This window comes from Primulina tabacum, chromosome 18 (genome assembly GCF_025594145.1).
Source record: "Primulina tabacum isolate GXHZ01 chromosome 18, ASM2559414v2, whole genome shotgun sequence".
Taxonomy (NCBI): Eukaryota; Viridiplantae; Streptophyta; class Magnoliopsida; order Lamiales; family Gesneriaceae; genus Primulina; species Primulina tabacum.
This window is the reverse complement of record NC_134567.1, coordinates 31068718-31137722: the sequence shown is the minus strand read 5'-3', so window position 1 is coordinate 31137722 and position 69005 is coordinate 31068718. Positions and strand designations below refer to the sequence as shown.

Below are 69005 nucleotides of genomic sequence, written 5' to 3'. Positions count from 1 at the left end.
TATACTATTATTATTGATGATAATATCAATAATAATATTTTTGAAAAAATAATAATAATACATTGATATTATTATTTTCTGGACGGATTTAGAGTTGATGATAATATCTCCATAATCGTTTCGAACTATTTTGGAGATCTAAAAAAATCCTCCAATCGAGCAGTAAGGAAATTGGCCAACCCTAATGCCAACACCCATAATCAGTTCAATAATATGGACGATACGTACGAGTCTTGGCCTCCTTTCACCTCCACAAATTTTTTTTTCCCACTTATTAGTTTTGGTGAATAGGAAATTAGACAGTATCACATCGGTCATGTATCTATGTGGGTGCGGTGCTAATAAATTATTTTGGCTAAATAAATTTTTTCTTCCTTTTTTTCTAATTTTCTAAGCTTCGAAATTGTAAAATAAAAAAATTATGCTTGGGACAAAAGAAACAATTGATTTTTTTTTTTTAAAAAAAACCGTTTATTCCAAATTGAAGTATAATATATTAATAAAAATATTATTTCATTCTATTATGTATAGACCAAGTAAAAATCAAGCGTTGTTTTTATGAAATGGCATGCCTAATTAATTTTTTCAAATACGTATTTATTGTCAAGCTGGTATCCTCCTTATTTATGATTATCACTCAGCGTTGTATTAATACTGATATATATATATCAAGATGACATTACAACAAACCCACACTAGCTTGGTGCCATAATATTAGTTTTACTTAATCTTTGATTTCTCTGTGTTGAGAAGATATTATATTACTACATAAATTGATTTCCATGGCTGCTTTGTTATCAAGATCAAGAAACATTATACATCTATTGAAGGCAAAAATTTGCTCCTTAGAGAAACTGGAAAGCAGGTTCTCAATTTCTCGTTTTCATGTCAATTCTTGTTACAAATCCATGGCCGGAGAGTATCGGAGAAAATCGCCGGACTTGTGGGATAAGTGGCCTGGAATTCTGTCTTTTCGACGGTACTGAGTCAGCCGGAGCCGGAGAACAAGTGGTGTCTGTGCCTGACACGGATAACGAAGATGAAGAAAACCAGGTTATATCTGCACGAGTACTTTTCTTTAGCTAGTTAATTTTATTCTGGTTGAACAGTGCAAGATCGTACCTAAAATTCAAATGGGGAGAAATAAATTATAGTTTTGGCAAATTAGAAATAAAATTTTGAGCTTTTTTCATAGTTAATCATAAATCTTGGTCCGATGCTGCGAATTGTTGATATGATACTTGCCACCAACACTTATGATTATGCAATTATATATAGTGAGAGATGTAAAAAGGATATGAGTTCTAAAATTTTGAAACAATATCAGGTTGAATTTGGATTTATATATTTAAAATGTATAAATTATAAATATAGTTTTGTTGTTTAGAATATTAAAAACATAAACTTTAAAAACATTTAATATTAATTAATGATGAATTTTAAGTTCACTCGATAATTATGTTATTTAAAATTCATTTTATTTTATATAATGAAAGTGTAAATAATTAATTAAGGCGTGAATTAATTTAAGATTTCTATGGATTTCAAGTGCACACTTAGTTAAAAGACAAAAATTTGTGTGAGATGGTCTCACATGTCGTATTTTGTGATACAGATCTTTTATTTGGATCATCAATGAAAAAATATTAATTTTTATGCTAAGAGTATTACTTTTTATTGTGAATATCGGTAGGGTTGATCCGTCTCACAGATAAAGATTCATGAGACCCTCTCATAAGAGACATACTCTAGTTAAAATCAAACAAAAAAAAAAAGTCTTAATTGCTAGCCGAAAGTATAATTTAGTTCATTATTGAAAATATAAAAATAGATAGAAACTATCGTTCAACTGTAATATAGGTAAGGCTGCAAACACAAGACTTTGTCGGGAATTACGGAATTAATTAACGTAAAATTTTTATAATCTATCATAAAAACTTCTCGGCATAGCTACTTTTTCCACGTAGACTCAGTACCACACGTCTCTTTTTCTCTAGTAGTAATAATTTTATAGTGAAATTTGAGGGGGCATACATTATTAATTTATGTGTCTCTGACCGATGGAGGTAGTTTGTCATAAATTCGAATAAATATTATTACTTTTTGAAAGAGTTTCAGGTAGTGTATTTCCTGCACATGATATAGGTTTTTTAAACAAATCAAGCCAGTTCGTGAGTTGTACGAGTCGGTTCAACAAACATTTGATTTGTTTTTAAACTTATTAAATTCGAGTCGAATTCTAACATGCTCGAATTTTTTTCGAGCCAAACTTAGTCTCAATTATTTTGTTTGATATTTTACGAGCCGTTAGCGAGTCATAATATTTTATTAATATAATATTATCATATATAAAATATATTTACATTTCGAGTCTTTCGAACGTTTAGAGTTTTTGAACCTTCATTCTCGATCTTTAATAACTGAGCAATAATTCGAATAGCTTGTAGATATGTTCAAATATTTCGAGATGAACATGGACTAGAACTTCATTTTGAGTCGAACTCGAACCAAAAAAATATAAAATTCTCAAGCTTCGGACTGAGCTCGAACATTATTAATTCGATTCAAATTCAAATCTTAAATTTTAATAATATTTGACTCGATTTATTTCCACTCTTAACCATATAATTGTGTAGTAGAGCTATTAGGTCACATCAAACTTCAAGATTTATATCTTTTGTAATTCGCATTTTACGGATTTAATATATTTTGATTTAAGAGGCTGGCTACTATAAAATTCAGTACCACAAATCTGATGGGAGCATACATAATGTGACAAGTACCCCCCCCACCCCCCCGCCACCCCCCCACCCCCCTACTTAAAACACGAGTCAATGTACATGTACTCAACCAACTGAATTACAGTAGGAAAATTCAATGCAGTTTGGTGGGCGATTATAAAATTAAATTCAGGCAGCACTTGTTCACGCAAATTGGCTATTGCACGCACCTAACCCAGAAAGACTGTCCAATCTCTTCTTCTTTAAGTTTGTATAGAAAACTTAAGGGCAAAAATGTGATTTTTTTTTTTTCGCATATTTGAAGTTGATAATTTAAGCCCAAGTAACCGAAACTAGAAATATTTACAAAACTAATATTGTTTTAATTTTTTTTTTATGTTGTACTCTCTAATTATTGTCTAATTTGATGTGTATATATATCAAGTCACGTAACTTTCTATGAACCCTACTTGGCTGTTTGGACATATCTTGTGTCGTTTAGCATAAATTGTCTCATAATCACTAGTAATACATTGTATTAACTCTTTCTCCAATTCATCGGTGGAATATTTTTTTTATTAAAAAAAACGTGGATTCATGATTAATATAGGCATAGTGACAAAGGAATATAGATTAGGATGTCCAGATTGTAGATATACTGATATGCTAGTTTGAGGGTATAAAGGAAGAAACATTTGCTAACATCAAAATTTGGAACAATGCTTAATTTATAAACAAATGCAACCAAGTGATAGATATATGCCATTTTTTTTATCATTTGTACTCAGAATTTTCCCGAAAACAAAGATGATTAGCAAAAATTTGTGTGAGACGGTCTCACGGATCGTAGTTTGTGAGACATATCTCTTATTTGGGTCATCCATGAAAAAATATTACTTTTTATGCTAAGAGTAATAGTTTTTATTGTCAGGGGCGGTCCTAAGAAAAAAGAGGCCCTGGGCGAAACTTATAATACGGTCCTCTTGTATTGATTCGAAATTCAAATGTATATTAAAAAAATTGAATAGCAAAATCAAAGTAAACCAAAATGTGTAAACTACACATAGAAAAATGTTTACATAATTTCTCAAAATAATTTATTCAACAATCAATATTATTTAAAACGCACTCTTCTTGCGATTTTTGAAGCAAAGTCATCAATTATGTCGTCATATGAGATATCTTCCAGTATGTTTTTTTCGATGCAGAGGATCGCCAAACTATTCAATCTCTCTTGAATCATTGTGGTTCTCAAATAAGATTTCAATAATTTTAACTTGGAAAAGCTTCTCTCAGCTGATGCTACAGTTACAGGAATAGTCAATAAAATTTGATACGCAACCACAACTGTAGGAAAAACATCTATTTTCAATGCAAACTCCAAAATTTTAATGGCTGTCCAAGATTTATTTGTGTCGTAAGCTTCAAGAGGTAGCATCTCTTGCAACATTTGTAATTCTAAAAGCAAATCATGAGCATCAATATCAGACGCATCATCCTTTTTCAAAGCAGATTCAAGATTCACACAACATTTTCTCAGATAATCTTCATCCAATGTCATTAACTGTTTTCCATTCAACAGAAATCCAAACAAAAAATGCTGCTGTTATAATTTTTTTATCATATTTAGTTCTTATTATATATATAATATAATTAAAGTAATTATTTGGGTCCCAATACTATTATATATATATATTAAAAAAATTTGGGGCCCTCATCAAAATGGGGCCCTGGGCATGGGCCCAGTTTGCCCTTGGAAAGGGCCGGCCCTGTTTATTGTGAATAATGGTAGGGATGATCTGTCTCACAGATAAAGATTTGTGAGACCGTCTCACAGTAGACCTACTCAAGATATTTATGGTTTGAAAATGACCCCGAACCTGCTGGGATCCTTCGTTAATTAATTTGTTTGGTGGCATAGAATTTTTTATTCAAATTACTACGTTTTATTATAATTATAATTATAAAATATCAAATTTATGATATATTTGGTATGAAAATGTAATTGTTTCTCTCTCTTTGTACTCCTTAAATTTTAGGCAAAAACTTGTGTAAGATGATCTTATGAGTCGTATTTTATGAGACACGTCTCTTATTTGGGTCATCCATGAAAAATTATTACTTTTTATTTTCAGAGTATTAATTTTTATTGTGAATATCGGTAGGGTTGACCCATTTCACAGATAAAGATTAGTGAAACCGTCTCACAAGAGAAATATTCTAAATTTTAATTTGGCAAAACTCCAATTCTAATTTGTTATTAAATATGCCGATATACAATAATTTTTTTTTGGTGGATATGAATTCGTCGGGATCGGATCAACCTTTTTAAAAATCATTGAATACAAATTTAAAAATAAACTATGTAACATGACAAAATATATAAAAACATTGTTTTTAAATATGATAACTCCAAAAAATTTGTTTTCAAATATTCAAAAATTTATATATATCTCAAAAATCGTTTTAAGATTTCGGATAGACACCACATAATTGGTTCACGTAAGTGACATTTGTCCGACATTTATTTATTTCATTGGTTGTTGCCACCTCATAAACTCCAATGCAAGCGTCGCAATTTAAGTTCGATCTTATGGGGGCACTGCTACCTATGGACAGAACCCTTGAAAAGATGAATTTGCTCAGAAATATACTGAAAACCCCCATAAAATCTGGGTTTTGTCGCTCATTAATTTCAATTTACAACTCACCATTAGTGGGCAAAAGCCATGCATCCCATTCTTGCGTTTCTCGGTTTGAATCAACTAAAGCCAAACAACATGCATATTTGTGTAATCACGAAGAAGAAGAAGAAGATTACGTTGTTAACAATTTTCAGGTGAGTTTTACTTGTCCGATGTTTTTTGGGTGTTAATGATCAATGATGTTACACAATTTTGTCGTGATTGAGAAAATAATTCAGTCGCATGTATTGCTTTCTTGCTCATTTCATGAACAAGTGTTTTATTTATTTATTTTTGATTTTGTAGTTTAAATAATGCTAGAATTTGATTTGATGAGCGACGAAAAATGGATATATGAAATAATGGGATGAGAAGGAAAATTAAGTGCCCAAAGTTATTTTTAAATTTAATTTTAGGTGGTGGTGCCAATAAGGGTGGCCGGAGGTGGTCGTCCACCTCAAGTTTTATTCACAAAAACATGACTCTATATTCCATAATTTTTTTAACATTGGTCAATCTGAAATTCCGGCCCACGGCGGGATCGAACGATTATTTTGCACCAATTCAAATGGAATATTTTTTTTGTCATCATTATCTTGATTGTTGTTAAATATATTAGCAGGGCCTAGATTTCCCTGGTGGAAGGGTCACATTTACCACCGAGATGAAGTTCATTTCAGAGTACCCGGAAAAGAGAATACCTTGTTATCGGGTTCTTGATGATGATGGCTATCCAATTGCAAACAGCATGTATGAACAGGTATATAATAATTTTGCCTCAAGTTTTCAGCCATTTTTTATTATACATTATGCAGTTGGCTTCTCGATGTTGTTTCATGTATCTCAGCGAATGGTTGTTGTTCATACGGTTTGTTTCGATCTTGTTTATATCATTTCTAGAACTCTCAAATGAAAATAAGAAAATTCCTCAACAAAGTATAATGTCAAGGAGTGCTGCTTTATAAAGTTCATGTCTGTTTTTTGGCGCGTTCTTTTTTCTAAGAGGGATGGTGCAAAATGCGATCTAACCGTAACCTTCAATCTGGCAACAATTATTTATTTTTTTAGGTATGGAAGTGAAGATAAAGGTCTTGTATTTGGGTATTTGTGAAATTTTGTAAGGAAATTTATACCTATGTTTTTTTAATAAACAATGCATTAGGTTAACAAAGAAACTGCTGTGAAGATTTATGAGAACATGGTAACCCTTCAAGTATTGGATACTATTTTCTATGAAGCACAAAGGCAGGGGAGGATAACATTCTACTTGACCTCAACGGGTGAAGAAGCGATTAACATTGCAACGGCTGCTGCCCTTGCGCCAGATGATGTTGTGTTACCTCAGGTAAATTATTTACGCCTAAATCAGTGAAAAAGCAATATAGCGAACACGCCATAACCTTGTGAGAAATTTTTTTTTAAAAAAATTCATAGATGGTGTTCAAGTTATATTTTGAAAACAATTAATCTTGATATTTTCATCTACTGAGTTTAATCTGTAATTTAATGTAGTATCGAGAGCCTGGAATCCTCTTGTGGAGAGGTTTCACCCTACAAGAATTTGCCAACCAATGCTTTGGAACCAAAGATGATCATGGGAAAGGAAGGCAAATGCCGATTCATTATGGTTCCAAGAAACTTAATTACATCACAGTTTCATCTCCTATCGCGTGAGTTGTCCTGCCTTTAGATGACGAAGATTGTAAATAGAAGATTAAAATATAACCAAGAACACATTCATCTAAAAAATCTCTTTGGTTTCTTTGTTGATAGAACGCAACTTCCTCAGGCTGCTGGTGTAGCTTACTCGCTAAAGATGGATAACATAAAAGCATGCGTGGTCGCGTTTACCGGAGATGGCGCCACTAGCGAGGTAAAACTCATTAAAGTTCAAAACTTTATGACAATTTTCAAATGCAAATACGGGATGTGAATATATTAGGAGGCTTCCAAATGTTTGGCAGGGAGATTTCCATGCTGGTCTAAATTTTGCGGCAGTTATGGAAGCTCCAGTTATGTTTATATGCCGTAACAATGGATGGGCCATCAGCACTCCTATATCCGAACAATTTCGAAGTACAGTCTCTTTCTATTTACACACACAAAAAACAGAACTCAGATATACGTACAAGTTCATTTTCTTGGATGATAATTGATTTTTTTATTATATGATATTGGAAGGCGATGGCGTAGTGATAAAGGGACAGGCATATGGAATACGTAGTATTCGTGTAGATGGAAATGATGCTCTAGCTGTCTATAGTGCTATTCGTGCAGCTCGTGAAATGGTGATACGAGAACAAAGGCCAATACTTGTTGAGGTGAAACTTTAGCACTAATGTGTTACTAGATGCTGTTTCGGTAGGAGATTGGGAGTGATCATCCCCTTTTACAAGTGAAAAGGGGATATGGGAAATTCATTCAATGAAAAGTATTTTGGGTCGGGCAGAGCCTTTGGGTCTATTGCTTGCCGTGAATATGAGAACAGAGCTATACAATAGAGTTTTCTAAAACAAGTGTTTCTTCATCCAAATTTATTGAGCGGACTTACCTTGCCTCCCCATCCCTTCTCGAGCCCCCGCCCCACCCTTTTTGATACTTGGATGTCCGTAGCTTGAAACATTGCAAATGGATCTTATTTTTCTCCATGTATACAGATAAATTCCGATACAAAATTGAAACGACTAATGGTTCTATAGTTGTGATGTGCTCTAGGCCCTTACGTATCGAGTAGGCCACCACTCGACTTCTGACGACTCCACCAAATATCGACCACCACAAGAAATTGATCACTGGAGAACAGCTCGAAGCCCTATGGGAAGATTCCGAAAATGGGTTCAGAGAAATGGATGGTGGACTGACCGAGAGGAAGACGAGCTCCGGGAACGCATTAGGAAACAGGTATTGTAACCAACAGAGTTGCACGTTTCCTCATTCTTGTTTCTGCTTGTATATATACTTGGCCCCCGTAACTTGTTATCAATGTAAATGAAAGGTATTGAGCGCGATTCAAGTGGCGGATAAAATGGAGAAACCGTCACTTACAGAATTATTCAGCGATGTGTACCATGAAACACCGTCAAATCTCAGTGAACAAGAGATATCACTCAGAGAAACCATCAAGAGACATCCCCAGGAATTCCCGGTTGATGTACCCGTTTAAACACTTATTTGGCTTGTAACATACAAGGCTGTCTGATTAAGAAACTACTAAAGAAAAAATGTATATAACATATGGGTACATGTTACTTGGCCAACGTTTTATACCTCTCGGCCTCGGGGGATCTACGAGGATAAATTTAAAGTATTCGAGGAAGAAAATTCCTATCTTATTATTATTGAATGACCCCCATTTGTTCATCATCAACCGCAGTTTTGTGAAAGATTTTACAAAATAAATTTGGAGTAATAAAAATTACTAACATAGAATTAAGTAGAGTGTTGTTCATGCTCCAAAAATTGATTTTTAAACTCCATTTCTTTTATATTTATTCTTGAGTAGGTCTCTTGTGAGACGGTCTCACGAATTTTTATCTGTGAGACCGATCAACCATATTGATATTCACAATAAAAAGTAATACTCTTAACATGAAAAGTAATATTTTTTTATGGATGACCCAAATAAGAGTTCTGTCTCACAAAATATGACATGTGAGACCGTCTCACACAAGTTTTTGCCATTATTCTTTACCCTAACTTAGTTATTTCTTTTTTTAATTTTTTTTATTAGACTAAAATGATCTCTCATAACCCTACTGGCAACTTAGCCATTGATTTTTTCGATTCCATTTTTAAATATTACAATCATACAATTTCTAATTTCTTGTTTTGATTTCCTTTACAATGAAAAAAAAATCTTAGCGTTCGACATCTAGAAATTCTCGATGTAGTAGATCAAACAGTGAATTAGGGATGAAGAAGATATCAAAGAAATTTCTAAACAAACGTCGCTATCAAGTTGATTTTTTTATTATCATTTTAAGCTTTATCGAAATTATTTTTTCAAATGAATTTGACGATTTGGATAAGATATTTCAAGATATGATGTACGTATCGATCTACACAATTTCCAGTGAAGGAAGGGAAAAGGTTAAGCACAAGAACACATCTCATATTTTGTCAATTCCAAATATAAGACAAAAACAAAGATGGTGCTTTGGAGAATAAGAATTTACATAATCACGAGTTTTCAATTAATGATTTCATGTTCATCATATGTTGCATCAATTTTCTAAGATTAAAAAAAGGGATGTTATAAGTTACGATTATATTTTGACTTTTGTTTTTTTCTCCTAATATTTGATGTGACGATAGAAAATATTGACATAATTAATATTAAAAATTATCGAAATGATATCGAAAACTTAGATAACCATGTAATTGGCTATTATCTCAGATCATATATTATAGTCGAACGATTCCATAGTTTATTTATTATTGGATTAAAAAAAGTTTCTTCTTTCCATTTTTATTAATATTCTAATTAAACATTATTGGGGTCATGCATGTCATGAATGCATCTGGACGAAAACCAATCAAAGATACAACAGAACTTGGAACATAGTACATAAAGATTTAATGGGTTGGTTCCAAATAGGACACTGTAAATAATTGTAAAAGACACCCCCACCCTATCGAAGAAATCGACAATGCTTAGCCTGTTTTTGGACCCAACAATCGATCGACTGTAGCTCGGATATGATGTACAAGGTACTGTAATTCAAAAACACAATTATTTTGTGAACAAATTGAAATTACAAGAAAATTTCCCGACACCTCAGCTTTCCTTAATTTTCACCGATGCCCTAATCAAATAATGTCGTTTTGTATTGCGACCATCACTAGTCAAATCATCTCTTCATCTAAAATCTAGCTTGTTATAATATGTATGATTTAGTGTAATGACATGCCCTTTTCGTCTCTAAATCTCGTCCTCAATTTTCTTCTTCAGTCTAGGATTTCAGAATATAGAGGTTGTTTGCATGGGAATAAATTGCATGCATGATATTTAATTGGATCTCTGGTTTGGAAATTAGAGAAAGTTTTAGACAAAGTACGTACCAATTAGCAATTTTGTAATGACATGCATTAAAACAGCCGGACCCGTATGATTCCGATGAGGGAGAGTACGAATCTACTCCATGCAACGTTGGCATAGTCGATAGATTAAAATATGTATTTTTAATTTTATCCAACAAGAAAGAGACAAGTATAGCATAATTAACCCCACTATCCTATCGTATGGGCATTAAAAAAAGTTTAGAACGCCATTAACAAATTCTATTACTAATTTAAGGCACGCGCGGCTTCGTTTAGCCTCAAACAACGTTGCTATAGCCTATATACATTGTGGGGTTTCATTTTGGTTCTTTCTTTCCTGTTCTTTTGATGGTACATCTCGTAGAGTCGTGCCTAAAATTATTATAAGTTGGAATATTAATGCATTATTGGAGAACGATCGATTGCAAACCATTAGCCAGACACTTTATTATTCTCTCTCTTTAAAACTTCAAGTTTTGATTTCATTTTTTCCCCTTTAGTTAAATGTGAATCATCAATTTATCATCGTGACATTTAAGTTAAACAAAAAATTTAAGAGATTATTTTACGAGTCAATTTTGTTTTATTTTTAATTTTAAATATAAACCGAATTCACTCTAACTATATATATATATATATATATATATATGTATATACATATATGACAAGAAATCTATTCATTTAAGTTATCGCCTCTTCTTTTTTCTTCACCTTTTTCTTGCACACCCTTCTCACTAGAATGCAAAAGTAATCACATCAAGGGTCAAAATTTGTCTAAAATCAAGGATTAAAGATGATGTTGTGGGGTCCAATCGATTAAAAGCAACTTTATTTGAATCCGTATTTTTTTTTTAAAAGAAAAAGAAAGATTTGAGAGCATAATATCAAACTCGATCATATAATAATATCAAACTCGATCGTATAATAAAACAACTATTAAGTTAGATTTGTAAAAATATATATAATATGAAAGAAAATCTCATAACTTTATTTGAAATCAATCCATTCTTGTATATGAGTTTTTTGAATTCACGTCTATTGTATTTAATGAATTTGAAACTTATCTTCTTTTTTTAAACGAAATTACTTTTCTTATAGATTATAGTTGATATACTTAATAATAGAGATAAGTTGTTTTAAATAAAAGTAGTAGAATGAAAAATTCTATTTTCCTATTATCAAATTAATGTTTTAATAATAATAATAATAATAATAATAATAATACACACCACCCATATTCTCCTCTTTTGACACGACCTTTTTTTTAAAAAACAAATAAAAAAATTTGCCCACGAAATTATCGCTTGCGGCCCTCCTCTCTCGTCTCCTTCTATAAGTATTCCTGTGCATCGTCCCGATTTTTCAGGCACTTTCATGATTCTGTGTGAGTCCTCACGCACAATACTCTGAACTGGGCAACCTTCAATTATTTCGTGCAATCATATCTTTTTCATCACGATCATGTTACTTGTGATCACCCCTTTCTTCTTAAATTAAAAAGATTATTTCTTGCGAAATAATTTTCAAGAAAGAAGTGGGGGACAGACTTAGATTTCTAGGAGGAGGACCCTTTTTGAAAACCCCTGAATGTTGTTAACAACTGCTGAACTATTTTAGTATTTCTCTTGGGAATTGATATTCGTTCATTATAACTATTGATTTGAAATTTATCTACTTCGTTTATTTTCTGTCAATAGGAGCAATAAGGCAGAGGAGACCGATGGTTTTTCGTGATTTTGGCTGTGTGAGTACTAAGGATAACATTGATGGGGGAATGGGCGGTCCATGTGAAGGATTAAGAATAAGTGACTGGAAAGATATTCCAGCGGAGCTGTTGCTGAGGATTCTTTCTTTAGTGGATGATCAGACGGTCATTGTGGCATCTGGGGTTTGTCATGGCTGGAGAGATGCCATTTCATGGGGCCTTACTCATCTCTCCTTGTCCTGGTATATGCGTTCTCGACTTGATACTTTCTGTTTTATGCAATGATTTTGATCATATTTTCTACTCTGCTGGCTTTCTTGTCTGAACTCTGATGTATTATTTTGACTGTGCATGACTCGGATGGTGTGTGTTTCTGTGTCTTTTTAAATTATTCTTCTGAAGTAAGAATTGTCGTTATTATCTCTATTGGAATGATCTGACCAATTTTAGTTGGCTATATCATATATGGGTTGACTTAGTCTCGTAATGGGGTAACAAGAAAAGAGAGTAGGAAAATTTGTTGCTGATTCTGTGAGGTTTGAATGATTTTTGCCTGTAGAACGTTAATATGTTAGTAATATATTTGTGCATATCTAATATCGGGGACGTGTTTCGAAACCCCGTTAGTATTATGAGATTGTTTCCAATTAACAATTGTATATTATACATATCACTTATCAGACCTATCCGAGAGTTGAGATGGAGTTCCTCTGTTTTAGTTCATGTTTGTGGACTGTAAATTTGTTCTACCGAATACTTGCCACCGGTCTATTATCAGATCAAACTTGTTTGTTATAGTTATCTTTTAACTGGAGAATTCCTAGCCCCTTTTACACCGAGCTTGCAGCTAAGAAATTGGTATTCGATTGGTACATATCATTTTCTTTCGTTTTTGTCAGTTAACAAGTTCTATTTGCAGTTGTGGGGATGAATTTAAGTTCATCCACAAGAATAACTGGATGAAAGATATTTATGAAACAAATTTCATATTTTTTTTAGTGTATACAACATATACGTGTTTTAAATATGTTTTAATTTCATAATTAGTGTCCAATGTGATTTTCATATACTTTTCATGTCTCGATAATATTTTAGTTCCGCTTTATAGAAAGGAACAACATGAACATAATCGTAGGTTTTGATTAAGAACAACTAATATACCTAGTTGTTAACTGGATTTTTTCCTATTAGGTGCAAGAAAGACATGAATGATCTTGTGCTATCACTAGTTCCCAAATTCACCAAACTCCAGGTTCTAATCCTTCGGCAAGATTCACCTCAGCTCCTAGATGATGCTGTTGAGACAATCGCACAATATTGTAGTGACCTGCAAGAGTTGGATCTCAGTAAAAGCTTTAGACTAACAGATAGATCGTTGTATGCCTTGGCTCATGGTTGCCCAAATCTTTTAAAGCTGAACATAAGTGGTTGTTCGGCCTTTAGTGATTCCGCTGTGGGATATTTATCCGGGTTTTGCCGGAAGTTGAAATCCTTGAATCTTTGTGGATGTGCGAAGGCAGCATCTGATAGGGCTTTGAAGGTATAATAAATTTTGAATTCTGTACCCACTCATCTTATGATGTTTAAGTTGGCTCTGAATTCTATGTGTCTATTTTGTGCAGGCGATTGGATCCAACTGTAATAATTTGCAATCATTGACTCTTGGATGGTGTGATCGTGTTGGTGACGAAGGGGTAAAGAGTTTAGCATATGGTTGCCCTGGCCTCAGAGCTCTTGACTTATGTGGATGTGTTCTAATAACAGGTATACTCTTCTTATTCGTTCTTTAGGTTGTTGTTATGTTAATAACTCGAGCACAAGTTGGTTAAAAGTTAAGTTGCTTTTCGCCAATTTATGGTGCAGCTTAAATTTAGCTCATGATACTAGTTTGAAGTATGAAAATAACTTCATTGGCTTTTGTTTACACTAAGACAAACCTACTGAGGGATGAGTAGATATAGTCGTCATCTTAAACAAAAAAACTTCAGATTTAACGAGTAATCATTTTGAGAATACCAATTTTGCTTAGGCATCACAAGGAATGAAAATTGAATCATTATCGTAATTTGGATATTGCACAATAGCTCAAGTAATTTAAGCCTACTCCAATCTCAGCTAGAAGTTAAAAAAATGAATCATTTTGAGATTGAAGTTTACCCAAATTAAAGATCAAAATTGAGTTTGTTAATTTGGTGCAAGCATGATTATCTCTGTCAATTTGTTCTGGAAATTAATTTCGAGTTTCACCCCGACAACTTGATCTGCATATCTAGTTTTACCCCAAAGTGTAACAAATATCCCCCCTCAGTCACTCAATTGAATTCTCGAGTCCTTGACACAATTCTTGTAATGGGATACAGACGAGAGCGTGATAGCACTGGCAAACAACTGCCTTCACCTAAGATCCCTGTGCTTGTATTATTGCCAGTACATCACCGATAAAGCGATGTATTCTCTAGCACAGAGGCGAGTGAAAAACAAGCACGAGATGTGGACATCCGCTAGAACAAACAGGCAGGAGGAAGAAGGCCTCACAAACCTGAATATCAGCCAGTGCACCGCCCTTACTCCTCCAGCTGTACAGGCCTTATGCGACTCATTTCCGGCTCTTCATACATGCCCTGGTCGCCATTCACTGATTATAAGCGGCTGTCTGAACTTAACATCAGTGCATTGCGCGTGTGGTGTCCAGACGCACCGTCCCGCACACGCCGTGCCGCACCTAGCTCATTAAGTTGCGTGAGTAAAACACCAGATTTCTATTGGCTGAAAGAAAGAGCAGTCATGTGTATAATCAAGAAAAATTAGTGTGTTTTAAGGAACAAAATATTATTTGTGCTACTTTGTGTGATTAATGGTTACTATCGATAGTATCTTAAGAAATATCAGAATAATAAAAAAATTACGTAAATGATCTTTTTTTAATATTATATGTTTTTGTATATAATATTAATATGGTTGCACTTGGTCAGTGTGATCCAATATATAATAGAATGTTCATGAAATGATATTGGATAATTATTTGAGAATGTAGTTGATTATATTAATAAACAAAATATTAAATTTCCATTTTAACAAATTTTCTACCATTATTAAATAATTATGTTTCTATTTCATTAATAATTTTTCAAACATACTCTACGTAGATCTTGCCCCTCTTTTCGTAATGTCCTCGTTCCATATTCCTGGTCTCATTTTCGCACCTACTTCATTTTTGAAATAGGGATTTTAATCAATGAGAAGGTGTTTCAATTCATATTTTCAATTTTTACAATCTAAACCAAATTGAATATACATATATATATATATATATATATATATATTAGATAAACATAAAATAAAATAATAAAGGATATGAATTATTTTAAATAATGTTAAAATAATCATTAATTTTAGAAGAGAGGTTTTAGGTAAAAAAAAAAAAAAACTTCTTAAAATTAATTACTCCAAAAAGTATTTCTTGAAATATAATAATAGATTAATACTAAGCTCCCATATTAAACCACATATAATGAAAAAAAGTTCAATAGGATTTTTGTTGGATCATTCGGATTGGCCAAAACATTTATCTCTTTTCAATAAAAAAATTTATACGTTAATACATTTCGTAATATAAAATTTACCTTGTATATATATATATATTTCAAGATTTCAGTGCAATCCTTGATTTTCTGTTTTACACTGATATACATTTTAATGGAATCGCCACTAGGAATTTAGGGTCACTTGGACATAAACTTAAATATTTTTTAACCAACCACTCCAACAATAGTTAACAACAATTTAATTTTACGTTTCCAATGATAAATATATTATCAGTTATCGATGGTAAGCAAAGCAAAGCATACATTAGTAAATAAGAGTAAACTCACAGCATAGTTGTATTTATTTTTTTGAAATGCATAATCGCATTTTCTTTTTCCTTGATTGTTGATCATATTAATTAACACAAAAGCTTTTGTGGAACTGTCTCATGAGTAATTTTGTGAGACAGATCTCCGACCCAACTAAACCCATACAAAAATAATATTTAGAGAAATTTGGATATAAATCCTCAAACCAAAATATAATTTATCATAACTCTCTAAATTAAAAAAAAAAACTTTTTCTAAACTCCCTAAAATGACAAAAATAACCTTATATTTAGTTCAAACATACAAAATTATTATTACTTAGTAACTAAATTATGATTCAGTCTAATAAGTTCCTGGAAATAGTATTGAATTTCTCTAAGATCTTTGGAGATCTTAGGGAAATCCAAAAGACAATACAAAATTATGACAGTGTATTGTATTATGTACCACAAAAGGTGGGAAAAAACCTTTGAAAAAAAAGAAGAAATTCTTGTAACATTAAAGTATATTGAAAAAAAATCCAAATTTTAGAACAACAAACAAGTTCTAATAAAAGAACTTCGGTAAGAATGTTACCACCATCCTTTGATACTGAACACTTATTACATAAAAGAGGGACGATCAAGGTGATGCCAAAACCTTTAACAGAAGAAGAAAAATAATCAATCTAATTAAAAATGTCTCGGAAAAGAAATTAATCTGATGACAAAATTAGAATGGATTAGTCTCGATGATCTCCAAGACCTTGCAGAATCTTTTGTAAATCTCAAGGTCGTAAATCTAAAGATGAACACAACTGAGAGTAAAGAACCCGCAACAACATGGTTATCTTCTCATGAACCACCAAGGGAAAGTATGAGATCACATAATAAAAAAACGAGAGGACCCCAAATATATTTTCATGTTAGTGGAGAAGCACATCTAGTAAGAACCAGATCAAGGAGAAATCAAATTCCCTTGCACCAAACACTATATGAAAAATCGGTTTTAGAACCTATATATCCTTATAGGGTTATGCTTAACCTTGTTGTACTAGACTTCAAAACAGAGAAGATCTCATAGATGATTGGACATCGGCTTTGAGAATCACAGTAGGAGCACTTGATCTCAACAGAGAATGATTCATTAAAATTTATAACCGAGTCTTATGGGATTAGTTAAAATTGCAGGTACATGACTTCGGTAGAAATCAAAGAGTCAGTCCCAGTCGAAGAATCTCTTAGTGTGATAGTCGGAAGAATGACTATCCTATTTAAAACACAATTTATAGGGGTAAACTATTTTAACAATCAAGACACATAGGAGAAAAATATATATTCAAGCTCTGTATAGTCTTGAATTAGATGACATTTGTTTAGTGGATGAATATATTATGTTATTAAATAAATATAGATGTAATTCAGGAGATGAAAAAATATATCAATACAACTTTTCTCCGCCAAAATGCCAAGTTCCTGGAGAGAGAGTTAATTCAGGAATATGTCTTTGACAATCCAAATATTTTGGCAATAAAAGCTTCTTTTTTCAAAATAAATGTACAGAATAGGTGACATATGACAGCATTACAAAAAAATTACAAACGATTAAGGGGTATTAATAAACGTATCCTTTTATGTTGTAAAAAAATGATCTTCCAACAATTATTGGAAGTAAACCATGAAGGGAGAAAATAAAGAGTTTCAGATCTCATCCTTATGTCAAGAGTGGAAGAAGTGGAATTAGTTCTTAAAAACCAAGAACAATATGGTCTAGATAAAAAGTCAGACTTCATAAATTTGGTCAGAGAAATGAACCATCAAGGAGTAGGATGTTATCTCAAGCATCAAATACATCTCGAAGCAAGTGAAAGTCACCTATAAAGAAAAATTTCAGAAGGGCTCACAACCAAGCCATTGAAAGTCTTAAAGATTATAATCGCTGGATATGTGAAACAGAGATCATATTTCAAATAATTGTATAGAAAATGATAGAACGGGAATAAAATGCTTCGATCCAAACCGAATATTTAAAAAGCAATTTATAATCAAGATCTTGTTCAAGTATATCATTTGGAGATATTGCCTCATACAAAAGTGTACATGAAGAAGAGAAAGTCTTAAGTTAGGAAGAATATGATGAAACAGAATCGGAATCTGACTGAAAACGAAATGTTTCGATACAAAACACATGATGATTTGTCTAGTTTTTTTTAGCCAAACAATAATATCTCATAACATGGTTCAAAAGATCGCGAGAGAAAATATTATCCTACAGAGATATCGAGAATTCTCTGCAAGACAGGTAGAAAAGTTCTCAGAAAATCTTGGCATAAGAAACAAAAAATATCATCTAATCTATAAAGTTTCCAGAAGGGAAATAACAATTATTAATGGAACTTATGGTAAACCGGATAGAGATGCAAGTAATTCCTTCCGAAGAAATTAAAGAGGAACTATAAAAACTCAAGATAGAAGTAGCACATATCATGTCATTGATTCATATCGGATCAATTCAGATTATGATAAAAGCTATTTTTAAAGAATGATGAATAGATTCACATATTGATATTGGGTATATGCGACTAAAAGAATGAATAAATTTCAAGATTCAATACTAGGAATTATCTCAGAAAATCTCTGTGTAGGGAAAATTGTAGGAGTAATCTAATCAAAAATTATCTACAACTTGGCAGATCGAGATTTTAGCCGAACTTTGACGTTGCATCAAAACTTCAAGGAAAAAAGATTGATGAAATAGGGTAATAGATCATATTCTATTACCTATAAAATTTCACATGCTCTATGTAATACACATAATTCAGAATTGTTTATTAGAAATGAGTTTATTAAAATACCACAAATATTTTGAAAAGGTGCTCAGGAAATTTAACCAGAAAGAATAAGTTTCATTTAATATACGAAACAAGGTTGTGCTAGGTGCTGTTGAAGGAATCTATATCAAGAATCATCTGTTGCGACTCTGTGGTTGGACTGAGAGGATCAATCTATAAAATCAGGTGGATACAACCTAGCGACACTCCGATCAAAGAGGTAAACTGTACAATTTGTTATACGGAAGCATGATGAGCAATTTTAAAAAGATAAAAAAATCAATAATCTGAAACATAATATATATGCTGAAAATTTTGTGTAGTTGCATGTCTTTAGGTTATATTCCTTTAAGAATAGGCTAGATATATATAATAATGTCGCATACCATAATTATAAAGATTGATGATATTGTTGGAAAATTTAAAAGATTAGGGAACTCAAATAAACATTTTGGGGAATAAGGAGTGAGAAGAAAATTATGTTTAGGATGAATAGTTATTAATAGTTTGCCCTATTTTTTTGTCAAAAATATTATTTTTCATGGTGAATATAGATCGGGTGGATTTATCTTACAAATATAAATTCGTGAGACCGTCTCACAATAGATCTATCAAATTATTAATTAAATAATTTTGTATATGGAAAGTAATAATTTAATCAGATAATATAGTATATGGAAGGTAATAATTTAATCAAGATAATATTGTATATGAAAACTTGGAAAGTAATAATTTAATCAAAAGATTTCATAAAGTAATAAAAGCGATATTTTTTTTTATAAAACCAAGAATAAAAGCGATTTTATGTTTACAAAGTTGTGGAGAAACAAATTTAAAAATAAATTTTAAAAATATGAAAAGTTCAATGGAGAAACAATGACAAATGGAGGGATCAACGAAAGGACTACTTTCTTCCATAATCATTGTTTGGTCAAAATGAAAATTGAAATACAACAAAAAAGACATCTTCTTAATTACCATGTAAAAAGTTATCCAAATGTATTTTGTTTTATATAAATAGCGTAACAAGGGTGGGATAAATCAATCAAGAAACAAAAAAATGAAGCAAGAAACCGTAGTATTGATCGTAGGCGCAGGTCCTGCAGGATTGGCAACCTCTGCATGCTTAAACCTCAAAAACATACCAAACATCGTCTTAGAAAAAGAAGACTGCTGCGGTTCTCTGTGGAAGAAAACGGCTTACGACTAGGCTGAAGCTTCACTTAGCCAAGGAGTTCTGTGAACTCCCAAGCATGCCCTTCCCTCCCAGTGCACCCACATTCGTACCCAAACACAGTTTCATCCAGTACCTGGATGACTATGTCAGTCATTACAATGTGGCGCCATTTTACCATTGTGAAGTGGAGTTCGCTTCTTTCGACGGGAAGTGGACCGTTGTGGCTAAAAACACGCTTTTGGACATGACTGAGGAATATGTTGCGGAGTTTCTTGTTGTCGCCTCGGGTGAGAACAGTCAGGGTTTTGTGCCTCAGATTCCTGGTTTGGATTCGTTTTCCGGGGATGTGTTGCATTCTAGTGATTATAAAAATGGGAAGAAATATGAGAATAGGGATGTGTTGGTCGTGGGAAGTGGGAACTCTGGTATGGAAATCGCATTTGATTTATGGAATTGGGGTGCTCACGCTTCTATTGTTGCTAGAAGTCCTGTAAGTGTAATAGCAATTAGTATATATATTACTCCATGCATGGCGATAAGAAAAAGAGAATTTATTTATTATTCATCTAAATTAAGATGTTATTAAAATCTACAATATATACGATTTTTGTTTTCGCAGGTGCACATTCTTACAAAGAGGATGGTACAAGTCGGGATGGTTCTATTGAAGTACGTGCCTATAAATATAGTGGACAACGTTGTACTAATGTTAAGCAAATTGAAGTATGGCAATCTTTCTGATTATGGGATTCAAAGGCCAGACAAGGGACCCTTTTATCTGAAAATGGCAACGGGTAGATCTCCTGTAATTGACGTTGGGACTATCGACAAAATTCGAAGTCGAGAAATAAAGGTAAAAATGGCGCAAATAATTGCCACGACATGTATTTTGGAGAAAAATTTATCTTCTTTTAATATATTAATTCAACTGAAGGACCGCATCATTCATTGGAAAGTTCCACGTGAAGTTTTCGTTTTACGTGACAACTTGGTAGGTATTCCCATCCATAAAAAGCGTCGATGGAAATCATGTGGACTTCATAGATGGAAGTACTAAAACATTCGACTCCGTGGTTTTTGCCACCGGCTACAAGAGCACCGTCGCCAAATGGCTCAAGGTACTTGATTCTACGCTAGTCTATGTATTCATACATTCGTAGGGGGTTGATGTTTTGCATCGTAGGTAAAATGTAGATTTTCTAAATCAAAAAATTATGTATTAGATTTCAAGAATTTTTAGGGTAAAATATAGATTTTCTAAATCAAAAAATTATGTATTAGATTTCAAGAATTTTTGGACGATATTAATATGGTCGTTACTGTTGCCATGTATGTACAGGATGATGGGGCACTTTTCAGAGCAAATGGAATGCCGAAAATGCGAGCCCCAGATCATTGGAAAGGTAAAAACGGCCTTTACTGCGCTGGGTTTTCAAGGAGCGGTTTGTTCGGAATATCCAATGACGCCATAGCAATAGCGCATGATATAAATGTGCTATTCAGCCATGAAAATTGACTGTATATATTCAGATATGTATACAAATAAAAAGGGTTGAATAAGTGACTAAGGCGAGAGTTAAGTTTCCAGATTAACTTAATTCTCGTTCATCCGAAATTAATTTCGAGAAAATAAATATATCGAACCTATCTATTAGTGACATTCATTTCGTTTAATTGAAACCAGCACAGAAACAACAACGGCGACGGAAACGGGCATGGTCGCGGTTTTAATATTATTAGTTTTTTTTTTTGGTTTACGGTATACGGTTTTTAGCATGGTTCTATAAAGCTTGATTAAACATCGCTTAAGTTTGAAGCCTTTCCCTAGAATGCTTCGCTTTGGCAAAAAATGGTCAAACATAGGTTGATCATATATATTAAGAGTAGTCAAATACGTTTAAGTGCGATTTTTTTTATAAACAAACAAAATTGATGATAATGAGACCATGGACGCAAATTAACGATTTATTAGTGAGTAATGCTAGAAATTAATAATGATTAAGTGCGAATTTTTTAATAAAAATTCGCTTGTTAATAAAATCATGACAATATTCTTGGTTCAAGCTTTTACTTTCGGATTGATGATGCAAATTTTTTTATTTTTATATAAAAGTATTTTTATTTGAAATAGCTATTGCTTTTTAGAAGGTATTTCGAACAGTGAAGGTCTATTATATTGTGCAACAGTGACATAAAAAGTAAAATTTTCACTCAAAACAACTTATATTACACAAATTTTTTCGTGATTTTGTGTTTCAAATAATATCTCGATAATTTTTGTGAATTCTAAAACTATTTAAATCATTAATGGAGCAAGAACTTCTAGAGATAAATTAAGACAGAATCATCTGATTTAAAAGATGAATTAGTTTCATAAAAAAAAATTAATGTCTAATATTATTCCTATTTTTTGGTCTCATTCCCGATTTAGACCCTCTTTTTTCATTTGCCATAATAGTCACTCTACTTTAAATATTTTTCCCATCTTCAAATTTTATCGGAAATTAACCCATGCATGCATGAATTTGAAGCCCTACGTTGACAATTGCTTACACCCAAATTTCACTTTGTGCCAAGCGAAATTGAAGCCATTAATCTACCACCAAATCCGCTCCAAGAATCTTGGCTGACCCAATATAATCGGTTTCTTCTCTGATTTCCTCTGTGTCGATGGTTGAAATTGTTTTGAATATCTTTGGTGCAAGCAAGCCTGCAATTTATTTTCCCGTAAGCATACACTATTCCGACGGTAAAGTTTCAACTAGTATAATTCCAAAGACTAAAACTGCTCACATATGCTGCAGAAAAATCAATGATCATTTCAAGTCCCAGAAATTCATCTCGTTAAATTCTTTCTTAGCTTGTTGGTTTATAGCGTTTTTTTTTGTGAAATGGATTTTGATTTTATTGCGTACAATATAACAGTTTTTTTTCCCCCAATCATTTAGCAGGTTTTATACTGGCCAAATTATTTAGACAGCTTTAAAATCAAAGCGGTAGAGCTTTGAGGGCTTATGGCTAGACAGAGAAATCATTCTTCGGACTTCATGAGCATCTATCATGGTAATGCTTAAATCCTAACGGAGAGTTTAGATTTCCGAAGAGGGGCCACAGAATATTATGTTTTGTGTCACCTGTATGGCTGATTTTAGGGGGAAAGGCCACGGGACATGTACGTATCAGATTTCCGTTAAATTTTAACGTGCAGATAACGCCGGGGACGTAGATGGGCTAAACATCAACAAACGGAATACTTCATGCTTTGTTCCTTAATAAAACTGCTAAAAGTTAAAATATAACGAAAAAATCATCTTCTAACCGTGTAAAATATTATGCGCGGCGATCCAATTATATTTTGTTTAATATATATAGGACCGCATGCGTAAAGCAATGAAGAATCAAGAAACACAAAATATGAAGCAAGAGACCGTAGTATTGATCGTAGGCGCAGGTCCAGCAGGATTGGCAACCTCTGCATGCCTAAACCTAAATAACATACCAAATATTGTCTTAGAAAAAGAAGACTGCTGCGCTTTTCTGTGGAAGAAAAGGTCTTACGACAGGCTGAAGCTTCACTTAGCCAAGGAGTTCTGTGAACTCCCAAACATGCCTTTCCCTCCAGGTGCACCCACATTCGTGACCAAACAGGGTTTCATCCAGTACCTTGATGACTATATCGGTCATTACAATTTGGCTCCATTGTACCATCGTGAAGTGGAGTCTGCTTCTTTCGGCCGGAACTGGACGGTTGCTGCTAAAAACACGCGTTTGGACAGGACTGAGGAATATGTATCGGCTTTTCTTGTTGTCGCCTCGGGTGAGAATGGTGAGGGTTTTGTGCCTCAGATTCTGGGTTTGGATTCGATTTCTGGGGATGTGATGCATTCTAGTGATTATAGAAACGGGAAGAAATATGAGAATAGAGATGTGTTGGTCGTGGGAAGTAGGAGCTCGGGTATGGAAATCGCATTTGATTTATGGAATTGGGGTGCTCACGCTTCTATTGTTGCTAGAAGTCCTGTAAGTGTTATTAACAAAGTATATATATTACTCCAATATCCATTCATGATGATAAGAAAAACCTTATTAATCAACAATATTAATCTAAATAACATATAATATTAACATATATTAAACTCTACAATTTCCACTTTATTTTTATAACTTGGATCTTAAGATGTTTGATTTATACTTTATAGGAGATAACAATATTTTTAGTCTTATAATTTGCATACACTACAAGAACTGTTGTTAAATGGTGCGCTCAAAAACAATTGTGAAAAACCGTTGTCGTAGACGTCTAAAGACGACGGTGAAAAACCGTTGTCGTAGCATTGAAAAATCCTTGTAAAACAAATTTTGCGACAGTTTTTCTAAACAACTCCGTCGCTAATAGCGACAAATTTGGTTGTCCGTCGCTAATGATTGTCGTCACTAATTAGCGACGGTTTTTGTTATGATTTCCGTCGCTATTGTTTTTGTAAAATAAAAAAAAATTACGGTTATAATTTTATAAACCTAACAAAAAAACTTACAATCTTACTGAATTAATATATTTATAATCTTTAACTTAAAATTGAAGTTTAAGGAAAATCGTGGAAGAAAAAAAAATTTGAAAAGTGAAACTGACCAAGGAAATGACTTAGCGGATATTTATAGTGTGCAACGGTATTTGATTTAACCGTCGCTACTAGCGACGGTGTTTGTATAAACCGTCGCTATGAGCGACTACTGTAATAGAATCGTAGTAATTTAAAAAACCGTTGCTAAATATTAACCGATTTTTTTAAAAAAAATTAGAAACTACGACAACATTTTTTCAAAAACCGTTGTCTTTAACAAAATAAAACACTAAGAAATGACAACGTTTTAAAAAACCGTTGTCGTAGTTAAAAACCATCCGAAAGACAAACGGTTTACACAAACCGTTGTCTTTGACCCTTGACAGAATCTTATATAGACAATGGTTTTTGAAAAAACGTTTGTTGTAGCCCAAAAAAACCATTCAAAAGACAACTGTTTTAAAAAACCGTTGTTGTAGCCTAAAAAAAACCGCTCATAGACAAACAACCGTTGTTGTAGCCCAAAAAGCTCTTAGACAACAGTTTTTAAAAACCGTTGTTGTAACAAAAAAAAAAAAAAACGCTCATAGACAAATCAAAGACAATGTCGTAGACACATAAAATGCAACGGTTTTTAAAAAACCGTTGTCTATAAGCGGGGTTTTTTAGGCTACGACAACGGTTTTAACAAATGTTAAAACCGTTGTTAAAAGAAAAAAGACAATGGTTTAATAAAAACCATTGTCGTATGAGTGTTGTTGATTGAAATTTTTCTTGTAGTGATATTTTTTTTTGGGGTCATATTATCGGCCAATTATTATTTTTGTCTTCTAACTTTCACTTTTTTTCTCTCTCTCTTTTGGTCTTTTTTATTCGAAATATGCACTAGATATTGCTGTTGTGGCCTTGGACACTGCTTTTATATATGATGTTACGTCAGCATTCCGATTAAAAATTAGTGAAATTGAAAAACAATTGATCTAAAATTGTGAATTGAACAATAACATGACAAATATGAAAAACGTGCAAGTTAAAGGACAAAAAATGTTGTTTTTCTTTTCTCTAGTGCTAAAAACCAATTTTTTTCCGATAAATACATCTTTGATTGCAATTCTTTCTTTAAAGCAAATTAAGAATAGTTTTTTAAGATTTTTGTTTTCGCAGGTGCATATTCTTACAAAGAGAATGGTACAAGTCGAGATGGTTCTATTAAAGTGTGTGCCTTTAAATATAGTGGACAACATTGTACTAATGTTAAGCAAATTGAAGTATGGCAGTCTTTCTGATTATGGGATTCAAAGGCCAGACAAGGGACCCTTTTATCTGAAAATGGAAACGGGCAGATCTCCTGTAATTGACGTTGGGACCATCAACAAAATTCGAAGTCGAGAAATAAAGATAAAAATGGCGTAAAAATATTTGCCACGACATGTATTTTGGAGAAAAATTTATCTTCTTTGAATATATTTCAACTAAAGTACCGCATCATTCATTGGTAAGTTCCACGTGAAGTTTTCGTTTTACGTGATGACTTGATAGGTATTCCCGTCCATAAAAAGCATCGATGGAATCATGTGGACTTCATAGATGGAAGTACTAAAACATTCGACTCCGTGGTTTTTGCCACCGGCTACAAGAGCACCGTCGCCAAATGGCTCAAGGTACTTGACACTTATCTTTCTAATTCGGTTAATCGTTATTATTTTCGGGGAATTACTGATGCATTATATGGGTTATAATCAAACAACTATGGATGCAAACTATATGAAGCCGAAATCTTGTTCAACAAACAACTCTCACACACAACACTTTAACCTCAGTGTTATGTTTAAACTTCTTCAAACACTCCACGACAACACAACAAAAACATTGATGAGCAATACACGGAATGCGTGCATTAGTATATTATTAATAGTTAGCATTAACATTTTCGTAACGTTGAAAAAATAGCGTTATCCACACTTTTAGGTTTGTACGAGGATAGTAGTAATAAAAACAATCACTCGATTGACCAAGTAATAATGTATGTATTCCAATGAGACATAATACATACGTGACTACCTAATCATCTGCAGTTAATTAAAGTCATTCTAAACTAATAATTTTAATTAGGCACCGACTAACTACTTAACCAATCTTGTTGGCTAAGCTATTTTATAATTTGACGGTCAGATTACTAACATGCATATAGTCGTAACTAATAAATAATATTCAATAATCTAACCCCGTTAAAACTAATGCAGATGGTTGAATATACATACATAATTAATCACAACGTCACGTTTTCTCTCTTTTTATTTAATTTTTGTTTATCCTCGAAACATATTCATTCGGGAAAAAAAAACTAGGAAATGTGGTTCATATCATATGAAATATTCAAAGTTCATATTGAGACAATTCAATATTCCACTTGATATGCTAAAAATACACGCACTTGGCATGCAAGTAGATTATTTGAATTGATTACCTTTTTAATAGCGTCTATGAGCATCTTTACCCTGTTTTCTCAGCCACTTCCTCCACAATTTTCACCACTTTCTTTACTTTTCCACGGTCCGCTTCATCGACAACCTTAGCCACCTTATCTACCACTTCTGCTATCTCTTCTACTATTTTCACAGCGTCATCAACGTCCTGTACACGTTTTGAAGAAGAGAAATATTTATTTCTTGCATAATTTCCGTGTCTATTTCAATTCAAGAAATAATTGTTTGAAAGTAAGAATATAAGGAATATATATATTACTGATGATGTGGATGTTTCAGTTGGCGCTATTCCAAGAATCAAACTCCTGCATTATCAAATTTCATTTTCAGAAATTGGTTTTTATTGTTTCTCAAGAAATGGGATCAGCGAAACTCATGTATGATTCAGTATTGGATATCCTATAGATTTTTATAGATTTTTAAAAAGTCAAGTTTGAATACCACTAGATTTTTTAAGATTCTAGAAATATCTAATTTAAATATCACTAAACTTTTATAGAGTTTATAAATGTCTATGTTTAATATCTCTAGACTTTTAAACTATACAAAAGTCAATGAAAGTAATTAAATTTCCAAGATTGAATACACGCCCCTTAAATTCGAACTTTTAGTGCGGTCTGGGGATCGTGAAAGGACCAAAAACAATTACGGTTTTTGAATAAACGTGCTGATGGCTTGTAGACGCGCATAATAATTTTGAACAAGGGAGGGAAGAAAAGCAAAACAAGAACCCATTATTGAAATTTGAAAGATTCCGTTTACTTTACGATCATTTTAAAATTTCAAATTGACTTTATGTTTTGCATAATAGAAAAAAGATACATATAATAAATGTAATTTTATTTGAGTAGCATTCTATTTATATTCATCTCAATCTGCATCGAAGTTATGGGTTAAGCTGGAAATATGATATTATCTGATTACTCGGAAAGAATTATTTATTTAATTATATGTTTAATGTTTAGTGCTTTGAATATAAGAACAGGGCAGGTGTGTGCTAAATATATATCAGACGCACACATTCAAATATTTTAGCGTCCAGTATTTCAAACTTGAATTTTATTACCAGATCAATTTTTTTTTAAATCCATAAAAAAAGTTCGGTAATTGATTTGAGGTTAAAAAAAAATGTCATGAAATTATTAAATATGTGTGCCTTTTTCTAGGAAAATTAAATTTTTAGTCATATTATTTTTCATTTTTTGTCTTGATGTTAGACAATTCAAAATCTTGGTTTTATTTCCAATTTTAATCAATTTTCCAATTTTAATCAATTATCATCTGAGCAGCGCAGAATCGATAATATATTATTATTATTATTATTTTGTTTTGTTTTGATTCCATTGATTGCAAGTTGACTAACTCATCCAAATCTTGGTTGGAGAATATGCGAAATGCATGGTTCTTTAGTCGCCGCGGAAAATTCAACCCACCACCCATTAATATTTATTAATTAATAAATAGAGCAAGCCTACATTTTAACTAACGTCTTCAACCCTTTTTTTTTTTTTTAACGTACAAGGATTAAGAAACACTAAACAAATCGGACCCACTTTCTTAAATTAAATTTCAAAACTTTGGATTAATGGCGGCCTGCATGAACTATACGGCAACATCTTTTTTCTTTTTCTGAGAAACAATATAGTAACATCTTAAAAACATGCCAAAATTTCCTTTCTGGGGACACGTTCCTTGCGTTTATTTTCTTGATTAATTACATTTGTATATGATCAAATCGAACAAATTCAGATGAAATGTAGTACAGTTGCGAAATTTTATATCTATTTATATAGAAAATGAATAGATAAATTATAAACAAATTATATAAATTAAAGAATTATCATGTTTACCATATTTACTCGGTATAATTTTCATACCCAGTCCAATTAATTAATATACAATGAAATGTGCATATGTGTGTGTGTGTGTGTGTAACTTTAAATTTTCTGCGACACACCCTCATTTGCTAGTTCGTGATTCTCATGGGCTCTATGTCAACACATTCCTCTACTTTTTCTTCCGCCTCATGTACCTACATCACCATGGTTATTTAATGCGTATAAAATCAGTAAAAATAATTTATTTTGAATTATGGAAATTTTACGGTGGAAATATTATTTGAACGGTATTTTTGTTTTATCATATTTCATTATTTGTTCTGTAGTTTCCAAATTTCCGCAGTTTTAGCCATTTTTTTTATCGGGAGTCGATACGACACTACACATGTTCGAAAAAGACTAAGATTGAAATTTCAGGGTCGTATTGTTGCCGGATATATAGACTAAAATTTTCAAAGAAACAAAATATGTAAAAGATCGGTCCATGTACCTTATGAATTAAATCTTCGACCAAATGAGCGTCCTTACTAACTGTTTCAGCCACATTTTCAACAAAATCCACAGCTTTTCTGAGCGTCCCACCTTCGGGCAGATGATTGGCGATATCCTCCGCAACTTTCTCCACTCCGTCCGCCACCTTTTCCACCACCTCTGCTATTTCTTCTATCGTCTCCACCACCGTTTCAACTTCATCTGAACCCATCAAACAAGTCCATTGATTAAATATATATTGTTGTAAAAAAATAAAAAATTAACCATAAACTGATCATGAAAATGAAATCAGGGAATATATAAACGTACTTCTGATTTTGAGAAATGAGCCCCATTTGTGTGTGAAAAATGGTAGAACCAATGTTACAACTACTCCCACAATCCAGTTCCTGGATAAAGAAATATCGATATTCAGGATAAACTGAAAATGAAAAACCCACGTTCGTGAAGAGAAATCAATGTAAATTTAGCTTACAGTAATTGGATAGGAGGCTCGGAAGGCGGCGGAACTCCTGGTTGAATAGCACACAGTACAGAAAAATTTCTGAAAAAAGAATTAAGCAACGATCTTTAACATTTGCAAAGAATGATGGACAATGAAATTTATACATTCAAGACTGCTGATTACCTCTGAACCTTGTCATTCTTTCGAACTCGTCTGATACTCAAGGTTTTTTCACCCAGAAAAAGGTTTCCATCTCTCCGGATAGAGAAACTTGAAGATGAATACGGCAATCCGGTCTTGGGTTTGTACGAGGATTTGACAGGGATTACGAGACTCTGAGAAAGTAATGAACTTGTCGTCATCAGCATTGTATATTCAAGAATGACGTTTCGATTATTATTATATCTCTGGAAAGGATAAGATGGTAATGAAATTATTTTATATATCCAAGTATGGAAATTGATTTCTTGAGTATTTATAAAGATTAGGTATAGAATTATAGCCGACACGCTGAGTATCGAACAAGATATATAAATATATATATATATATATATATTATCAATATTCTTATTTACCTTTGACTTCATGGATATAATTAATCAACGTTTTTAAGTTCTAGAAACTCATATCGTTGTAGTATGATTTTGTTTACTTGAGTTATACACAAACGTGCTGAATTGAGATCTGTAATATCAACTTTTACGTTTTTCCTCGAATGTTTTCTACCTTAATAATTGGGTCCATTTTGGCGAATATGTCAATTTATTCGAGCTTTTGGGACAAATCGACTGGGATGTGTTGAAAAATAAAACTATTGGCCGGTTCCAATAAAATTAATTTTGTTTATGGATATGATCATTTGAAAAATAGCTAGCTTTGGGTTTCATTCAATATGAATATATATAAAAATCAGTAATAAATATTGACAAAAACTTGTGTGAGACGGTCTCACTGGTCGTATTTTGTTAGACGGATCTCTTATTTGAGTAATCTATGAAAAAATATTATTTTTTATGCTTAGAGTATTACTTTTTATTGTGAATATCAGTAGGATTGACGCGTCTCACAGATAAATATTCGTGAGTTAGTCTCATGAGAGACACTCGTAAATATTATACCAATAAAGTTATATAAAAAAAACAGAGAGAAGAAAGGAAACCGAAATATTATCACGACAAGTCTATTATTCAACGTCATGTTAAAACTTATTTCGGTATATGAATATATCGTCGTAAAATTATATGCATCTTTCATACACAAATTCCTCTTGGGAACAATCAAGGAAATATCGCAATTTACACGTCCTCCTCGAGTTGAACATCCTGAGCCTTTAGTGGCACATAATCTCCCAAATAAGCCTCCAAATGATCGGAAAGAGCCGACTCATCGATATTTTCATGGTGATACGATTTGCAGGCGAAATAAATTATGGTTTGCAAAACCAGACCGAACAAAATCAACTTATTTAACAGCAACAAACATAGAGCCCCATACCCAATAATCTGTATGGTCCCGGAAGCTCTCCATCCATACACAACACAAACTCTGAAAACCCAGTATATTATTCCCAAAGACAGATTCGGGATGAAGAAAATAACGGTGGCCACAATCATCTTTCCTTTGATAAAATCTTTACTCTTTATCATGGCCTTAAAACCATACAAATCCTCCAACACCGAAACAACGCTCGCCAGCTGCCAAATTATACTCATGTAAACAAACCCTATTTGATAAATCATCAATATGAGCAATAAAATCGCCGGACCGAGTCCCTGTTATAAGCAAAGGTAACAGCCCATAGAAATATGGTCAGGGCAAAAGGCATGTTGTAACAGACGACTGCGAGAAAAGTACAGAGAAAAGTGACCATTACTCTCTTCCAGACCTTTGGGACAACACTCGTGACTTTCCTAAACGTTATTTCGCGTGAAGTATACGCACAAGCGACGGTATATACTACGGCAGAAGTGGAAAGGAGGGAGAAAATAAGCAAAAAAGTGAAGTAAAGACCCTTCAAGAGGATATATGTAGCCCATTCGGATGATACTAGGTCCTGTCATACTTTGGCGTGCCGGCTACAGTATGATGTAGTCGGAATTTATTGAATCGGATCTTCCAATAGAGTGTAGTAGACACTTCTTCATGAGCTAAGAAGATGAAGGCAAGTGGGAGGATTAAAGTGAGAGTTATTTGGCTGAAAATTTGTCTGCATCTAAAAATAAGTTTGTAGGCTTCAAAATATACTCCAAACAGTCCAAGAAATTGCATGTGTTCTTGTTCTAAATCCATTATATTTCACAGATTTGTATCTAATTATTCTGTAATTTTTTGGCGGAAACTTTGCGTGGAAGAGGCGATAGGATGGGGATAAACGAGAGGTGTTGGACTTCAATTATCATGAAAGACTTTTCTTGATCATGTTATCTAAATTTGTTTGTATATTTGTTTTACGTGGAAAACGGTATCGAGATCCGAATAGACTCTGGCTTCTACGTAATTGGGTTCTAATTTAACAAGTGCTTACTCTGTTTGTGGGCCGGCAAAATTATACTATATATTGTTAATTGTCCCACATCGGTAGAATAAATAACCTGAGAGTTTTATATATGGTCTTAGACAATCCTCCATCCGAGAGCTAGCTTTTGGGGTTGAGTTAGGTCCAAGTGCCAATATTAACATGGTATCAGAGCCCAGGTTTCCACCGTTATGTGTTGGACTGCCTATAATTAGGCCACCCGTTCTGCCCATAATTGGGTCATTTTTAAAATCCACGCTCCAGATGTTCATTCCTGGGCTGAGAGGGGTGTGTTAATTGTCCCACATCGGTTGGATGAATAACCTGAGAGTTGTATATATGGGCTTGGACAATCCTCCCCCCTTGAGCTAGCTTTTGGGGTTGAGTTAGGTCCAAGTTCCATTCTTAACATGGTATCAGAGCCCGGGCTCCACCGTTATGTGTTGGACTGCCTATAATTAGGCCACCCCTTCTGCCCATAATTGGGTCATTTGTAAACTCCACGCTCCAGATGTTCATTCCTGGGCGTGAGAGGGGTGTGTTAATTGTCCCACATCGGTAGGATAAATAACCTGGGAGTTGTATATATGGTCTTAGACAATCCTCCCCCCTAGAGCTAGCTTTTGGGGTTGAGTTAGGTCCAAGTGCCAATATTAACATATATGTAAGAATTAATCAATAATGCTATAAAATATATAACCTTCTTTTTCGATTTTTTAATAATTGATGATGTTCTATGTCTTCAACTAATGATGTGTTGCAATCAAGATAAATGTGAAAAATCATATCTATTTTAGATTTTTATTTTTATGTTACATTTACTGAAATATTTTACGTCTTAAAAATTTTATGCTGACATAATGAAATGGAGTACAATGTAATAAAATAGATAGTTCGGGGTTTCCAGTCCGCCTATCAAATAGGCGGGTCGGGACGCAATTACTTCTCGAATACAAGATTCATGGTAAATATCACAATGCATGCAAACCAATTCTTGAAGCAACTTGTAACAAATTCATGGTAAATATCAACACGCGATTTATATTTTACATAGTCTCATTTAATACGCATGAATTGAAGATTAATAGTTAAGATATGACATTACTAAGCTCATATCATATAGTTTGACAAGTTAGTCTAGTAATTTTATTGTTTTAGTCACATTTTGTTTGGGTACATTGACATGACATGATTATATCATACATATCAACATATTTCGATATCATATCAATATTATAGCGAAGTAAGTAGGACTACTACTAATAATAAAAATAATATAGAGCAAGAGAATAATTAAGATCCAACTTTGATGAATAATATTAGTAGACCGAATTCCAAAATAAGTCAACTTATCGGACGACTTTGCCCATTTTTCGAGCTAAATATTACCAAGGAATATTGCAACCCGTAATAAATGGAAAACTGAAAATTATATAATCTAAATCAAATCATAGATCCTACAAAATAGTTTGTATAATTCACAAAAATTAAGATACAGTGCCAGGTACATAACAAACCCTTTTTTAGGATATCAATTCCATGATCTTCCTCGATCAACATATAATGCTGTATATATGTTTAACTTGGAGAAAGAAACTACATAATGTTGCTAGTAAAGAAGAGATCCACCCACACCTAGAAAATCTATGAAGGGAACATTCTTCTTTTGGACGGATATCTCATCAACCTGATGCTTCGTATTCGGTCTCGATTTATGTAGATGACCAGAATTTTCTCCTATATGTGAGAGAGCCCTATTATTGTTAAAGGCATTAAATACTGATAAATCCCCATATGCACCAAGTATCCAGAAATTGTTCTCGTGATTTGAACTATTTGACGTAGAACTAAAAAATTGGCCATTTCTTGCCAATGAGCCAAGAGAGTTATAATAAGGATATGATATATAATTAGTAGGCCACAAAAGGGGCAAACTGGAGGATGATCGGCCGTGTAGTTCGGAAATTCCACCATTCTCGAAGCAGATTCTCTTGCCAGAACCCTCTTGGATTCCTGAATTCTTTGGTCGGAAAGCATAGTTAGAGGACGGTTTGGTGTAATTTATTGGAGGATTAAGATCTTGAAATCTATTTTTCTTGTGAAAAAACTTGGAATTTTCTCTTTGCTTTCTAGCCATGATCACATGCCAATGATTCTTCACTGCATTATCAGTTCTACCTGGGAAAAGCCTGGATATAAGTGCCCATTTATTGCCATGTAATCTGTGAGCTGCTAGCAATCTTTCTTCTTCTTCTTCTGAAAACGGCCTTCTGTTTATTCTTGGATCGAGCTGATTAAACCATCTTAATCTGCAACTCTTCCCTGCATATCATATATGTAATTGATCAATATGTATGTATCATAAATTCTCGAAACAAGTGTACATAGGGTCGTGAAAATTAATTACTAGTTAATAAATTTGGATTACATTGTGGAAATAATATATAACAAACAGGTTTCTGATGTGTAAATAATGATAATATATATATATATATATATATATATATATATATATATATATATATGGCTAATAAATATGATGATTAATAGTTGAAGGATGTGGAAGATTTTGAGTCATATGTTTCATATCAAATTTGTTTATAATTAGATTTCATCATTGGCCTTGAAGAGTATCTCAAAGTGATAAACATAAAAAGCAATTGAAAGAGTTTTTTGAGAAAAATTGAGAGTTTCTTTATATAAAGTTGAGATAGGAAAAATATTGAGTGAGTAAAATTTCTCTTGTAAACTTTCTCCATAGAATAAATTTGTTGCTCTCTTTCCCGTTGACGTTGGCAAATTGCCGAACCATATAAATTTCGTGTGTCTCATTTTTCATTATTTTCTCACATATATAATTGTCTATAAGATGCATATATCACATCAAAGTTCAACAAATTAGTATCAGAGCTCTGGTTGTAATTTTATCTTGAATTTTAAGTGTGCTGTTATATTTAAGTTCTGGCTGATCTTCTATATCAGAAACTATATTCTTGAGAATATTGCCTAAAGTAGGGTTGGTATTGAACTTGTCTAATATGTTGTTGGAATTATGGCAAGTACAAATTTCGAGGTGGAAAAAATTAAAACAAATGACTTTACCTTATGGTGGGTAAAAATAAAAGCTCTACTGGTCATCAAGATTTAGCGAAAAGGCTTGGAAGGTAGAGACAAGCTGACGGAATCTCTGTACGCAGTTGAGAAGAATGAGATTATGGATAAAGCACACAATGTATTATTGTTGAGCTTGGCTGATGAGGTTCTACGAGAAGTAGGGGAAGAAGATACAACAACAAAATTATGGTCGAAAATAAAGAGCTTGTGAATGACGAAGTAGCTCACGAATTGATTGTATTTGAAAAAAAGATTATACACTCTTCAAATGCATGGGGAAAGTTCTTCAAAGAATATCTCGATGATTTTAACAAATTATACTTGATCTAAAAAGTATATATGTTAAAATCGAGGACGAAGACCAAGCCATTATTATGCTATGCTATTTAGCGAATTCCTATGCTAATTTCATCGATATTATGATGTACAAACGTGAAACTCTTACTATGGAAGAAGGTAAAGCTGCTTTAAATTCAAATGAGTTGAAGAAAGAAGTATCAGAAAATAAAAATGATGGCTCAACATAAAGTTTGTTTGCAAGAGGCAGAATGGAAATTCACACTTAATTAGAACATTCAAGTGGTAGCAATGTAAAAAAGAAGTGATTGTCCAGAGCACAAAGGCATTGGAAAAGAGAAGACCTGTGATTCTAGAAATACTGCCGTAGCAGATGACAATGCAGATGTTCTTACAGTTTCTGAACATGATTCAGGCGATGAATGGATCCTTGATTCAGGCTGATCATATTACATATGTCCTCGTAAGGATTGATTTGCAACCTATCAAACCTTGGATGAGGGCAATGTCCTTTTAGATGCAACAAAGCATGTAACGTTGTTGGTAAAGGCACAATAAAGATCAAAATGTTCGATGGAATCATGAAAACTTTGACAAATGTCAGACATGTTCCAGAGTTGAAGAAGAACCTGATATACTTGGGTATGCTAGACCATAATGGATATACCTTCAAATGAGAAGATGGAGTCATAAAAGTTTCAAGAGGTTCCCTAATTGTTATATATGAGAGGCAAGTTTCATCAATGGTTGATTGTGATGTCATCAAATTATGACATATGCGTCTGGGGCATATCAGTGAAGAATGTCTAGCAGAGCTAAGTAAGCAGCAAAGACTATTTTTTGGCCGGAATACTAGAAAATTAGACTTATGTGAATATTGTTTATTCGAAAAATAGTCTCGAGTGAAGTTTAACACATCAATACATCGGACAAAGGGCACGTTAGATTACATCCACTTTAATCTACGGGGTCCTCGAGTTCCTTCTATTGGTGGTGGCGGATAAATGTTAACCTTCATTGATGACTACTCAATGAAGGTTTGAATATACATCATGAGGCATAAAGACGAAGTCTTGTGTCTCATTTTTCATTATTTGCTAACATATATAATTTTTTATAAGATGCAACACATCAAAGATATATGCATACATATATTTATACATATATCTAGTTTTATGATTTTTGATGCCGAATGACCTCTCGTAATACTTGTCAAGGGTCACAAAATTTTTAAATACAAGATGCTATTAATAAACGAAAAATTGAAAATTAAAACAAATGGTTGAATAAACTTGTATATCAAAAATTCCCATGAAGAAAGCTAGCTAGCCACCCTAATCCCAACTCTTCACCTTCATTCATAATTCAAATTAATTACTGTCTAGAATTAATCGTAGTTTTTATTTAGTAGCTCAATAATGACCTAACACAGGATCTCTAAAAAAAGGGATTATACCCTAGCTAAACAACATGAAATAAACACTTAATTGGTGTATATATACCAGATCTTCCTGGAAGCTTTTCAGCAATGGAATTCCAGTTTTGGGGACCAAATTGAAGAACAAGTTCCCGAAGTTTATCATCTTCAGAAGGTCTCCAGTGCCCCCGATGACAAGTAGTACTCCTTGTATCATCTCTCGAACCACCGCAAGTTTCATCCATAGATATATTCTTAGATGTCAATCTATTACAGAAAATTCTCAAAGATTTACTGAAAAAACGGGTGCAAAAAGTTCATATATCGAGAGATCTCGAGTAGAGAAGTAAGCAGTAATGAAAACGCAAAATAGTTTGGTTGAGTTTCATTTAGACGTGTGGATATATACTTGAACAGTAACTTGTTTGCTTGAATATTTTTGCACCACAAAATGACTTTCCTCCATGTTGAAAGACTCTTTCTTTCACTGATGGCACGTCATTGGTTAAAAAATTGTTACTTTGTGTTAAAAAAAAATTAATCTTTATTTTTTAGGGAAGTTAAAATATTAATCTAGATCATTCATTAATTCTTTGTAATTATATGTTATCCAAAATATAAGAGGAGAGATTTTTTACTGTAATTATTTTGGTAATATTTGTCCATTCAAATTTTTTTTTTCAAAATACATAGCTTTTAATTTAAAAATTGATGAGAAATGAAACAAATGTTTTTTTGTAAATGTAAAAATAAATACCAGTTTTCTGCTCAAAAACTAAATGTTGGCCATTTAGAGAACTGAAAGTCTATTTATATAGACAAACTTACACGTCGAACTTTATAATTTTTCCATTTATTTTATAGCTACAATAATATTTAAAAATTAATAAAAACGAACCTTAGGGAATTTAAGAACCAAATTGAGTATTGGCATTTTTTTATCTGATAAATAAATTAAAACCATCTAATTGAATTAAAATTTTGCGCATGATCGCAGATCAAAAAGAAATTTTGGAATTAAAAATGCATACGTTCAACTAACGTATATAGCCGGTTGATGTTAAAATAAGATTTTGAGAACAGTGTGAATTCCATTTACATAAGACATGAAATCACAATTATTTATTAAGAAAGAGCAGAAGAAATCAAAATTACGAAAAAGAAATGAAAATCGAATGGAAAAATAAGTATTTACCTCGAATTCGAAAAATCGCAAGGGAAAGATATAAGAAGGAAAAATATGAAGAAAAATATAATGAACATTAGAGATGTAGGAGACTGCTGCAAATCGAAGATTAGATGCTTAATTCGATTTTCAGAGATGATATATAAGCCAATTTGCTTGATATATATATGATTGTAAGGCTTTTAAATCTTAAGAACTCAACATCGAGAAAGTGATGAGAAATTAATTAAAAGCCTTGAGATTTTTAAATCGTTGTTAAGGTTGGTGATCTCTCCATATATACATATGCACGAAAAGTATAACATTATTGAATGCAATGTCTCTTTACTTTAAAAAAAAGGACATATTAGCCTTAATCATTATGTAATTAATGGGGGATTTGATTTTTTTTTTCGAAAAAAAGGAGATAAAAGGACTAAATATTATTTAATGCAACTAGTTAACATTTTGCACGTAATTAGTTTAGCATGTTTAACATCTTTTCGTGGTTGTAAATAGTAATTTCTTTACCTTGGGATGGATGATTTATGAACTGTAAAAATCAGATAAAAAAATTAATTAATTAATTTACATTACATAATCTTAGCTTCTTCGATCGGTGAAAATGTTCGAGTGATTCAAAAGTTTTAACTCATTTACTAATTTGGGAGAATTTCTCATATCTTGTGGCTCATAAAATTAACAAATTTAATTCAAGAACCATGCAAATAATTGCGAAATTAGTAGTATTTTTTGTGACGTTAAAACCAACGGCCACTTCCTTGCGCTATATAGGTAAACCCTCGGTCTGACGCAGTAGCCTCCAAACTATGCAAGTTAGGTAGATCACACTACATGGCTCGCTCGAGAAAGTGTTGGTAGGGTAATTGAAAATTACTAGTACTATTTTAGTCAGTAGTTCTCTTGTGTAGAATCGACAGATCGATGTAGATGGCAAAGGGAAAAACAAATTAAAAAAAGTTGATTTCTTAACTGAATGATTATTCAATAACCCACGAAATTGATGGCATGCCTAGCTCTCATATTGTTTTTTATGTATAAGATTTAGTTTATATATTAACGTCACAAATAGTCAAGCATAAAACAGTGCATATAGGGTGGTTGCAAAATCGGTGTCAAATTCTTAATTAATGTGTGGTGAAATGTCTTTATATTATAGACATTGCCTAATCAAGTAAACAATGTTCCCCTCAAACTGAGTTTTACTTCTTAAAATTGTCTAATTTTACAACTAAGTATGACTGCTACATAGTATAATTATTTTATGTACAAAAAAAAAAGGTTGTAACTCTCTTTTACGACAGGGTTAAACGTACGTGTTTATAACAAATATGGAACATAAATTAATTAATAACCCCTAATGGTTAAATTTATTCTAAACATGCTAAAATATTTTTTTAAGTAATAAAATGGTTTAATAGCTTATTTATTCTTATATTTAGTTTAATTTAAATTTTAAGTGTTTAAGATGTTCAGATATATCAATTATCAGTCGTCAGAGAAAGAAAAAGAAAAATCGATTGTAAGGGAAAATTAATTAACAATAAATGAGTTGGAAAATTAGATGATGAAGGACAAATCATGAAGAAAGTGTAATTAAATGAGATAAAATGTTATATGTAGCGGGATCGATCATTAATTTGCAACAAAAATCATTTTATCTTAAAAGATGAGATTGCGTTATCTTAATTTTTCTAATAAAAAATCCTTAAATATTTTTTTGTAAGAATATAACTTATGATGTTGAAGAAATAAATAAGTTTTAAAATGATAATAAAAACGTCGGGTTACATCCATGCTCTTAATTTTCTCATTAATATTTTCAGTTGGTAACTACAAATCTATATATCTAGCTAATTTCGAACCTCCTAGCTATACGTATTTCTTGATGAAAAATAGTTAATACGAACCCTACCCAATTTATTAATATATCCTTGCACTAAATTTAATAATTAATCTGTTTAAATTATCGAATACAATATTTTTATTTTTATCTATCATCATTTCTGATAAATATATATTTTATCTTTCCTTTTCGCTTGGCAACTCAAAACCTCTAATTCTCAATTACGGTAATGTATGTGAAACTAGAGATTGTGACAGGTGAGATATTTCTTGCGAATGGGCATTATATTTTAGCTTAACTTTCGCAAATTACATAATTAATTAATTAGAAAATAAATATGAAAAACTGATAAAATATTTCGCTGCCCTAATTGTTAAATTTCTTGCAAGATATTCTCACGTGTTTTCACTCCATTATATATCGATCGCAAAACAAGAAATTCCCGACAGCACCTGAGAATAAAATGTGAATTATATTAATTATTAAGCTACCAAGGAACTAACCATTTCTATATTATATCATATTTAAGGAAATAACATTGTTGTATATTATATTAATCATTGTTGGACATAGGTTGCACGGACAATGAACGGCTCCTGACAAGGTTCTAGGCGAATGGAATATGAATGAAACGATCTCACACCGGAATGATATGAATTCTAAAATTGTTCAGATATGAGACTGTGCAGATGAGTAGTCCTTAAAATATTTGACATGCACTACTCATATAAAAAGATGTGTCCTTCTTTTCGAGAGCTCATTGCATAAAAACATCAAAGTTAAACGTGCTTGACTTGAAATAATTCTCAATTCTGGGATGGCTGACCAGAAGTTTCTTAGGGTACGTGTGAGTGAAGACATTAATTAGCACATTAGAAAGATTCGTCTTGATACCGTGGAGACAATCCTCAAAATCAAATATGTTATCAATCATCGGACTACGGAAATTGCATCGAAATCTTGAGGAACAATCAGACCTCACCGTCCACTGATCTTAAAATACTAATAGGAATAACGGTTGACAAATCAGTGATGCTCGCAAATGACAATGAAATCTTCATACAAAAATCAAGGGCAGCTGAAAAAGATGATTAATAATAAATATCACTCGCACATTCTTGGATTGTATCAGCAATGCATCAGACCTGTTATCGACCGTCAAAGTGCAATGGCCAGTTTTGTTCCTCAAATGCTCGAGATTAATGCGTTGAGGAGAGCAGTAATCTCCACGGGATTTTACGAAGGAAAGCTACTTCGAAAATTTTCATGGGAAGAATCGTTTAACATGTTGAATAAAACTTACCTTTTGGTGGCGATATTTTCCGCAATTCAGCTTTTACTTCTATTTAATTTAACATTTCATACTACTTCCATCCCAAATATAAAGATCAAATATATAATCAACTTTCCATATTTAATATTATTTTAACTGTTTTTTTACCAATAAGCCCTCATTTTAAATTACCTTTCCAAAAAAAATTTAAGAAAACTTTCTTTGAATAAAAAGACAAACCAACCTAAATATACAAAACGGAGAGAATATTCGAGTATTTCCAATGTTGTCTGTCACAAAACTCAATGCCGCTTGCTTCCAATACGAGGACAACGAACGCAAAACCAATTTTACAAAGATATGGCAGCCGAAAATTCTCGTCCACTCTCAAAAAAAGTACAGGAATGAGTTGTGGTTTGATGATTTCAGATAATCCAGAGTTCTTGGACAAGGGGTTTGTTCTCAGAGGTCGAAAACTGAGAAAAAAAATGCGGTCGAGCAATATGCACAAGAAATCCATTTCAATGTGGCAAATCGAGAGTAATTCCAGTAACTAATTACCAAAGATTCCATGCTCCACGAATGAAATTCAAATGCGTGAATCAACTTCGAGCGATGTTTAAAAGAACACAATAAACTTAAGCTTAAAAGCAATCCATGTAACATATATACACATATCAGGCAAACTTGAGACATGGTGCTCTTTAGCCCAGGGCGAAACTTGGTTGAAGGGCGAGTGTACATGCCTTGTGCATTCATTGACCCAGTCGTTCCTGCTGTTCATTGGCTCACGACGAGGGGGAATTCGAGTTAGAAGTATTACATATTCCTCTCTAAAACAAGGACAACGAGGAAGTGAAGCGACTGACTACTCATTTATCATTTTTTTGTCGAGCATCTCCCATCTTGTCAACTGGATGAAATTTTTCTAGATTTCCTATGCTGCACAAACAGCTACTACTAAAAGGCCAGTGCCATAAGAACACATCATATCAAGGAGATCCTTTCCAATCAAATTGAAGGTTACTAAAGTTATTGACAGCTCCAAGACCACCAAGCAGTTGATTACTCACATCCTGCTGCTGCTGCTGCTGCTGATTTGTGCTCAGATCGCGTGCCATTGCCAAGCTTACTCTACCATTGATAGACAGAGAGTTGTTCCCTGCTGGAGCTCGAATCCCATTCACCACTGGTGATTGTCCGAGCCTGTTGCCGCTAATTCCAAAACCAGAACTGCCAATATTTGGATTACCGTTGGCCAATCCATTTCCTAGAAGAATATGGTTGCCATTTATACTGGTATTATTGCTTGGCAACATTCCATTTACATTTTTAACATTACCGCCCATAGTCCCCATGCCCATCATACCACCGCCACTAAGCTGTGAAGACATCAACATGTCATGTATAATTTTCTGGACGGAGCTTTGTGAGTCATTTGCATCTGTGTCACCAGAAAGAGCAGGCTGCTGCATAGAAACATTTGGGGAACTCACCGAGGAGCTAACAGGAGCTCCCAATAAACTACCATGTGGAGTTGAGCGTGCATTATTAGATGAAGATGGTGTGTGGGATTGGAAGGAGGATGACGGAGGCTGAGTTTGTGGCATGGAGCTCGAAGCTCCCGGAGATGGCATCTGAACACCACTACCTCCGTAAGGGCCATTTGCACTGGAAGAGTTTCGCTGTCGAGAGTTAATTGAGTTTTGATGGAGAAGTGCAACACTGGTACCGGTAGATGAAGTTGCAGGCACAGAGTTTGTGTTATTCATATTTGGCATGCCATTAGAAGCAAGCTGCATAGATGCAGCCTGGACAGCATTATCATTGTTTGAGTTTTGACCCGGTCTTTGCAGCTGCTGCAGTAGCTGACCCTCAGGTTGTTGAGATTGACCTTGAAACCCCGGTGAAGGGTTTGTTCTTCGAGGAAACTTGGCCAAACTATCTGAAAACAAAAATCCCCATCGGACATAAACATAAAACAATCTTCCCATATGCTAGGGTCATATGAAATAACTAGCACAGTAATAAAGCCTACAACAAGATTAACTGTAAAGAGGAGTCGTAGAATTGGGGTAAATTAAAATAAGTGTGCTAAGATTGGTGAGGAAGAATGGACAGCATCATCCATCTAATAAGACTGATGTACATGCACATAGTTGACCTTCCAACCAGCAACTATAGCCTCCGAGACGAAACATTTCTAAAGTTATAACTCTTTTTTTAAAAAAAAAAACACACATTTCCAAAGTTCATTATTTTGAAATAGAAATCGTCACATCAGGAACCGAGTGACATAATTTTCAATTATCGCTCTTCAAATTAAAAGATGTGTTTTCAACAAGTAATAATTTACGAGAAAATTAACAAAATTACTGCAGTAATGTTGGTGAAAAGTGTAGATAGAAAATGCATGCAATCAAAATCAATTTAAGAATCATAGCCAAAGAGGAGTACCTCACAGCAGAAGAGTAAACACTACTGCAAATCACTTACTTTTGCTATCAGAGTAGCCAACATGTTTGCTACAAATGTTTTACTCAAAGATATAGGTAGTCAATGTTGAAGATGAAATGGAAAACACCATCTTACCATGGTCCCTAGAATTTCATTTTTCCAATTTACAATCATGAGAGAGTTTTAAAAGCATTCATGTCCATCGTCCAGCTTTAGTCTATTAGTATTTAGTCCCATGATCATTAAACAAAACGGAAGTAGATAATCCAGAAAGAGTAACAAAGCCTACCCATGGGACCGGTGCCAGTTTCACGACTATAATCAATTAGATCTTTCATGCTATTCACTACCTCCGATATCTGCAACAATGTTAACAGTAGCAATAAAGCAAATCATCATCCACAGATTCAAACAAATAATAAGAAATCTTTCGTACGGTTGAAGAACCATAATCATACAGCAATGACAGCAGACCAAAAAAAAACAAACAATAATAATCAACAAGTACTAACAAGTAAACAGTGCAAAATATTTGACTGCAATCCCAGCTCTATAAAGTATCATTGTCATCATTCTTCGACAATAAAATTAGGAAATTTAGTTATTGCCGTGTATTAGGAATTTTAGTTATTGCCCTGTATGAGAGATATGTTTATATTCCTTCATCTAAACATCAGAATAACAAGGAGGTTATTTTCATACTGATTTTGAAGACTCCTACTGAGCTTCATATGAAGATGTATATTCAACAGGTAGTTGATTTTTATAAAACTGAATCCAACCAGACTCGAATTTATATTTTGTATCTAATAACATTTGCCACAAAATTTAGCCTTTTGAATGTCAATATTAAACCAATATCAATTTCGGGTATAGCCTCGTTCATGTTTATGGTTTGGGTGGAAACTCAAAAAGGGTTGGATTGCATTGAGTATGGTATACATACAGATTAAGTTTAATTTTTTCACTTTAAAAATTCAGCAGAGTTGATAACATAAAGCTAATTATTTAACAACCCGTGCCATAATAATTCAAAATTTGTTTATGTCCAAGTCAAAAGAATGGCACCTATTTCATACAAATGCGTGTCATGCTTGAAACACCGATTTCGTATAGTTTCATGAGATCATGACAAAATATTAGATAATTCATCTATCTTTTTCTGCATTCTTCGGGCAGGTCCTGTGCGACAAAATGTAAGGATTGGTCATAATTTATCAGTTTTAGCAGAGAGTATGAACACCTTACGCAAGAATACAGCTGTTGCTAGCTATACCTAGACATGTATAGGTTAACAGAACGAAAGACAGTTTTAACTGCCTTACTATTACATTATCAAAAGACATTGTTTCCCAAAGAGTGGAGTGAATCGTGAACATTAGAAACTTCTCAGTTCAGAAGATGGATATTCTTTAAGGTACTATTTTCAACATTTGTGCCTATTATGGCTGGTCACAGAACTCATCAATGTTTTGCTAAAGAAAGAAATCGGTAATAGAAGAGAAAGCAACATCACCTGCAGGCACCTGACATATCTCTTTGTATATCCCAAATCATTTACTAACGGCACTTCCAAGGCTTTGGCCAGCTGACGAGCTGAAGCAACAAACCTGAGAAAACCACTGGTTATGTCAATGGAAGTAAAAAAGCATCCCAAATCCCCTGCCTCAAGTCAATAAGAAAAATTTTGAGATACATTCTCAAAAAAAGAATAAGTTCTTCAACCTACTTCTAGTATTTCAGTTGCACGAACACGCACAGAAATTGCCTAAACCGTGTCAAATTAAAAAAGGATTTTCTGCAAATGTCAACCAATATTTAGGAATTTAGCTGGGAAAGGAAAATTGAGCTTCATTTTGGTGTTGAAAACTAATTTTTCATCCTTGAAACATTACAAATAGGTAGTTAACTGACATGTAACTAGGTATTGACTTTCAAGGGCAAAGAAGGAACAAGTTAACCAGATCAACAATGATATAAAATGTGAATGCCTTTCAAGATCTTTATTAAAGCAAATAATTAAAACTCACATGTTGCAGTTATTTTGTAGTTCGGAAACAGACATGTTAGATGATGCATTCTGAGTAGCAGCTTGGTATTTTTGTGCAGCATTGCCAAGTTGGCTGACCTGCAGTTTACCGCAAGATAGTGAGATATATAACCAGATCACGGAGCTAATGATTACGCATGCTAATTCTCCTCCGGCCAGCCAAAGAAATTGCAAAATGCAAGCCTTGAATAATTATTATTAAAGAAAAGTAGGTGTACAACAGTAACAGAAACGAAATTAGATCTCAAAATAATTAAAACCTGAGGTATCAGCAGTCTTCTAGGTATAAGCTCTTCATGACGTCGAGCACAAAATTCCCAGGAGCATATCTGATTAAATGGAAAACAGATGATTGATAAAGTAGGAGCACTATAAATTTAAAGTAACAAGGAGAAACTGCTAGTCCTTGGTGTAACCTTGAGGTCAGGAGAGAACACAACTCGAAGCTGGCCATCACGAACAACGCGGAGTTGCTCAAAGACGCTCTCTTGTATGGCTTTTGCATAGTCAAGAACAATTTGCCCTGAGGAATTCTGATACTCTCGAGGCATATCAACATACAACAATTCTTCTACAATGCCACTTTCATATTTAATTTTGAAGAGCCTGGGAAGAACCTCGGCGGTGGCCTCTGACAACATAAAAATACTGTTACACTGTGAGGTAATTTTTACTTCTACTTTTATGAGCTTCCTCGACTTTGTCCTTTTGTTTTTTTTCGGGAAAGGGTTGAATTTTGATTAAAAAAAACAAGATCATGCCAAATCGGTTATAACAAAGCTACAAAACGGTGACGAGTCAGGCAGACAAATTAACCACACAAGTCACATTGACACAGAGCAACATGCAGAAGGAAACAAACCAAATCCACGGCCAGGCCTGCGGTTGCAAATTTCACACTGCCAAACATCCTGCATGTATGATAACATGTCATCATAATATGCCAGTTCAAAACAGTACCAGTTGAACACGAAAGTTTTATAATACATCTGAAAGATGATCCATACCTTCCAAGTTCTAAAAATTTAGATGGACAAGAAATCAAGTATCTGAACTAATGATGGCATAAAATGAGTCAAAAAACCCTAAACGAAGTTAAATTTATTTCTCCACTGCCCAACTAACCTGAGGAAAAACTCCGGTAGTTTGTCGGCCATTTCCATACATCGAGACACACCATTTTTTCTTAGCATTAGGTGCAAAATATTCTGCAACAAATTTTCTCCAAAACTCGATATTGTTGTCCTACAAGTAAGGAATGTTGGCCAAACAAAACAATTTCTTCAGCTGTCGAATAATTGAAATGAATATCTAACAAAATATCAATGTCTTACATCAGGTCTATGCTGTTGCTGATACATGTAATGCGTCAGCCTACGGGCACACATTCCTGGCTCGTACACTGATTTAACAGGAGACCTAAAAGGTATACTCTGTGATGGAAACTGAGGTTGCATGGGAGATCTTTGTTGGGGCATAGATTTTAAGAGCTGTTGTTGTTGCTGATGTTGGATTTGCATAAGCCTCTGTTGTTGCAAAATCTGCGCCGCTGCAGCAGCCTGAGAGGACTGCCTGGACAAAAGGAGCTGTTGCTGTTGCTGTTGCTGTTGCTGTTGCTGCTGTTGTAAAAACATAGACGTCTCTGAATGCTGGGGTTCCATTTTGACAGGACCTAAACTCCTCATACTTTGTAATTGCTGGGGTTCCAACTTAACGGTACCAAGATTCCGCAAAGCTTGCAGATGTGGTGGTGGTGGTTCCTCACTAGTCATTTGTGGCTCCAGCTTCACAGACCCAATACCAGCTAATCCAGATCTCATCGCTTGAAATTGCTGTTGCTGCTGCTGCTGGGATTGTGACTGCTGTTGGGGATTGTTGGGAACTGAAAACTGTTGCATCGACTGTGAATTTTGTTGAAAACTCTGAGGATCAGGTTGTTGAGCTTGTTGCTGGTCTGTCAACATCTGGCTGCCAGAAGGGCTGGAAAATTGTTGTCGCCCTTGAACTTGACCAGAAAAATTTGAATTGGTGGCAATAGATGAAGACAAATAAGATGATGACCGTGGATCAAATTCCATACCATTTCCAACATTAGTCAGTGGGTCAGACTCTGTCCCACCATCAATGATCCCCCGCTGGGAGCTTCCAGGACCAGAGTGCCCAGAGCTTGGAACACCATTCCCAAATGGCTGGTGTAGCAACGATGGAATGTTGGGAACATTCCCAAGCATGCTCATGTTATTAATTTGATTTCGAGGTGATACCAAAGAAGGAAATGCATTCTGTGCGGAAATTCCACCACCCTGTCCACTCATAAACCCAGAATTTGATCTCAATAGCGCAGGAGAAACCTGCTGAGCTCCAGCAAGCGGGGTCGGAGGCCCTTGTGGCTGCATTTTTTGCTAAAGCAACACACTTAATTTACAACACTACCGAACAACTAAGATAACACTGCCTTAATAAATTTAACCTAAGAAACCTTCCTGAAAATGTGAATGTGGATTGACTCTGAAATGTTTATTGTGAACAGAAACAAAGGGATAACTATCATCCATAGGATATAATTATCTGTTTTGCATGACGTAAATTGAAACATAGAAACTCTGAAATTAAAGATGATAGATTTGTCTTTGAACATTGCCAATTTGCCTTTTTTTCTACCCAAGTAACAATCTTTCAGCCACTGTCCGATTAATCCCTGCACAAGCCAAACAACTAAGAACTCAGATGCCTCATCTTCATCTCCTGGAAAATAACAAATATTCCCAGGGCAAAACAAAAGCAGAAGACAAAAGGGAATTCCGAAAATTAACAAAAGAAACGAGGAAAAATCAAATCTTGACAAAAAAAGTAACTCCAAGAATCTGATAAACAATAGGAAAAATAAAAATTTTAACAAAAAGAGAGACATCTAAATCAGCTAAAAAGGAAAATAAAACACGATATCCTCGACAACAACTCATCACAAATCTAAAAGAGAAGAAAAAAAAAAGAGCAACCTTGACCGAAAAATGAACAATGAACAGAACACAATCGAGACCTAAATCTTATCGAAAGCCAAAATGCAGCGATTTATATATCCTAGGGTTCCAATACCTCAAACTACATATAGACACTCATACATCTAAACACAAAACACGAATAGAAGAACTTCGAAGCAAAAAAATTAAAAATTAAAAAAACAAAGAACACACACCTACCACAGTGGGATTCCAACACCGCCGTCGGTTAAATCCAGAAAACTGAACTTCAACATCATACAGTGTCTCTGTACTTTTTTTACTCCATTAAATCATCAAGTAATAGAAAATTAGAAACAAGATTAATTTCCTTAAAAAAACCACCCAAATCGAAAGCATGCAGATATAGATAGCTTATATGGATACAATTTAAAGTGTATGCATACAATATAGATATAGATAGCTGTCAAAAAAAAGTCTACCCAAAATCTTCCAATAACACACCGGAGAGAGAAAGACAGAGAATAATTTTTATTGTCTGAGGAGAGAAAAATGTGTGCTTGCTTGCTGGTGGTGTGTGTAATGTAATAGTATAGGGTTTTTATTGCGGACGCCAAATATCTATTAGATCCGATTTAGTTTTCCTCGTTATTCTTCCTCTGCTTTTCCCCTTCTCTCTCAAACGAAGTCAAATCTCTTCTTTTATTATTTTTATTTATTTTTCTTCCTTCACAAAAAACATATAATATATATATATATATATATTATACAGTAGCTCAACTGATATCAAGTCTTTTTAAATTATGTACTTGTGCCAAGAATTCATGAGTTCGAGAATTGGGGAAGTATCACTCCACCAACTTGGTGTGAAGAGTCTTAAGAGTAATGACGCATGTGGAAAGTCCGTGAGGAAAAAGGCCACAGTGAGAATTCAAGATGGGATAAAGTCCCCGAAAAAGCCCAAGATCGGAACGGACAATTATATTATTATATATATATATATATATAATGTACAAACACACATTTCTGGAAAAACAAAAATATATAATTTCTCTCCTAAGTAAGTCATAAATTTTTAAATAACTAATTTTATGGATTTGAACATTACATTTCAAACAATATATTATTATGTAGACAAATCGTTGATATATACATATATAAAGACACACAAAATTGTGAGGCGGTACACAAACCTATACTTTTAAAGACGGAGAGAAGATGCATATACTACAACGTGTCCCAACCACTTGTCGCATGTACGTGTTTTGGGGTTTGTAATATTTTAAATTTTTTAAGTTTTGATTTGAACAAGAAAAATTAGTTTTTCAGAAAGAAAAAACATTGATATGAATTTTAGTAACATGAATAAAGAAGATTGCGAGAAGACGAGAGGTCAACCTAAAAATGAACACTCAGGGAGAGACTGCTGGGTGCTTTTCCGCTATATATTGTGGAGTAGGTTTTTTGTAAGACGATCTCACGAATCTTTATATGTGATACGGATCAATCAAACCGATATTCACAATAATAAGTAATATTTTTTCATGAATGACTCAAATAAGGGATCCTCTCATAAAATACGACTCGTGATATCGTCTCATACAAGTTTTTTGTCTATATTGTGAGTAAGCATATAAATCGATCTTATTAAAATTTAAACTTTGTTGTTTTAAAGCTACAAAATATTCTTTTTATTTTTAAAATAATTTCCACATTTTAGACAAAAATTACTTTATACACAAATATCGACTTAATAATAAATATCTTATGATTTCACATTTTTTATGGAACATATACATCGTGTGTGTTACGATCTCTTAGTTATAATATTATGGTGCTCTGTAATTAATTATTTGAGATCATGATATAATTTTATATTTATCTAAAATACCCTTATATACCATATATACAAACATGAAAATCTTAAACAATTTATCTTATATTTTTTTCTGAAGTCTAGATTATAGATAAGGATTAAAAAAATATTTCAGTGATTTTTTTAGAATTTGGCAAAGGACCATGTAAAAAAAAAATTTATAACAGCTGTCAGCTGTTACGTACGTACATATCACAAAGAAGCGTAGGAGCGTACGTGGCACTGAGCACGTGTTATCGTTGACGGAGAGAAGCGCCGTCAATAGAAAGGCAAAGAATAGATAACGGTCGTTATTTGCAACTTGAGTTTAGTTGACAGTTTGGCTGGACCCGGTCCCTCACTCTGAAGTGCTTAAAATCGAGATGATTCCTCATTTACTAATTTTTTTAAAACATAATAATATGTCATTTGAGGTCCGTTTCTCTGTATCATTGTCCAACCTAGTAAGCTACACCTTCAATCCCTAGCTGTTCATTCTCTTGAATTTTATTTTCAACCTATAATATTGTCATTCTATCATTCTATGTATAACGTGACTTTTTTCCCTAAATTCCTATGTTTGAAAGTCTCATTCGCAACTTTTGATCTGATTCATGAAAAATTTTATTTTTATATCAAAATTATTATTTCTCCATTCTAATATGAAACGAATTGACTTTTGCATAACGAATATCTCACAAGAAACCTACCCCTAACCAGAAATAATTTAAAAACATGATTAAAGAGTAACTATATTCATCATATCAAGTAATGACTTTTATATTATCAATTAATAATTAATAGATTCTATTATGTATGATTTATGAGTGAGCAATCGGTTAGAACTGAACGGATCGAATCTTTTTCCAAACCAATCGAACGGATTGAATTGCACTTTCAAGAACAATTAAAACGAACCAGACGAATTGTTATATCAGAAACGATAAAACCTACCACTATCACACTAGCAAAATCCAAAAATTTGTAAAACACAAATGACATGATTAAATTACAATTTCTAATCATTTCATAAATCAAATTTTATTTTTTTCAGTTAATTCTACACTAATTAAATCCCGATTTTATCCATGGTCTATAACCCATTTAGCAACAATGTACTAATTTCGGAACAATCTCTGAGTTTAAGACATAATTGTAACAAGCCCTTCCCAATAGCCAATTCAAAAAATAAATAAATAAATAAATAAAATAAATTCCCCAATTTCTGATAAAATTATATGTTTGGCTTAGGGCTTTCCAGGACGGAGCCCCACCCCAAAGGCTGGGGTGGGCTCCAGGCCCGGCTTGATTTTTGGGCTTATTTAAAAATATGGATGGAGTTTTTTTTTTAAAATTTTAGCTCATTTTAGCCCACATTTTAGCCCACAAATTTAAAAAATAAAATAACATTGAGTATATCACAAATTTTAGCCCACAAATTTTTAGCCCAGACCGAAACTTTTTCTGGCTACGTCCCTGGGGCTTTCATTACAACGATCTATTATTGCAATATTAATGTAAGCACGTATAATGATTACCATGTTCTTGCATTCAGGCCAGGTAAACACATAGCTTAATATCTCAATAGGCCGTGCACGATTAACCCCTGCCAGTTTCCATGATGTAGACCTTTCTTTGGATGGCGAACGTTATATATAGGAATCTTGTGTGCATCTTATAAATTCATGTTTGAATTCCAATGAGTGTGTATGTATGTTAAACTGTATTGAATAAAGAATAATTGCATGATGCCTTCAAAGCAAGTTGTGCATTGTTTTTTATACATGAGCTTAATACTGACTTCAAATCGAGCAATTGACTACTAGACGTAGGCATGGGAAAGGTGATTGGAGCTAAGAGCATTTCTAGACACCCCATTGAAGATTCAAGGGCCTGGCTGCCAGCAGTACTAGGGAAACCAACATATTTTTTTGACAGGAAAATATCATTCACTGCTTTGTTTGCCATTCCTTCTACCTATCATGTGAGATGATGGATTTAGATACATGTGTGTTCATTTCATGATTATTTAGAAGCGTAAATTAAATTTTTACTGGCATCAAGTTTTTTTTTTGTTATAGGGTGCCTCAGTGTTTTACTAAAAATTCTAATGTAATCTTAGTATTGACTCAATTAAGGTTCAACTTTATACTATTTTGCTAAATTTTAGTTAGTATTCATCTTCATTAAAAGTTCTAATCTTCACATATATTTGGCCTTGTATTTCTTGTTTTTAAATAGTTTTTCCTGTTATTACCAGAGTAGCATATTGCAACAGCTGAGTTGAGATAATAAATGTGAGAGATAGGAATGTATTTCATTCAACTCATCAACACATGCCAGAGGCATACCAAGTTGGGACAGAAATGTATATGTGTGTGTAATTATCGAGTTAAAGAAAGTGTTAGAAAGCAAGTTAGAATGGAATTGTGTAGCCTGAGCAGATCTTGAGAAATGATAGGACATGCATGTCAGCATGTGGTTCACCTTTGGAACCCAGTTGTAGTGTCGTTTTCATATTTGGATGCCAGACTTTAGCATATCCCAAATATGGCTACATGTGTAATCAGAGTGACAAAAGACACCCTTAAAACACATCCCTGGCTCCTCCACCGCCCAACTCTATCTCTGGCATGGCAATAACCATTATCTCATCAAAGTAGGAACCAAGATCGATCCAGGAAGAAGAGTGGCAAGATTGAACGAAGACCGAGGGTGAAATTAAACTTAATTTTTATGAGAAATTGCAGATGAAAATTTAATCTGTTTTTTTGGAGCCAAATGTTTGGTTCTAATAAAAGATAGTATTTGTAGGATAGCTGTCGTGGTAGCGTACCTAATGTGGTGAAATGCCTCCATGTGGGAAGATATGTGTATTTCAAACTAGGTTACTGTACATATATGGGACGATTTTAGTATGTTTTAAAACTTAAAATTTAAATATTCAGCAAAAAGATACGGACTGGAAACAAGAACCAAATGATAAGAGCCATGGATTGTTTGGAACTGGAAGTTTAGAAACGAAATTTTAACGATCGAACATAAAACCAACAGACAACCTATGTTATTCGGAAATTACGATAAAATCCATTCTGATTACAATCATGAGTTAGCAAAAGAAACGATTCTGCAGAGTATGAAGTTGTGAATTCGACGATCGTTTCCTGGGCCGGAGACTTAGACTTGTTCGTCGTGTGATGGATGTTTGTTTAATGGCTTCTCCTGATGGGGCTTGGAGGTGCTTTTCTCCATCTCCAGGGATTCACTAGTAGCACCTTTCTGGGTCTGGCCTTTGTTATTGCGGTATATGGCGTATAGTATCAGTTGCACCGTACCTAATCCACAGCCAAATCCATTCGGAATCTGGAAATATTGTACTAATATGATCAGTTGTGTACAGATTCGTGAGCACTCTCATAATTTTAGCAATTCAATATCATATACTTACAGCAACAAAGGGATCCTTTCCAAGGAGGCCAAAGACAAACCAGGATGTACCACACAAGAACACAAACAATGATAAGAAGAAGGGCATGAATTCCACGCTTTTGGTCTTGATCACCATCCTCTGCAAATAGATAACAAAAAGCGAAATGTGTTAGAAACCAAATAATTTCAGACACCATTAGAAAACAAAAACATTTTACAAAAACAAAGAAATTGAAACTCACCATGATTGTCAAAGGTGAACCGTACATTATGATGGAGAAGACAGTGGCCGCGATTCCGCAGAAAAGCTTTCTGCCTTTGCCATGGAGAGCGAATAGAGAAACAAACGCGACAATTGCAAAAATGGCGAGGACAAGAGTGAGCAATCCCAGGATCTTGCCCTTTTCTTTCTTCATTGCAAATATGAGAAAGATCATCACGTAAACCAATTCAATGGCAGCACCGGTGCCATTTATTGTTGAAACTAGCAAGTTGTTAGGTGACACAAAGGGGAGACCGTACCTAGATAAGTTCATTCATGAAAAATATTCAATCATCTGCATACTCTACCAATTTGTACGACTTTCTTTTTCACTAATGTGATCTAATAGAAAATGAGACAGCTCGAATGTCATTCTAGTTATGGGAAATTAAAGAGTGAAAATATTTAGAAAATTAAATATGTTTGGTGGAGAATATCTTTATATGTGAAAAAACAGCTGCAAACCTTTGCTCGATTGAAAAAATTTCAAGAAGCTCACCAAGCAGAAAGCAAGCAGTTGAGTAAGGTCATGACATAGGGAACTCCAGAGAACTGCTCAGTAGACCTTCTCTTTATGATCCTTTTGAAGGTAATCCTATCAGAGATCATCATATAATTATAACCTTTCGAAAGTACCTTAATAAGATGATAAAAAGATTTAAAAAAAATGACAATTCTTCAATCTTGAGGTAGCGATACTCATAACAACAGAGTGAATCCAGCCAGCCAAAGCGAGCCATAAGAACAAAATATTTACATTTGATCCATAATTTTAAGCATGAAAGACGTGAGTCCTTAAGTGCACACAAAAACAGATCATTAATTCTGGGGATGTGGAAGCTCACAGTGGTGCCAAGAAAAGAAACAGAGCAAAAGCATTCCCTGCAAAATGACCGGAAAACAATAAAATCAGAAGACGAAGATAAAATAAAAAACAACCCAAGAAAATATTCTTCGGAGTATACATGGGAAAAAACCCACCGAATATTCCGACGACGAAATGCAGAGTATTCTTCATATCTTCCTCGTGTTCTTGAAACACAAAACTCAACAAAGAACTGTGTTTACTGAAAAACCCTGATCAAGAAACACCCCAAAAACACACCGGAGAATTGAAAAGAAGATATCTTCCAGTTTCAAGAACGCTGTGTGTGTTGTGCGTGTGTGAGCTTCATAGGTTGAGAAAATCAGTGAAGAGGCACACACACATATATATAGACCAAAACGGGTTAGAAAGCAACAGTGTGACTGTGAGAGAGAACTTGAATTATGGCCTCATGCATAGCGAATTTCATTTTTAAAAAATTACAGCTAACCATTTTTTATTGTTTTTTAAAATATAATATATTGGTGGTTAATTTTATATTATCATTTGCTATCTTTTATTTCTTGTTTCTTTATTTCCTTGAATGGAATCAAAGAATCAGTCAGATATTTAAACTGTCTGGTGGTTAGGAACGTAAGAATTTGTGACTATATTTGTGAAGCTGAAAAAATCAGTTAGCAGGCCAGTAAAAAGTTCGTTGATTTGATAAAACCATATTTTCCAACATTCTAAATGAACTTTTTAAACTTCAAAAAATTGAATAAAATATAAAATACTCTTCTTTTTTTTACAGCAACCATATTGTTTGCCACACCAAGTCATGAAATATATATATATATATATATATATATATATATATGCTGTAAAAGAAATAAGAAACTGTATTTATTTATGAGCTAGTAGGTTTCTTGTGAGACAGTCTCACGAATTTTTATCTGTGAGACGGGTCAACCTTACCGATATTCACAATAAAAAGTAATACTCTTAACATAAAAAATAATAATTTTTCATGGATGACCCAAATAAGATATCCATCTCACAAAATACGATCCGTTTATATATATATATATATAAGAGTTTATCCACTTTGAATAACAAAAATATACTTATTAGATAATGTGTTTATCTCTTCATTTATTTGAATGAATTATAAAAGATAATTTTAAATGAGAAGAAAATACTAAGATTAAAAGTATCCATAAAAAAATTATATTTATTTATAAAAATATTATCATCAGATTCATAATCGAAACTAGACCAACTTTCACTACAAGAAAAATGACATACGACAACGGTTGTCGTAGTCCTTTTAAAACTGTTGTTAAAGCCAGTGTTGTTAAATGGTTCGCTCAAAGACAACGGTTTTTCACTGTTGTCGTAGCTACAATTTGCGACGATTTTCAAAACCGTCGCAAATGAAAAACCGTTGTAGTTAAAACCGTTGTCGTATGTGTGTTGTTAATTCTGAAATTTCTTGTAGTGTTTGAGACTCTAATTAAGTAAAGGTAAAAACTTGTGTGAGGGTCTCACGGGTCATAGTTGTGATATGGATATTTTATTTGGGTGATCAATGAAAAAATATTAATTTTTATACTAAAAATATTATTTTTTATTGTGAATATCGGTATGGTTGACCCGTGTCACAGATAATGATCCGTGAGATCGTTTCACAAGAGACCTACTCGTAAGTAAATCGAGTAGAAACAAAATTTGAGATTAATTAATACCAAAAAGTCAAAAACATATCTTTGAAAATGAACAGTGAAGAATCACGTTTTTTTTGTGATGACACACACTCTTCAAGAAATTAATTGAGTTCACCCTATAAACTTTCAAAAGTTCAATCAAGTCATGTACACAATTTTTAAATAAAATATATAAAATTCAATCCTTTCAGAATTTTACATTTGATTTAAATTTGAACTTTACCAGATTTAATCTTATATATCACATGTTTTCCTTTCGTTTCTTTTTCTTTAATACTCTGCTGGTCAATCATCATACACAATTAATGAAAATCGTTCCATTTTACCCACACACACAAAAACTCATCCTTCGTAATAAATTTTATTTTGCTATTCTATTGAATCTAATATTGAATCATACCAGTAATAAACTAGCAAGCAATTAATCGGAGTATGATAAAGTACGAATCATGTATCTATCTATTTATTCATTCATTCATTTACTTATTATTATTATTATTATTATTATTATTATTGGAGGAGAAGTGGAATTCCGGGCGGTGCCAATAGGCATATTCTAGATGACGATGGAAATTGCATGGATATCATAAATAGAAAAGACAAGAGAGTGCACAACGTTGCATGCAGACAGCTGCACGTAAGCTTCTCACTAATTTTTATTTTTGAAATATCTCATTCATTTCACGTAAAGAATATTATTTTCCCCACTTTTTTTTCTTCTTTCCACAACCGCAGCTCGTCTTCGGGGATATATATAATACTCATGCATCGTCTTTTGATAAGGTGTGATCAGTTTATATATGCTGATCACTCAAGTCAATTAATATAACCATATAAATGCCAACCATTCAATTCCAATGAAATAATATTCTTTTTTAGGTCTGAAAGCATTAAAATTAAGTCATTTAGATCATCTTTGATACGTATATATCGAGTGCATGTACTAGAATATAATTGGGAAAATAACCTTATTTTTTTCATTAACTTGTTCTATATTTTATTTTGGTCCATTAAGTATTTAAATTTTGGTTCAGGTGCATATTTTTTGTTCTATTTCGTCGAAGCGTTGACGTGACATATGAAATTACTTACGTGACGTCGAAAAATGTTGATTTGTGCAGCATCATATCAACAATTAGACCAAAAATTAAAATTCAGTGTACTAAGACCAAATTTTGAAAAGTTAATAAACTGAAACACAAAGACGAATTAATGAATAAAAAAATCATTTTACCAGTTTATATATATATATATATATATATATATATATATATATATATTCCGCTATCGATGTATCCCAACATGCTGTTGTTTGTAGAACGGATGAGCATAAATTAAATCTGTACAATCACAATCATCAAAAAAATCGGGAAGACGCATAGCAATCAGTTAGCTAGGGTGTTTTGAAGGTTACATTGCCCTCAAGACAAGGGCTACTCGAGTTGGATTCAAATTCATTACTAAATCAGGCACAATTGTTAATGTGGTGATCACTGATCATTAGCTACGTACTCACATACCACTGATTCTAATTATTAAGATCAAGAATCGAAATACTTGTTTTATTTATACATAAAATTAAATGTTACGTATAAATTTTGTAAAATACGTACACATAATATGGATGAATTTTGAAAATTAATTATTTTAAAGAGTGTGTAAACTAAACGACAGATGCGGAAGAAGAAAGAAATTGCGTTGGGCTAAGGTAACTTTAATACGCAGGTTATTTATTGCAGCGGCGATTCGGATTGAATGATGTGTTTCATTTAAGGTTCTGGGGCCCTTTGATTGTGCTTATTTGTTTTCTTTCCATTCTTATTTGAATTTTTTCAGATACTTTTCACATGTCGTATTTTGTGAGACATATCTTTTATTTCGGTCATCCATGAAAAAATATTACTTTTTATGTTAAAAATATTACTTTCTATTGTGAATATCGGTATGGTTGACCCGTCTCACAAGAGACCTACTCATTGATATTTATGTTTTTTTTTTACGACGAAGATATATAATTAAATAGAACAGTAGAATTGTATACGTCCCTCAAGATATACGTATGAGATGTTACTTTTAGGATAAAAATAACGGGTTATTTTCATGACCCGCAATTACGTCAAGGTATGTGATGGTCTAATTATTTTTTACCATGTTGTATCAAAAGTTTGGATCATATGGATATTCGACAAACCCTAAGGGTGAAAAGGTATAGATTAGAGGATCAAAGTAAAAAAAAAAAAAAAAACAATTTGGTCAATAATAAGTAGTCTTTCATTTGATACATACATCATACATATATATGGTCTTTGCAGTTATTTCAACAATTATTAATAAAAACTTTATCCAGTAAAAAAAAAAGAAAAATAAAAAAAAGTATATTTTCAACAATGATTTAATTAGAGCGGCTAGAAAATGTAGTAAAATAAAATTAAGAATAATTATTTGATTGGTTACGGTTGGATGCCCCTGGCCCCTTTTCAAATGAGCCATCGGCGGTAATTATATTGCTGTTTTCACCTTTATTATCGCGGTAAATTGCATACAATATCAACTGCATCGTTCCGAATAAGCAACCAAATGCATTTGACACCTGCAGATTTATGATGATTTCACATTAAATCAAAATCAAATATCGTTAACTAATTAATCTTCAGTACCTGTTGAGGCACACCATGTAATGTTTTCGGTCGAATTTGTTTGTTTTTATATAAGAAATGCTAAGAAATTTTGATTTTTCGGGCCTTCCATCTTTAATATATCAGTACTGTTTCACTTTTACACTTGAAAATTGGGTTTCATAAAATATGTTTATATTAAGCAAAATCCTTATATATCCATATTGAATCTATATATAGTAGTGTTTGCAATCATTAAAAAAATGATTGTTGAAAGAAAAAAAATCACATTCGATGTGTTTTTTAAAATCAGATTTTGCTTAATTTAAATGAAATCTTAAAGATGATTCTAATTATTCAAAAGTGATTCTTAATTTGATATACACTAGACACTTCTTGATTTTCAGTTTTTCATTTTTGTTTCTATTCACTTATGATTTGTCTTTATTTCTTCACAAACAATAAATTTAATCACTTCTACGAATTTAATCTTTTATAAAAACCACACATGTTTATTATTTACATTTTGAAATGTTTATATTATAAAAACCACACAATAAACGCATCTGTTGGATATATATATTTGGTCGTCTAGCTAGCTAGCTAGCTAATGAAAACGAAATAAATAACAACTCACAAATATGAAAACGTCCTTTCCAATAAGCCCGTAGGTTAACCAGGAAGTGCTGCAAAGGAAAACGAAGAGCGATAGGAGAAAGGGCATATACTCCACGCTCTTGGTTTTTATCACCATCATCTGCACAAATAAATTAAACAAAATATTTTCATCTTAGTTAATTACTCCCTAACCACACTTCGCTACTTAGAAAATTCTTGATTAATGAAAGATTGATGTATCTTACCATGACAGATAAAGGAGAAGCATACATTATTATGGAGAAGAAGGTGGCGGCAAAACCACAGAGGTTCTTCCTTTTATTGGCGTCGTGAATGGCCAAGACCGAAACCAAAGCAATAACCGAGAACACGGAGAGAGTACAGCACAGAAGCCCTAAAATCTTTGCCTTCTCTTTCTTGGGTGCAAATATTAGGAATATCAACACATATATCGACTCTATCGCCGCACCAGCACCGTTGATCGACGACACCGAGACATTATCTTTTGTTATGAAAGGAAGCCCATACCTGCATGATTAGTATAACTAGCAAGTATTTTTATATATATACAGAAACATAATTTTTTTGAAAAAAAAGAAACATATTTTACCAAGTTGAGAGTAAGCAGTTGAGTAAGGACATGACATAAGGAATGCCGGAGAATTGTTCGGTTGATCTTTTCGTGACGATCCTCTTAAATGTCACCCTATCATATTTCAATCAAAACCATTAGTTTACCTCAAAAATATGAAAAATTATTGTAGCAACTGAGGAATACATATAAGGATTAAGACATCAATTTTTACAATCAAAAAAATTTGCTTACACTGGCGACAGGAAGAGAAACAATCCAGTAGCATTCCCTGTGCAGTAAAACATAAAAGAGTCACAAATATGATAACAGTTTAAGTGACTAAATTAAAGAAACATAGCTTAATAATAAAATAAATTAATAACGATCAGAAATTTAACAAAAACACACCAAAAACTCCAAACACCAAACGCAGGGCCTTCTCTTTAATCATCTGAATCAAATATTTATTAATTGTTAGGACTTCGAAACAAAAAGCTGATTTCTTGAATAAGCTAGCTTGTCACAGTGGTGGTGGTGATCGTCGATAAGAAATGAAGGGGGGACTTAAATAGAACCAAAAATCAGAAGTAGCCACAATTTTTAATTGAATGTAGCAAATTACGCCCTCATCCGCACATATCTCCGTAATCTCATTGACATGGAATTGCACCATGCATTGGTACGTCAGAAAACGCGTAAACTCGCTATTTAGGTTTTAGCGATTGGTAGGAAATGATTTTTGCGTGAAGGGTTACGATGGAGCACCGCTCGGGATTCTTTTAGCAACTTATCCAATATGACAAGGGGTGTAAATATTATATCCTTTAGCTTCCCACCTTCCGACAATTCGTTTGTCAATTCTGGTGTACTAGAATTTTTATAAATTCCCCTTTGATGCTAAATTGTTTATCATGATTGTTAGAGTTTATTGTGTATAACAATAAATTATGTGTACCTTTTCAACGGAAATAAGACACACTTTTGTTGTTGGATCTCTAACTCGATTTACGAGCAACTCCTTCAAACAATCCCACGAACAATATTTTCTTCCTTTCGCGGTTGTCTGATCAACAATATTCTGATTACGTGCACATTTTAAACTTTCGGAGATAACCGGCGATTCTCCAAGAATTACAAAAAGAGAGAGAATATTATTTGTGTATTTGTGTGTTGTTGTGTATGTGTGTCTATACTGGAGGCTACATATATTTATAGGATTTTCAGTCTGACCTAACCAGAGTTCTAGTTCACGTCAAGTTGTGGATACAGTAATTGATATATTCAAAACTCTAGATAAATTTAATCTTTTAGTTATGGTATATCTAAAATACCACACACATAAAAGATCATAATATATACAAATATTGATGAATATCTTTTGGTCCTAAAGATTTATGCATTTGCTATAATCGAATACATATAAAGACCGATTCATTTAACCCTGTTAATTATGTATAATTCCATCGGTTGGTTACGATGAAAATTAATATGCCTTATAATTGTGTTTGATAGTTCATTTCGATTTTCACTTGGTAATTAATTGAACAAGAACATTGTAGGTTTCCGTCTTATGGATTTGTCTTTTTACAAATTTAGTCATTTATATTATTAAAATTGCAGTCTTTATCCAATAATTTAAATTTTTGATAATTTAAGTATTTTCATCGAGAATATATATTAATACGCACTTCACATTTAAGCGACATATTAGTGTCAAGTCAACATTACATCAACACACATGAAAAAAACGCAAAAATTGAAGGGAAAAAAATTATAGCGTCTGGTTGTGTTTAGTTGCTTGGATAGGATTGATAATATTAATTTACTAATCAAATCTCATCTAATGTTTGGTTTGCCATTTATACATTTATTATTATTATTATTATTATTATTATTATTATTATTATTATTATTATCATCATCATCATATATCAATTAAATCATTAAATATAAAATTAAAATATTATCTTTCATATATAAAAAAGATATATAATTTTTTAATTATAATTATTAATTACTAAAATGATAATTATAAATTTATCACCTTACGTCAAATTTAATTATCATTCAAACTAAACATATTATTATTTATCAATTAATATTCCACATCCAACTCAATCATTTTAGAATCACATTGTTTCTTATCATATCATATAATATCTTATCAAACGAGCTCATACACAAAAATTCTACACACCAACCAACACCAACACCAATATCAACAAGATAAGTAACATACAAATCTATATAATGGATCGAAATTGCAATTTTAGGAGTAACTGAACCGATTTTTGTTTTGAAAATTATTCCTATGAGTTAATTAGCCAGACAATTAAAATTAGGGGAAGTTGGTGAAAAATTCTCAATCAAAACATTTCTTTGGGTTCACTCACTGCCCACAAAATTGTGTTACTATGTCATACAAAATGTGGTACACTTCATGTGTAAATGTGTCTCTTTTCCCATTTTTTAATCACTTCTCTTAAATGGATCGATTCGATTCATGCTTAAAATGAAAATTATACTTTTAATATAAAAAATAATATTTTTTTTATAAATCAGGCTGAATAAAATATTCATCTTATAAATTTGAAATTTATAAGATTTAGGGGAAACGATTTCATTAGAGCATTTGATTTAGAGAAAACGATTTGATTAGAGAATATTTTGAAAAACAAATTTGAAATTCATCTTAACAACTTATATGCTCTTAATCAGTTGAGATATGGTAAAAGACTTCTAAACCCTAGCAACACATAGTATATAATTTAACATTATTAAGAAATTTAAAATAATATTTGAAATTGATTCAAATTAATTGATTGATAATAAGAATTATAATATTTTTTCATGTGTTGTGTGCTTGTATAGCATTTTTTTAAAAGAATAAATTTTCTATATTTTAAATTTTATGATTTTTAATAAATTTTTTGAATTTTTGGAAAATAGATTTCATTTTTAATCCAAAAAACAATCGACAAAATAGAGATATAAATTTGTTATTATTTTTAATCCTAGTACACATGTTAGGTTCAAACAGACAAGGGACGAGATTGTTATATTTCTCAATTCCAACTGGCACGGGCCGATTTGTTCTTTTGTTTTTTTTAATAAAAAGAGAACACTAGAAACTAGAGATTATTACTGTACGCTTTTGTGGAAGAAGATATAAAATTACTAAGCTCCACGTAACTTCATAGCCCCTCCACGCGTCCCTGCGCTACAGACAGCAAATGTATGAATGTTCTTGAACTTTAAATCGCAAGATTATAATTAGGTGATCAAACATTAGCGCACTGCACTACAGAAGAGACGATGTCGAGCTCAGCTGGGCAAGTTATTCGATGCAAAGGTCATTTCTTGATCAAAGCCAACTGTTGATATTTTAAAAATTCCTTGGGTTTCGATTGAATTAGGAACTGGGTTTTGATGATCTCCGTATCTGAAGGATTGTCTTAATTAATTTGACTGACACTTGTCTTCTTGTAGCCGCCGTGTCATGGGAGGCAGGGAAGCCACTGGTGATCGAAGAAGTGGAGGTGGCACCGCCGCAGAAAATGGAAGTTCGACTGAAGATCCTTTTCACCTCACTTTGCCACACGGATCTGCACTTCTGGGAAGCCAAGGTATTGGATTCTTTCCGAAATGTGTCTCGCTGAGTGTACTTCACATTTATATACCACGCAGTTCTTTGTGGATCTGTTTTCTTTTCGTGTTCATACTTTTGGGATTGTGCTCTGCATTTGAGCCATCTATGTTAGGCCGGCCGAAAGTTCATGAAAGTGACCAAGACTAGAGTACTAATTTATTTCAGACGCTCTCCCATACTTATTAATTATTTCATAGTTTCTCACGAAATCAAGATCGTAACATCGACTGTCTTTTGAAAAGCTAACAAGAACCATTGTTAGGTAGGAGACCTCAGAAAAAGAACTAGACTATTAGGTGTATTTTTGTTGTTTCTCAATGAGTAATTGTAACATGATACGATGTATGTCTGGTCAAGATTCTGATTTTATCACTAGCTGAAGAGAACTAGTATGATAATCCCTTGTTAGCATAAGAAGAATGAAATTTCGAGACAATGCTCAATGGCAATATAAATTCCTCACTACTACGATCTCTAGTTCACATAACCAAAAGTAGCCAAAACCTCAACTGAAAGAAAGAATAAAAAACAGAGATATTTTTAAACATGGTATAAAACACACTGACATGAATACTATAGCTAACAAGATTAAGACTAAGCTGTGGACAATCTCGTTTCAGGGGCAAACACCACTTTTTCCTCGCATCTTTGGTCATGAAGCTGGAGGGTATGATTAACTTTGAACAAAACTTCTCGAATTCATATTTTTTATGAAGTTCATACTCGTTACTTATCTGGAAAAAAAAAATTCATTGTATGAATGTAGAATCGTCGAGAGTGTAGGTGAAGATGTCACAGATCTCAAACCAGGCGACCATGTTCTTCCCGTGTTCACTGGCGAATGCAAGGAATGTCGTCACTGCAAATCAGCAGAAAGCAACATGTGTGAAACTTTGAGGATAAACACAGAGCGTGGCATCATGCTTAGTGATGGCAAGGCGAGGTTTTCCAAGAACGGGCAACCAATATATCATTTTCTTGGAACATCCACTTTTAGCGAATATACGGTTGTGCATGTTGGCTGCGTCGCCAAGATCAATCCTGCAGCGCCACTGGATAAAGTTTGTGTTCTTAGCTGTGGGATATCAACTGGTTAGCATTCTTACATTTTGTATTGAATATCGAACTGTATAGAAAAACGGCTTTGGGATTAAAATTTGGCATTGTCATGAAGGACTTGGCGCGGCTATGAACGTAGCCAAACCGACAAAAGGCTCGACTGTTGCCATTTTCGGATTGGGAGCTGTTGGCTTAGCTGTGAGATGATGCTGAAATGCTTCTATTTATACTTTACTTTCTAGGGAGTAGATGCTTATTCTCTTGCTTTTCAGGCAGCCGAAGGAGCCCGGATTTGTGGGGCGTCGAGGATCATTGGAATAGATTTGAACTCGAATCGGTTCGATGCAGGTTACTGAAAAATTATTGCATAGCTACTGATTTTTCCAATGACTGGTCAACAGTGATTTACAACCGGTATTTGTGTTGTATTCTTGTTGACAGCAAGGAAATTTGGTTTGACGGAGTTTGTGAACCCCAAAGATCATGACAAGCCTATTCAAGAGGTTGATCCTGTTGCATTATTCCATTTCTGGTCCATTTTATTTATTAGAACTATCACATAAAAGCTATATGAGGAAAATATATGTTCGACATACCAGCCACGTAGTAGTAGGCAATAGAGGCCGCCCAGAGCTAACTCGATGACACATGGGAAATTGCCCGCAAATAACTTTGTCTTTTATCACGGTTTTTGATATGAAATAACTATACTCAAAATATTTCATAATAGTAATCGCGCTTCCGCTATTAATTTGTTCTTTATTCTTTGATAATATCAGGTCATTGCAGAGATGACAGATGGTGGAGTCGATCGAAGCTTAGAGTGCACAGGAAATGTTAATGCTATGATATCTGCTTTTGAATGCGTTCACGATGTAGCCATCCCTCCTATCAAAATTTTTCACTTTTTCTCGAAATGACAAAAAAATTTCATCTTAAAATCTGCTGCCACATTACAGGGTTGGGGTGTTGCCGTACTTGTTGGAGTTCCGAGCAAGGACGATGCATTCAAAACTCATCCTCTCAATGTGTTGAATGAGAGGACTCTTAAAGGAACTTTTTTTGGTAACTTTAAGCCCCGGAGCGACATCCCAGCCGTAGTTGAGAAGTACATGAATAAGGTGATTTTATCAACATAACAATGCACGTATTTACCATTTCATAAAATCATTTTGTTGATCCATGAATTTATTTTGGTTTTCAGGAGCTCGAGCTGGACAAATTCATCACACACAGAGTTCCTTTCTCAGATATCAACAAGGCGTTCGACCTCATGGTCGGTGGTGAGGGCCTGCGTTGTATCATCGACATGGGGAAATAATATGTTGTAGTTGACAGTGTGTTGAATAAATAAGTTTTTGGATGGATCTGTAGTAGACGTCTATGAATTTTAAGATCAGATCGATTTTCATAAAATCGATTGTCCGCGGTGAATGGAGAGTTCACTTGGCTATTGTTGGATTGTTCTGTTTAGTTTTTGTAATTCGCTAAAATCAAGTTCAATAAAAAAAAAAGGTGGACAACAGCTGTTGAAATATATCTTAGACTTGTGTATTTGTTCGATAGTCGAATCATATGTGACATAATAGTTGCTTATTAAAATTATATTTCTTTCATTATTATTATTGAACTTGGTTATAAGGAATTACAGTTGTTAAGCGCAAAAACAAAATGATCTATTGAATAGAGTTTCTTGAGTTCCTTTATCAAAATTTCTCCCGCGAACAAAAATCCTCTATAAAAAATTCTTAGTTTTTTGGGCTTTTTTTATCGGTACATTTCAAGCAAATTGATTTTAATAGAAGAATTAGAATGGACAGCCCAAGCAGAAGGTACATACGAGTTCTTGATATTAAATTGATGACTTTCTGAAATATTTATTCTCTTGCGAAAGTACTGGACAACAATTGTATTTTGATTAGGAAATTCGAAACAATGAAATTTCTTTTTTTCTGTCAAATATTGAACTTGATGAATTGATGGATCCATCTGTATACAATTTAACAGTTGGGTCGATATCAAGGAAAAAAAAGAAGCTAACTTGAGTTTTTGAAACTTATTTAGCATATGAAGGAAAAACAACGTAAACTAGTTCACTTTCAAATGTCAAGTTGTACTCATTTTTACTGGACTCATTGTCAGCCAAATAACAATAAGATTTGTTGTCTTGATATGGATTTATTTATGCAGTTATGCAATGTGGTAGCGAATGAACAATTTGAAGTGTTAGAGTTCAAATTTTGAACCGCTTTCTGTCCTCGGTCCGTGACCAAGGATTACTCCATGCATGCTTGCATATTTGCGCTACTGAGTCCATTGAAATGCTCTACTGAATATCAGGTATTCAAATCCAGGTTTCACATCCACCACATACCATTTTGATGTGTAGATCTTTTTAATAACTCTCATTTGGGATCCTCGAACTTCGAGGAGACCGTGAACTTAAAGAGAAAATTTACTTGGTGAAAATGGAACTCAGTTCCAAGTTGTCAAATCGTTTATCTTGCAATATAGATTGAGATCAATAGCTACGTGTGACGATCTGAGACCCCGATCTCAATTGGCAAGATTTTATATGCAGAGTATATTGGCAAAATTTGATATGCAGGTAATTGTTGGTGCTACTCTTTAATGATAAAATAGATAAATAAATCATTATTAATTTAATAATTTTTGTGTGTGCAGGAAATAAGATATGACATACAGTCATTCAGAGAATTAAAGCCCAAGAAGTGTTATGGTATTTTCAGTATCGGCCCATCATTGCTGGAGTAATACCTAACGAGAGTTTAAATTTTCTTGATAAGGTATGTTTGATGTTGGAAAAAGTTAACAAAAAAATATTATTTTTTTAACTTTTTTTTGGTGAATTTTGATGTACATAGATTGTATGATGGCCCGACTCAAAAAGAAGTGGCAGTTAAATATTCGATTACAGTTCACCATGACGTGTTGTTAGTCAGATGTCTAAAGCTGAAAAGAGAAAAGAAAGAAGCCGATTGCATGATTATACAGAATAGCTACGGCTTAGGCTTTGGATTGTTAGGTTTCGCTGTTATCATGTTCGATTGTAATAATTTGTTCACGAGTTTCTGGACACCCGTTGTGTCACGTTCCAAGCCCGGGCCGCGGCTGCGTGGCTCCACAATGGGTCCCTATAGCAACTACGTATTCGTTCTCGCTTTACGAAAATGATTAACTCAAGTTGTCATAGAAGTCCATTGTAGTTAATTATAAACTCATTTTAAATCTTTAATTTTTAAAGATGTGGGACAAGAGGTATCACAATCACCCCTCCATCAGAACACGACGTCCTCCTTGCGGCCTGACCAATCGATCCATCGGCGCCGAAAATCTAGAGGTGGCTCCTTCATGTTCAAGAGGTGGCTCTCGCAATGTAGCACTTTGTCCCGCGGTTCAGGAGGTGACTCCCATGCACGTAGCACTTTGCCTCGCATAGTTATAGGGGCCCATTGTGCGGTCAC

The 69005-nt window shown here is 33.3% G+C and overlaps 10 protein-coding genes and 1 long non-coding RNA gene across 19 annotated transcripts; 5 read left to right on the top strand and 6 right to left on the bottom strand.

Annotated features, from left to right (window-relative positions):
- The first annotated feature begins 684 nt into the window (after window positions 1–684).
- On the top strand, window positions 685–8771 carry LOC142533289 (2-oxoisovalerate dehydrogenase subunit alpha 1, mitochondrial-like). Of its 3 annotated transcripts, none has more exons than XM_075640005.1 (9): window positions 685–1053; window positions 6027–6164; window positions 6567–6749; window positions 6917–7074; window positions 7178–7277; window positions 7369–7480; window positions 7586–7725; window positions 8120–8305; window positions 8400–8771. In XM_075640005.1, the coding sequence occupies exons 1-9, from the start codon at window positions 886–888 to the stop codon at window positions 8565–8567; spliced, it is 1353 nt and encodes a 450-aa protein (XP_075496120.1). In that variant the 5' UTR covers window positions 685–885; the 3' UTR covers window positions 8568–8771. The 3 variants fall into 3 exon arrangements, with proteins under 3 accessions (XP_075496120.1, XP_075496119.1, XP_075496118.1); XM_075640004.1 differs by lacking the exon at window positions 685–1053 and adding an exon at window positions 5344–5559; XM_075640003.1 differs by lacking the exon at window positions 685–1053 and adding an exon at window positions 5344–5559 and having other exon boundaries at window positions 6024–6164.
- LOC142533290 (uncharacterized) lies at window positions 8405–9075 on the bottom strand. Its single transcript, XR_012816718.1, has 2 exons — window positions 8672–9075; window positions 8405–8611 (listed from the first exon to the last, which is right to left on the bottom strand). It is a non-coding gene; the product is annotated as an uncharacterized LOC142533290 (long non-coding RNA).
- A 2651-nt stretch (window positions 9076–11726) lies between these two features.
- On the top strand, window positions 11727–15071 carry LOC142532907 (F-box protein SKP2A-like). Of its 4 annotated transcripts, none has more exons than XM_075639453.1 (5): window positions 11727–11828; window positions 12142–12391; window positions 13341–13689; window positions 13772–13913; window positions 14510–15071. In XM_075639453.1, the coding sequence occupies exons 2-5, from the start codon at window positions 12165–12167 to the stop codon at window positions 14881–14883; spliced, it is 1092 nt and encodes a 363-aa protein (XP_075495568.1). In that variant the 5' UTR covers window positions 11727–11828; window positions 12142–12164; the 3' UTR covers window positions 14884–15071. The 4 variants fall into 4 exon arrangements, with proteins under 4 accessions (XP_075495568.1, XP_075495569.1, XP_075495567.1 ...); XM_075639454.1 differs by lacking the exon at window positions 11727–11828 and adding an exon at window positions 11835–12033; XM_075639455.1 differs by lacking the exon at window positions 11727–11828 and adding an exon at window positions 11859–11877.
- A 4801-nt stretch (window positions 15072–19872) lies between these two features.
- LOC142532497 (putative indole-3-pyruvate monooxygenase YUCCA11) lies at window positions 19873–21505 on the top strand. Its single transcript, XM_075638779.1, is given in 5 exon segments — window positions 19873–20019; window positions 20021–20479; window positions 20609–20842; window positions 20985–21107; window positions 21329–21505. Coding segments are annotated over 5 exon segments (1140 nt in total).
- Window positions 21506–23367: 1862 nt separating this feature from the next.
- Window positions 23368–26290, top strand: LOC142532495 (putative indole-3-pyruvate monooxygenase YUCCA11). Its single transcript, XM_075638778.1, has 3 exons — window positions 23368–24009; window positions 25716–25951; window positions 26092–26290. Exons 1-3 carry the CDS (start codon window positions 23368–23370, stop codon window positions 26288–26290), a joined length of 1077 nt encoding a protein of 358 aa, XP_075494893.1.
- Window positions 26291–27044: 754 nt separating this feature from the next.
- LOC142532494 (uncharacterized) lies at window positions 27045–30240 on the bottom strand. The gene is made up of 6 exons (XM_075638777.1): window positions 29996–30240; window positions 29843–29911; window positions 29677–29756; window positions 29366–29568; window positions 29037–29069; window positions 27045–27185 (listed from the first exon to the last, which is right to left on the bottom strand). Exons 1-6 carry the CDS (start codon window positions 30178–30180, stop codon window positions 27045–27047), a joined length of 711 nt encoding a protein of 236 aa, XP_075494892.1. The 5' UTR covers window positions 30181–30240.
- A 3500-nt stretch (window positions 30241–33740) lies between these two features.
- LOC142533068 (transcription factor MYB54-like) lies at window positions 33741–38591 on the bottom strand. Of its 2 annotated transcripts, none has more exons than XM_075639681.1 (3): window positions 38351–38591; window positions 37241–37449; window positions 33741–34649 (listed from the first exon to the last, which is right to left on the bottom strand). In XM_075639681.1, the coding sequence occupies exons 1-3, from the start codon at window positions 38416–38418 to the stop codon at window positions 33937–33939; spliced, it is 990 nt and encodes a 329-aa protein (XP_075495796.1). In that variant the 5' UTR covers window positions 38419–38591; the 3' UTR covers window positions 33741–33936. The 2 variants fall into 2 exon arrangements, with proteins under 2 accessions (XP_075495796.1, XP_075495797.1); XM_075639682.1 differs by having other exon boundaries at window positions 33742–34649; window positions 37241–37422.
- A 3451-nt stretch (window positions 38592–42042) lies between these two features.
- LOC142532929 (transcriptional corepressor SEUSS-like) lies at window positions 42043–49515 on the bottom strand. 2 transcript variants are annotated; one of them, XM_075639478.1, is made up of 11 exons: window positions 49164–49515; window positions 48048–48665; window positions 47302–47972; window positions 47093–47212; window positions 46830–46878; window positions 46384–46598; window positions 46228–46296; window positions 45948–46045; window positions 45434–45527; window positions 44207–44276; window positions 42043–43405 (listed from the first exon to the last, which is right to left on the bottom strand). In XM_075639478.1, exons 2-11 carry the CDS (start codon window positions 48361–48363, stop codon window positions 42453–42455), a joined length of 2655 nt encoding a protein of 884 aa, XP_075495593.1. In that variant the 5' UTR covers window positions 48364–48665; window positions 49164–49515; the 3' UTR covers window positions 42043–42452. The 2 variants fall into 2 exon arrangements, with proteins under 2 accessions (XP_075495593.1, XP_075495592.1); XM_075639477.1 differs by having other exon boundaries at window positions 47302–48665.
- Window positions 49516–53824: 4309 nt separating this feature from the next.
- LOC142532880 (bidirectional sugar transporter SWEET1-like) lies at window positions 53825–55670 on the bottom strand. 2 transcript variants are annotated; one of them, XM_075639406.1, is made up of 6 exons: window positions 55455–55670; window positions 55319–55355; window positions 54973–55068; window positions 54454–54733; window positions 54231–54350; window positions 53825–54145 (listed from the first exon to the last, which is right to left on the bottom strand). In XM_075639406.1, exons 1-6 carry the CDS (start codon window positions 55489–55491, stop codon window positions 53960–53962), a joined length of 756 nt encoding a protein of 251 aa, XP_075495521.1. In that variant the 5' UTR covers window positions 55492–55670; the 3' UTR covers window positions 53825–53959. The 2 variants fall into 2 exon arrangements, with proteins under 2 accessions (XP_075495521.1, XP_075495522.1); XM_075639407.1 differs by lacking the exon at window positions 55455–55670 and having other exon boundaries at window positions 55231–55330.
- Window positions 55671–59315: 3645 nt separating this feature from the next.
- On the bottom strand, window positions 59316–61380 carry LOC142533456 (bidirectional sugar transporter SWEET1-like). Its single transcript, XM_075640222.1, has 6 exons — window positions 61221–61380; window positions 61065–61101; window positions 60849–60944; window positions 60484–60766; window positions 60258–60377; window positions 59316–59595 (listed from the first exon to the last, which is right to left on the bottom strand). The coding sequence occupies exons 1-6, from the start codon at window positions 61261–61263 to the stop codon at window positions 59434–59436; spliced, it is 741 nt and encodes a 246-aa protein (XP_075496337.1). The 5' UTR covers window positions 61264–61380; the 3' UTR covers window positions 59316–59433.
- A 2623-nt stretch (window positions 61381–64003) lies between these two features.
- Window positions 64004–67057, top strand: LOC142533664 (alcohol dehydrogenase 1). The gene is made up of 10 exons (XM_075640508.1): window positions 64004–64164; window positions 64302–64438; window positions 65082–65128; window positions 65228–65553; window positions 65636–65718; window positions 65793–65868; window positions 65962–66023; window positions 66300–66395; window positions 66480–66641; window positions 66725–67057. Exons 1-10 carry the CDS (start codon window positions 64128–64130, stop codon window positions 66839–66841), a joined length of 1143 nt encoding a protein of 380 aa, XP_075496623.1. The 5' UTR covers window positions 64004–64127; the 3' UTR covers window positions 66842–67057.
- Window positions 67058–69005: the final 1948 nt, after the last annotated feature.

Coding starts and splice junctions, on each gene's coding strand:
- LOC142533289 (XM_075640003.1), top strand. CDS start 5,353: ATGAATTTGCTCAGAAATATACTGAAAACCCCCATAAAATCTGGGTTT. Junction 6,750..6,916: donor ATGATGTTGTGTTACCTCAG/GTAAATTATTTA, acceptor AATTTAATGTAG/TATCGAGAGCCTGGAATCCT. Junction 7,278..7,368: donor GAGATGGCGCCACTAGCGAG/GTAAAACTCATT, acceptor AATGTTTGGCAG/GGAGATTTCCATGCTGGTCT.
- LOC142532907 (XM_075639453.1), top strand. CDS start 12,165: ATGGTTTTTCGTGATTTTGGCTGTGTGAGTACTAAGGATAACATTGAT. Junction 13,690..13,771: donor CATCTGATAGGGCTTTGAAG/GTATAATAAATT, acceptor TATTTTGTGCAG/GCGATTGGATCCAACTGTAA. Junction 13,914..14,509: donor TGGATGTGTTCTAATAACAG/GTATACTCTTCT, acceptor AATGGGATACAG/ACGAGAGCGTGATAGCACTG.
- LOC142532495 (XM_075638778.1), top strand. CDS start 23,368: ATGCGTAAAGCAATGAAGAATCAAGAAACACAAAATATGAAGCAAGAG. Junction 24,010..25,715: donor CTATTGTTGCTAGAAGTCCT/GTAAGTGTTATT, acceptor TTGTTTTCGCAG/GTGCATATTCTTACAAAGAG. Junction 25,952..26,091: donor CGAAGTCGAGAAATAAAGAT/AAAAATGGCGTA, acceptor TGACTTGATAGG/TATTCCCGTCCATAAAAAGC.
- LOC142532494 (XM_075638777.1), bottom strand. CDS start 30,180: ATGCTGATGACGACAAGTTCATTACTTTCTCAGAGTCTCGTAATCCCT. Junction 29,912..29,995: donor AAGAATGACAAGGTTCAGAG/GTAATCAGCAGT, acceptor TTCTTTTTTCAG/AAATTTTTCTGTACTGTGTG. Junction 27,186..29,036: donor AAGAAAAAGTAGAGGAATGT/GTTGACATAGAG, acceptor AAACGTGTACAG/GACGTTGATGACGCTGTGAA.
- LOC142533068 (XM_075639681.1), bottom strand. CDS start 38,418: ATGTTCATTATATTTTTCTTCATATTTTTCCTTCTTATATCTTTCCCT. Junction 37,450..38,350: donor TGCGATTTTTCGAATTCGAG/GTAAATACTTAT, acceptor CCGTTTTTTCAG/TAAATCTTTGAGAATTTTCT. Junction 34,650..37,240: donor AAAGCTTCCAGGAAGATCTG/GTATATATACAC, acceptor TATGATATGCAG/GGAAGAGTTGCAGATTAAGA.
- LOC142532929 (XM_075639477.1), bottom strand. CDS start 48,363: ATGCAGCCACAAGGGCCTCCGACCCCGCTTGCTGGAGCTCAGCAGGTT. Junction 46,046..46,227: donor GAAGACTGCTGATACCTCAG/GTTTTAATTATT, acceptor GGTAAACTGCAG/GTCAGCCAACTTGGCAATGC. Junction 43,406..44,206: donor AACTGGCACCGGTCCCATGG/GTAGGCTTTGTT, acceptor TTTTGTTTTCAG/ATAGTTTGGCCAAGTTTCCT.
- LOC142532880 (XM_075639406.1), bottom strand. CDS start 55,491: ATGAAGAATACTCTGCATTTCGTCGTCGGAATATTCG. Junction 55,069..55,318: donor TTTCTTTTCTTGGCACCACT/GTGAGCTTCCAC, acceptor GATCTCTGATAG/GATTACCTTCAAAAGGATCA. Junction 54,351..54,453: donor GTTCACCTTTGACAATCATG/GTGAGTTTCAAT, acceptor ATCTATTTGCAG/AGGATGGTGATCAAGACCAA.
- LOC142533456 (XM_075640222.1), bottom strand. CDS start 61,263: ATGATTAAAGAGAAGGCCCTGCGTTTGGTGTTTGGAGTTTTTG. Junction 60,767..60,848: donor AACTGCTTACTCTCAACTTG/GTAAAATATGTT, acceptor CTAATCATGCAG/GTATGGGCTTCCTTTCATAA. Junction 59,596..60,257: donor GAAAGGACGTTTTCATATTT/GTGAGTTGTTAT, acceptor ATAAATCTGCAG/GTGTCAAATGCATTTGGTTG.
- LOC142533664 (XM_075640508.1), top strand. CDS start 64,128: ATGTCGAGCTCAGCTGGGCAAGTTATTCGATGCAAAG. Junction 65,719..65,792: donor TGGGAGCTGTTGGCTTAGCT/GTGAGATGATGC, acceptor CTTGCTTTTCAG/GCAGCCGAAGGAGCCCGGAT. Junction 65,869..65,961: donor CTCGAATCGGTTCGATGCAG/GTTACTGAAAAA, acceptor TCTTGTTGACAG/CAAGGAAATTTGGTTTGACG.